This window comes from Lolium rigidum, chromosome 2, assembly GCF_022539505.1.
Source record: "Lolium rigidum isolate FL_2022 chromosome 2, APGP_CSIRO_Lrig_0.1, whole genome shotgun sequence".
Classification (NCBI taxonomy): Eukaryota; Viridiplantae; Streptophyta; class Magnoliopsida; order Poales; family Poaceae; genus Lolium; species Lolium rigidum.
This window is the reverse complement of record NC_061509.1, coordinates 212,920,619-212,992,707: the sequence shown is the minus strand read 5'-3', so window position 1 is coordinate 212,992,707 and position 72,089 is coordinate 212,920,619. Positions and strand designations below refer to the sequence as shown.

The 72,089-nt window shown below is 43.9% G+C and overlaps 2 protein-coding genes across 2 annotated transcripts; both read right to left on the bottom strand.

Moving 5' to 3' along the window:
* Window positions 1–19,110: 19,110 nt before the first annotated feature.
* Window positions 19,111–20,397, bottom strand: LOC124688083 (E3 ubiquitin-protein ligase PUB23-like). The gene has a single exon (XM_047221800.1). It carries the CDS (start codon window positions 20,395–20,397, stop codon window positions 19,111–19,113), a length of 1,287 nt encoding a protein of 428 aa, XP_047077756.1.
* An 11,001-nt stretch (window positions 20,398–31,398) lies between these two features.
* Window positions 31,399–35,505, bottom strand: LOC124688082 (probable protein phosphatase 2C 26). The gene is made up of 4 exons (XM_047221799.1): window positions 34,183–35,505; window positions 33,535–33,648; window positions 33,020–33,284; window positions 31,399–32,067 (listed from the first exon to the last, which is right to left on the bottom strand). The coding sequence occupies exons 1-4, from the start codon at window positions 35,503–35,505 to the stop codon at window positions 31,943–31,945; spliced, it is 1,827 nt and encodes a 608-aa protein (XP_047077755.1). The 3' UTR covers window positions 31,399–31,942.
* Window positions 35,506–72,089: the final 36,584 nt, after the last annotated feature.

Here is a 72,089-nt window from a genome sequence, read left to right as displayed (position 1 = left end):
TAACCATCATATTATCAAGAAGCTTTGTTGCTTCACCAAGAGTGATGGACATAAAGGTACCTCCAGCAGCTGAATCCAATAAATTCCGCGAAGAAAAATTTAGTCCCGCATAGAAGGTTTGGATGATCATCCAAGTAGTCACTCCATGGGTTGGGCAATTTTTAACCGGAGATTTCATTCTTTCCCAAGCTTGAGCAACATGTTCATTATCCAATTGTTTAAAATTCATTATGCTACTCCTCAAAGATATAATTTTAGCAGGGGGATAATATCTACCAATAAAAGCATCCTTGCATTTAGTCCATGAATCAATACTATTCTTAGGCAGAGATAGCAACCAATCTTTAGCTCTTCCTCTTAATGAGAAAGGGAACAACTTTAATTTTATAATGTCACCATCTACATATTTATATTTTTGCATTTCACATAGTTCAACAAAATTATTGAGATGGGCAGCAAGCATCATCGAACTAACACTTGAAAATTGCTCTCTCATGACAAGATTAAGTAAAGCAAGGTTTAATTTCAAAGAATTCCGCTCGTAGTAGCAGGTGGAGCAATAGGTGTGCATAGGAAATCATTATTATTTGTGCTAGTGAAGTCACACAACTTAGTATTTTCAGGGTTGGCCATTTTAGCAATAGTAAATAAAGCAAACTAGATAAAGTAAATGCAAGTAAACTAATTTTTTTTGTGTTTTTGATATAGCAGTGCAATACAAGAAATAAAGTAAAACTAGCAACTAATTTTTTTGTGTTTTGATATAATGCAACAAACAAAGTAGTAAATAAAATAAAGCAAGACAAAAACAAAGTAAAGAGATTGGGAAGTGGAGACTCCCCTTGCAGCGTGTCTTGATTTCCCCGACAACGGCGCCAGAAATTTGCTTGATGCGTGTAGTTGACACGTCCGTTGGGAACCCCAAGAGGAAGGTGTGATGCGCACAGCGGCAAGTTTCCCTCAGTAAGAAACCAAGGTTTAATCGAACCAGTAGGGGTCAAGAAGCACGTTGAAGGTTGATGGCGGCGGGATGTAGTGCGGCGCAACACCGAGATTCCGGCGCCAACGTGGAACCCGCACAACACAACCAAAGTACTTTGCCCCAACGAAACAAGTGAGGTTGTCAATCTCACCGGCTTGCCGTAACAAAGGATTAACCGAATTGTGTGGAAGATGATTGTTTGCGGAGAAAACAGTAGAAACAAGTATTGCAGCAGATTTGTATTTCAAGTATTAAAAGAATGGACCGGGGTCCACAGCTCACTAGAGGTGTCTCTCCCATAAGATAAAAGCATGTTGGGTGAACAAATTACAGTCGAGCAATTGACAAATAGAGAGGGCATAACAATGCACATACATGGCATGATAAGTATAGTGAGATTTAATTGGGCATTACGACAAAGTACATAGACCGCCATCCAACTGCATCTATGCCTAAAAAGTCCACCTTCAGGTTATCATCCGAACCCCTTCCAGTATTAAGTTGCAAAGCAACAGACAATTGCATTAAGTATGGTGCGTAATGTAATCAACAACTACATCCTCGGACATAGCGCCAATGTTTTATCCCTAGTGGCAACAGCGAAACACAACCTTAGAACTTTCTGTCACCGTCCCAGGTGTCAATGCAGGCATGAACCCACTATCGAGCATAAATACTCCCTCTTGGAGTTAAAAGCAAAAACTTGGCCAGAGCCTCTACTAGTAACGGAGAGCATGCAAGATCATAAACAACACATATGTAATAACTTGATAATTAACATAACATGGTATTCTCTATCCATCGGATCCCGACAAATACAACATAGAGTATTACAGATAGATGATCTTGATCATGTTAGGCAGCTCACAAGATCCAACAATGAAGCACAATGAGGAGAAGACAACCATCTAGCTACCGCTATGGACCCATAGTCCAGGGGTGAACTACTCACTCATCACTCCGGAGGCGACCATGGCGGTGTAGAGTCCTCCCGGAGATGAATCCCCTCTCCGCAGGGTGCCGGAGGAGATCTCCGTAATCCCCCGAGATGGGATCGGCGGCGGCGGCGTCTCCGGAAGGTTTTCCGTATCGTGGTTTTTCGCCTCGGGGGTTTCGCGACGGAGGCTTTAAGTAGGCGGAAGGGCGAGTCGGGGGCTAACGAGGGGCCCACACCACAGGGCGGCGCGACCTCCCCTTGGCCGCGCCGCCATGTGGTGTCGCCACCTCGTGGCCCCACTTCGTATGCTCTTCGGTCTTCTGGAAGGTTCGTGGCAAAATAGGCCCCTGGGTCTTCGTTTCGTCCAATTCCGAGAATATTTCGTTACTAGGATTTCGAAACCAAAACAGCAGAAAACGTGAACGGGCACTTCGGCATCTTGTTAATAGGTTAGTTCCAGAAAATGCACGAATATGACATAAAGTGTGCATAAAACATGTAGGTATCATCAATAATATGGCATAGAACATAAGAAATTATCGATACGTCGGAGACGTATCAGGTATATTTGTTGGTTACGGTGCCGAATCTCACACTTATAGAATCTTTGATGTATCCTCCGGGATCATCATTGAATCTTGTAGTGTGAAGTTCGAAGAAAATGATGGCTCCCAAGTGGGGCAAGTTGATGTATGTGCAGGTGATGAAATACCTCAAGATGCCATAGTAAGAATGGGTGTGGGATTTTTCCGCCCCATTGAGGGACACGGTGTGGCGTCTCGGGAAGAACTATGCTCTACCACGGTGGAGCCCTCATCTTCTCAACATCAACAAACCTTACCTAGTGAAGCAAATGATGCACCAACCCAAGAACAAGAACAAGACCCTTCCTCTTATATGCAAGATCAAGGACAAGATCAAGGTCAAGATCAACCAATCATTCATAATGGCTCCAATGAGGATCCAATCAACTCTTGCCCTTCTCCGAACATTGTTCAAGATCAAGCACATGAGATTGAGCAACCCCAAGCAATTGAGGAAGCTCAAGTTCAAGGTCAAGACGGGGACCCAAATGATCAAGTTGATCAAGTGACACCTCCAAGGCCTAGAAAGACCAAGGAGGAGATCGAGGCCCGTCGTCTAGCAAGAAGAGAAAGGAACCTCGAACTTCGTGGACACACTCATGACAAGGTTCTTGGTGATGTAAGGGCAAAGGTTTCCACAAGAAGGCAATTGGCGAACTTTAGCCATCATCATGCTTATATCTCCTTAGTGGAACCCAAGAAAGTATTTGAAGCCCTTGAAGATTCGGATTGGTTGGAAGCTATGCATGAAGAACTCAATAACTTCAAGCGCAACAAAGTGTGGACTTTAGTAAAGAAGCCTAAGGAGTGCCGCAATGTTATAGGCACTAAATGGATTTTCAAGAACAAGCAAGATGAGTTTGGAAATGTTGTGAGGAACAAGGCAAGATTGGTGGCTCAAGGGTTCTCTCAAGTTGAGGGTATTGACTTTGGAGAAACCTATGCTCCCGTGGCTCGCCTTGAGTCCATCCGTATCCTTCTTGCTTATGCTTCGCATCATAACTTTAAGTTACAACAAATGGATGTGAAAAGTGCTTTTCTTAATGGTCCTTTGCATGAAGAGGTTTATGTTAAGCAACCCCGGGGTTCGAGGATCTCAACTTTCCTAACCATGTCTACAAGCTTGATAAAGCACTTTATGGTCTCAAACAAGCTCCTAGAGCTTGGTACGAGCACCTTAAGGAATTGTTGGTAGACCGTGGGTTTGATGTTGGGCTAATCGACCCCACTCTTTTTACTAAGAGGGTCAATGGGGAGCTTTTCGTTTGCCAATTATATGTTGATGATATTATATTTGGGTCTACTAACAAAGCTTTCAATGATGAATTCTCAAAGCTTATGACCGATAGGTTTGAGATGTCTATGATGGGAGAGATGAAGTTCTTCCTTGGTTTTGAGATCAAGCAATTGAGGGAAGGAACCTTCATCAACCAAGCAAAATATCTCCAAGACATGCTCAAGAGGTTCAAGATGACCGAGATGAAGGGTGTGGCCACTCCTATGGTTACCAAATGTCATCTTGCACTAGATCCCAATGGTAAAGAGGTGGATCAAAAGGTATATCGCTCCATGATTGGATCCTTGCTTTACCTTTGTGCATCTAGACCGGACATAGTGTTGAGTGTTGGTGTGTGTGCAAGGTATCAAGCTTCTCCTAAAGAGAGCCACATGATGGCTCTCAAAAGAATCTTTCGATATTTGGTTGATACCCCAAGATATGGTATTTGGTACCCCAAAGGCTCAAGCTTTATTCTCAATGGTTATACCGATGCGGATTGGGCGGGTGACAAGGATGATAGGAAATCAACTTCCGGGGCTTGCCAATTCCTTGGTAGGTCCTTGGTGTGTTGGTCTTCTAAGAAGCAAAATTGTATATCTCTCTCCACCGCCGAAGCCGAATATGTTGCCGCCGCAAGTGGATGCACTCAATTGTTATGGATGAGGCAAACTTTAAAGGAATACGGTGTCATTTGTGACAAAGTGCCTCTATTATGTGACAATGAAAGTGCCATCAAGATTGCCTATAATCCGGTGCAACATTCAAGAACGAAGCATATTGAGATCCGGAATCATTTCATTAGGGATCATGTTGCCCGGGTGATATTGAGCTTATCTATGTTCCTACCAAAGATCAACTTGCCGATATATTCACGAAGCCTCTTGATGAAGCAAGGTTCTCTTATTTGAGGAATGAGCTAAATATCATTGATTCAAGGAGTATAGCTTGACCATCTTGCAAACACACCTTCGTCTCAAAACTTTATTTGGTTTAGATGTGGGCATGGAAATAGGGGAGTGCGGTTTAAATTATTGAGCTATCCCTCCCCCCATAATGCCAACATTAAGAAATCATTCTCTTAATATCATGTGTTGATATGTGAGCTTCAATGATGAGTAGTGACTTGGACCCAAGATATATCTTCGCGGTGCCATGTCACGTCACTCATATATGGTGGCCTAGGCCACCACACTCTTCTTTGTGAAGAGTTGGAGTTATTTGGATCTTCATTGGTTTTTATTGACATCTCCTTGTTTATGGGAAATCACTCATGTTTGGTCTTCATTTGCAATATTTTGCAAATATGGGTGATATCGTACCATCAACTGTGCTATCTCTCTATCCTAAGCCCCACCTTTCCTAAAGAAACCTTATCTATCTCCATACTCTAAAACTCCGCAAAATTTCGAGGGTTTTTGGGCTGTGGGCAGTGTCGGCGGCACTGCCGGCGCATTCACACCGGCACTGCCGGCGGCGCCGGCACTGCCGGCCTCGGCTGGGCGGCACTGCCGCTGTGGGCGTGGGATAAGTTGAGGGCCCGCAGGGGGAGTTAGGGCAACTGCCCTTTTCTTCCCCAGCGTGAGTGCCCTCCTCCCACCCGACCCCAGTCGCCGCCGCCGTCGCCCCTGCCCTCCGGCCCGCCGTCCCGGGACCTCCCTCCTCCTCGGTCGGCCGGATCCGGGCTGTGCCCTCTCTCCTCCATGGCTTCCTCCTCCGGTTAGCTTCCTCCCTCCCTCTCCCTCTCTAGAATGGGTAGACCTCTCTAGAAGAAAGAAGGGTGGTTGAATCTCTCCGAAAGTTTTGCCATAGAGGTAGATGATCTTGTGCATTGTGGTGTGAAAGTTTGAGGAACAATGGTTGAGTCTAGAGCAGATCCGGTAGTTCTTCGTGTTTGCCGAGCACTCGCCGCCTCTCCAAACCGGCACTCGCCGGTCGAGCCGATCGCGGCCGGGCCTGACTGCCGCTTCGTCGACCCGGCATCGCCGGCTGGGCCGGCACTGCCGCCCTTACCACCCCGGCACTGCCGGTGTAGCTGTGCCAGATCTCTTTCAGCCTCCTCTCTTGTATCTTGAACACTTCTTTCACCATGCTTTGATTATCTTGTTTTGCTTTGTTTTAGTGTACCTTATCATATGCTCTTCCTATCCATTGCTCTCACAGGTGCAGGTGGTTCTCATCGCTCTAGCTCGGGCAAACGGGCGATACCTAGTGACTTTGAAGCCGAAATTCTACCTATGAAGAAGTCATCTCGTCGGGAGAGGAATTCCGCTCCGGCTGAACCTCGAGCTAACCTCATCCGGAGGTTGAGAGGCATGCCCATTGGGAAGTGGCCAGATAATGAGTATGCTCGGCTGCGTCAGACCAACATCTACACCTCTCCCAAGGCCACCAATTGCTCTCGCTCGTTCCGGACTAAGTATCAAGAGAAGACTTTTGATGATCTCTATGCAAATGCCACCTATAAAGTTGCTCCTATGCATCACATCAACTTTGCTCACATGGATAGACACGCCAACTACTTTGCTGAAGCTCGAGATATTTGTGAGCAGTTTGGTCTTTTTCCTCTGATGAAGTTTCAACATCCTTACTGTGTGGAGGTTTGGGCAATTCTTTGCCACAGTTTATGTTGACAATGATGATGCCAAGACTATGACTTGGATGACAGAAGGTCGCATGTTGCATGGCACTTGGGACCAATTTGCAGCTTGTCTTGGTTATCCGGTGCTCACTGGCAATGAAGATGGATACTTTAGAGCCCACAACACTCCCAAGCCCGTTGAGAAGGCTCTCCTTGCTGATCTTTATCTTGAAGGAGAAGTGGTATATGGTTCTCAGAAATTCCTCCGTCCGGTGTATGACATCCTTCTCCGCATTTACCGAGAGGTCCTTAATCCCAAGGTTGGCTGCGTTGATCAGATCTATGGATACCTTGGGAACTTGTTGCTCCTTTCTCACCAGCACCGTGACACTGGTATGCAGCTTGATGTGATGGACTTTCGTGGAATGAGTTTTGGGCTTGCATAATAGCTCGCAAGGCCCTCGTTTTTGCTCCCTACTTCATGTTCTTCATATGCTCTCGTTGGGACAATGCTGGATATGGCAAACTCACTGATGAGGTTAACCTTCTACCTCACAAGGCCAAGGATCTCAAGGTCAAGACTCATGCTAATCCTCCTCGTCTTCCCAATGATGAGGAGTCCGCCCAAGAAGACTCTGATATGGAGTATGCTCCCCCTGCTGACAATGGTTGGGTTGCTCGTATAGAGGCCAAGTTGGCCAAGATGTTCTGTCTCAAGACTGACATCAACAGGCGTCAGTATCAAGCTCACAGGGAGCGGAAAATGGACAGGAGGAACACAAAGCTCATCATGCGCAAGTTGGATATTCCTGTTGAGAGTGGATCTGAGGAGGTCATAACTCCTGAAAAAGAATGGCTCTCTAAGCATGGCAATGTGGCTGAATTTGAACAGCTTGGTCTTCCCGGTCCTTCTCGCCGTCGGCGCCCCCCTAGTGATGATGTTGAGCCCGCCGAGTCTGATGATGATGAAGATACGGAGGAATCCTCCGAGGATGATTGAGTTTTCATGGGACGATGTAGCATCGCTTCTTTTCTCCTTTTTGGTGTCTTGATGCCAAAGGGGTAGAAGAAGGTCTAGTAGGACTTGCACGGGATTTGCTAGGGTTTGAGGGCACAAGCATTTGCTCTTTATCATTCCGTTAAAGCTTGTGTCCTTCGTTTACCGTCTATGTTTATGTTGAACCTTATCTTGTGTTTTATGTGTTCTTTGTGTGGTGAGCAAGACCTTTTAGTGAGTGAACTATTGCTATGGTCTTCGGTATTCTATATGGTTGAGAGTATTGTTATGAATTGGTATGACCATCTTATATCTCATATTGTCTATGGATTCATCTACTTGATATGGTCATGGGATTCTTGTTCATGAATTTGAGACTATTGTCTTGTATTGTTGAGGATGTCAGTATGCAAGGGTATGATCTTAACATCTCAACTTTTATCTTTGTCCATACATTATCTATCATATACATATTATGAGCATTGTGCTTTCTACCTTGAAAGTTGGAGTTGCTCCATACCTAATGTGTGCATCATTTTTTCTTGCATAAATTTCTCGCATGCACACATCTAGGGGGAGTTTCTTTCTTATATCAAGCACAATGATATTCTTGCCCTATTCTTTGCAAAATCCCGTATTGTCATCAAACGCCAAAAAGGGGGAGATTGAAAGAACATTTCATGATCTCTAAGTTTTGTGTGTTTGATAACAACACCGGTGAAAATTTAACCGTGTGCTAAGTGGTTTACGAGCTATGGAAAAGATACCACGGAAAATCTCGACCCACTAAAAAAGGAAGAAAAGAAAAGAAGGAAGAAGTCGGAACCCGGCGAGCACGGCACTGCCGGCAACTCCGGGCCGGCACTGCCGGTGTGTACACCCCGGCACTGCCGGCGTTTTCGGCCCGGCACTGCCGGCCTGACTGTCGATTGATACGTCTCCAACGTATCGATAATTTCTTGTGTTCCATGCCACATTATTGATGTTATCTACATGTTTTATGCACACTTTATGTCATATTCGTGCATTTTCTGGAACTAACCTATTAACAAGATGCCGAAGTGCCGCTTCTCGTTTTCTCGCTGTTTTTGGTTTCGAAATCCTAGTAACGAAATATTCTCGGAATCGGACGAAATCAACGCCCGTGTTCCTATTTTACCCGGAAGCCTCCGAACACACGAGAACCGCCGGAGAAGGGAGGCAGGGCCACCAAACCCTACCCCGGCGCGGCCAAGGGGGGCGCCCCCTAGGGTGTGGACCCCCCTTCGACCTTCCCGCGCCGCTTCTCCGCCTATAAAAAGCCCCCGGATCGGAAAACCCGATACCAATTGACGAAACCCACGAAACCTTCCGGAGCCGCCGCCATCGCGAAGCCAAGATCCGGGGGACAGGATCTCTGTTCCGGCACCCGCCGGAGCGGGGAAGTGCCCCCGAAGGCTTCTCCATCGACACCGCTGCCATCTCCACCGCCATCTTCATCACCGCTGCTCGCTCCCATGAGGAGGGAGTAGTTCTCCATCGAGGCTCGGGGCTGTACCGGTAGCTATGTGGTTCATCTCTCTCCTATGTGTTTCAATACAATAATCTCATGAGCTGCCCTACATGATTGAGATTCATATGATGATGCTTGTAATCTAGATGTCATTATGCTAGTCAAGTGAGTTTTACCTATGTGATCTCCGGAGACTCCTAGTCCCACGTGTGTAAAGGTGACAGTGTGTGCACCGTGTGGGTCTCTTAGGCCATATTTCACAGAATACTTACTCATTGAATGGCATAGTGAGGTGCTTATTTATATCTCTTTATGATTGCAGCATGTTGTATCACAATTTATCCATGTGCTACTCTAGTGATTTGTTATTAAAGTAGTTTATTCCTCCCGCATGTGTGCAAAGGTGACAGTGCGTGCACCGTGTTAGTACTTGGTTTATGCTATGATCATGATCTCTTGTAGATTGTGGAGTTAACTATTGCTATGATAATATTGATGTGATCTATTCCTCCTACATATGCATGAAGGTGACAGTGTGCATGCTATGCTAGTACTTGGTTTAGTCTTTTGATCTATCTTACACTAAAGGTTACTAAAATATGAGCATTATTGTGGAGCTTGTTAACTCCGGCATTGAGGGTTCGTGTAATCCTACGCAATGTGTTCATCATCCAACAAAAGTGTAGAGTATGCATTTATCTCGTTCTGTTATGTGATCGATGTTGAGAGTGTCCACTAGTGAAAGTCTATTCCCTAGGCCTTGTTCCTAAATACTGCCGAGTTACTACCGCTTGTTTACTACTATCAAGCGTTACCATCGTCGCAATACCACCACCATCAACTACACGCCAAGCACTTTTCTCGGCACCGTTGCTACTGCTCATACTTATTCATACCACCTCGTATTTCACTATCTCTTCGCCGAACTAGTGCACCTATTAGGTGTGTTGGGGACACAAGAGACTTCTTGCTTTGTGGTTGCAGGGTTGCATGAGAGGGATATCTTTGACCTCTTCCTCCCCGAGTTCGATAAACCTTGGGTATCCACTTAAGGGAAACTTGCTGCTGTTCTACAAACCTCTCGCTCTTGGAGGCCCAACACCGTCTACAAGAATAGAAGCTCCCGTAGACATCAAGCACTTTTCCGGCGCCGTTGTCGGGGAGGAAAGGTAAAAGGCTCTCATACTACGGTCTCGTGTAAAGTATTTTTCTCGTTGCCGTCGTGTGTGTGCTCGAAGCTATTTCCTTTAGATCCTGCAATTGCATCTTGTTGTTTCTTGTTTACACTAGTTTGGCATAATGTACAAGAGTGAGCTTCTTATTCTATTTCCTGATTTAAAACATGGATTGTTTGATGCGAAAATTAAAAAACCTATGAAATCTTGTTTGCATGCTGGTAGTAATATTAGTATGAACGCTTTGAACACCATTGTTGATAATGATATAGAAAGTTCTAAGCTTGGGGAAGCTGGTTTTCATGATATTTTTAGTCCCCCAAGCATTGAGGAGAAAATTTTCTTTGATGATACTTTGCCTCCTATTTATGATGATTATAATGATAGTGGTCTTTTGGTGCCACTTACTGCTGAGAGTAAATTTTGTTGTGATTATACTATGCCTCCTACACTTGATGAGAATAATAATGATAGCTACTTTGTTGAATTTGCTCCCACTACAACTAATAAAATTGACTATGCTTATGTGGAGAGTAATAATTTTATGCATGAGACTCATGATAAGAATGCTTTATGTGATAGTTATATTGTTGAGTTTGCTCATGTTGCTACTGAAAGTTATTATGAGAGAGGAAAATATGGTTGTAGAAATTTTCATGTTACTAAAACACCTCTCTATGTGCTGAAATTTTTGAAGCTATACTTGTTTTATCTTCCTATGCTTGTTACTTTGCTCTTCATGAACTTGTTTATTTACAAGACTCCTATGCATAGGAAGCATGTTAGACTTAAATTTGTTTCAAATTTGCCTCTTGATGCTCTCTTTTGCTTCAAATACTATTTCTTGCGAGTGCATCATTAAAACTGCTGAGCCCATCTTAATGGCTAAAAAGAAAGAACTTCTTGGGAGATAACCCATGTGTTATTTTGCTACAGTACTTGGTTTTATATTTGTGTCTTGGAAGTTGTTTACTACTGTAGCAACCTCTCCTTATCTTAGTTTTGTGTTTTGTTGTGCCAAGTTAAGCCGTTGATAGAAAAGTAAGTACTAGATTTGGATTACTGCGCAGTTCCAGATTTCTTTGCTGTCACGAATCTGAGCCCACTGCCCTGCAGGAAGCTCAGAAAATTATGCCAATTTACGTGCATGATCCTCAGATATGTACGCAACTTTCATTCAATTTGAGCATTTTCATTTGAGCAAGTCTGGTGCCATTTTAAAATTCGTCAATACGAACTGTTCTGTTTTGACAGATTCTGCCTTTTATTTCGCATTGCCTCTTTTGCTATGTTGGATGAATTTCTTTGATCCACTAATGTCCAGTAGCATTATGCAATGTCCAGAAGTGTTAATAATGATTGTGTCACCTCTGAATATGTCAATTTATATTGTGCACTAACCCTCTAATGAGTTGTTTCGAGTTTGGTGTGGAGGAAGTTTTCAAGGGTCAAGAGAGGAGGATGATATACTATGATCAAGGAGAGTGAAAGCTCTAAGCTTGGGGATGCACCCGGTGGTTCACCCCTGCATATATCAAGAAGACTCAAGCTGTTTAAGCTTGGGGATGCCCAAGGCATCCCCTTCTTCATCGACAACATTATCAGGTTCCTCCCCGAAACTATATTTTTATTCCATCACATCTTATGTGCTTTTTCTTGGAGCGTCGGTTTGTTTTTGTTTTTTGTTTTGTTTGAATAAAATGGATCCTAGCATTCACTTCATGGGAGAGATACACGCTCCGCTGTAGCATATGGACAAATATGTCCTTGGTTTCTACTCATAGTATTCATAGCGAAGTTTCCTCTTCGTTAAATTGTTATATGGTTGGAATTGGAAAGTGATACATGTAGTAATTGCTATAATGTCTTGGGTAATGTGATACTTGGAAATTGTTGTGCTCATGTTTAAGCTCTTGCATCATATACTTTGCACCTATTAGTGAAGAATACATAGAGCATGCTAAAATTTGGTTTGCATAATTGGTCTCTCTAAAGTCTAGATAATTTCTAGTATTGAGTTTTGAACAACAAGGAAGACGGTGTAGAGTCTTATAATGTTTTCAATATGTCTTTTATGTAAGTTTTGCTGCACCGGTTCATCCTTGTGTTTGTTTCAAATAAGCCTTGCTAGCCCAAACCTTGTATCGAGAGGGAATACTTCTCATGCATCCAAAATACTTGAGCCAACCACTATGCCATTTGTGTCCACCATACCTACCTATACTACATGGTATTTTCCCGCCATTCCAAAGTAAATTGCTTGAGTGCTACCTTTAAAATTCCATCATTCACCTTTGCAATATATAGCTCATGGGACAAATAGCTTAAAAACTATTGTGGTATTGAATATGTAATTATGCACTTTATCTCTTATTAAGTTGCTTGTTGTGCGATAACCATGTTTATCGGGGAACGCCATCAACTCATTGTTGAATTTCATGTGAGTTGCTATGCATGTTCGTCTTGTCTCGAAGTAAGGGCGATCTACACCGAGTTGAATGGTTTGAGCATGCATATTGTGAGAGAAGAACATTGGGCCGCTAACTAAAGCCATGATTCATGGTGGAAGTTTCAGTTTTGGACAAATATCCTCAAATCTCTAATGAGAAAAGAATTAATTGTTGTCAAATGCTTAAAGCATTAAAAGAGGAGTCCATTATCTGTTGTCTATGTTGTCCCGTATGGATGTCTAAGTTGAGAATAATCAAAAGCGAGAAATCCAAATGCGAGCTTTCTCCTTAGACCTTTGTACAAAGCGGCATAGAGGTACCCCTTTGTGAAACTTGGTTAAAGCATATGTATTGCGGTGATAATCCAGGTAGTCCAAGCTAATTAGGACAAGGTGCGAGCACTATTAGTACACTATGCATGAGGCTTGCAACTTATAAGATATAATTTACATGATGCATATGCTTTATTACTACCGTTGACAAAATTGTTTCATGTTTTCAAAATCAAAGCTCTAGCACAAATATAGCAATCGATGCTTTTCCTCTATGAGGACCATTCTTTTACTTTCATTGTTGAGTCAGTTCACCTATTTCTCTCCATCTCAAGAAGCAAACACTTGTGTGAACTGTGCATTGATTCCTACATACTTGCTTATTGCACTTGTTATATTACTCTATGTTGACAATATCCATGAGATATACATGTTACAAGTTGAAAGCAACCGCTGAAACTTAATCTTCTTTTGTGTTGCTTCAATACCTTTACTTTGAATTATTGCTTTATGAGTTAACTCTTATGCAAGACTTATTGATGCTTGTCTTGAAGTGTTATTCATGAAAAGTCTTTGCTATATGATTCACTTGTTTACTCATGTCATATCCATTGTTTTGATCGCTGCATTCACTACATATGCTGTACAAATAGTATGATCAAGTTTATGATGGCATGTCACTCCGTAAATTATCTTTGTTATCGTTTTACCTCGCTCGGGACGAGCAGTAACTAAGCTTGGGGATGCTGATACGTCTCCAACGTATCGATAATTTCTTGTGTTCCATGCCACATTATTGATGTTATCTACATGTTTTATGCACACTTTATGTCATATTCGTGCATTTTCTCGGAACTAACCTATTAACAAGATGCCGAAGTGCCAGCTCTCGTTTTCGCTGTTTTTGGTTTCGTAAATCCTAGTAACGAAATATTCTCGGAATCGGACGAAATCAACGCCCGGGTTCCTATTTTACCCGGAAGCCTCCGAACACACGAGAACCGCCGGAGAAGGGAGGCAGGGCCACCAAACCCTACCCCGGCGCGGCCAAGGGGGCGCCCCTAGGGTGTGGACCCCCTTCGACCTTCCCGCGCCGCTTCTCCGCCTATAAAAAGCCCCTCGGATCGGAAAACCCGATACCAATTGACGAAACCCACGTAAACCTTCCAGAGCCGCCGCCATCGCGAAGCCAAGATCCGGGGGACAGGATCTCCGTTCCGGCACCCGCCGGAGCGGGGAAGTGCCCCCGAAGGCTTCTCCATCGACACCGCTGCCATCTCCACCGCCATCTTCATCACCGCTGCTGCTCCCATGAGGAGGGAGTAGTTCTCCATCGAGGCTCGGGGCTGTACCTGGTAGCTATGTGGTTCATCTCTCTCCTATGTGTTTCAATACAATAATCTCATGAGCTGCCCTACATGATTGAGATTCATATGATGATGCTTGTAATCTAGATGTCATTATGCTAGTCAAGTGAGTTTTACCTATGTGATCTCCGGAGACTCCTAGTCCCACGTGTGTAAAGGTGACAGTGTGTGCACCGTGTGGGTCTCTTAGGCCATATTTCACAGAATACTTACTCATTGAATGGCATAGTGAGGTGCTTATTTATATCTCTTTATGATTGCAGCATGTTGTATCACAATTTATCCATGTGCTACTCTAGTGATTTGTTATTAAAGTAGTTTATTCCTCCCGCATGTGTGCAAAGGTGACAGATGCGTGCACCGTGTTAGTACTTGGTTTATGCTATGATCATGATCTCTTGTAGATTGTGGAGTTAACTATTGCTATGATAATATTGATGTGATCTATTCCTCCTACATATGCATGAAGGTGACAGTGTGCATGCTATGCTAGTACTTGGTTTAGTCTTTTGATCTATCTTACACTAAAGGTTACTAAAATATGAGCATTATTGTGGAGCTTGTTAACTCCGGCATTGAGGGTTCGTGTAATCCTACGCAATGTGTTCATCATCCAACAAAAGTGTAGAGTATGCATTTATCTCGTTTCGTTATGTGATCGATGTTGAGAGTGTCCACTAGTGAAAGTCTATTCCCTAGGCCTTGTTCCTAAATACTGCTGAGTTACTACCGCTTGTTTACTACTACTCGCGTTACTATCGCCGCAATACCACCACCATCAACTACACGCCAAGCACTTTTCTCGGCACCGTTGCTACTGCTCATACTTATTCATACCACCCGTATTTCACTATCTCTTCGCCGAACTAGTGCACCTATTAGGTGTGTTGGGGACACAAGAGACTTCTTGCTTTGTGGTTGCAGGGTTGCATGAGAGGGATATCTTTGACCTCTTCCTCCCTGAGTTCGATAAACCTTGGGTATCCACTTAAGGGAAACTTGCTGCTGTTCTACAAACCTCTGCTCTTGGAGGCCCAACACTGTCTACAAGAATAGAAGCTCCCGTAGACATCATCGATCTTCAGTTTCAGAAAAATGGCCGGCACTGCCGGCGTCTCAAGGCCGGCACTGCCGGCGTTTCACCTCCAACGGGCAGAAAAGTAGGTGGGGTATAAAAACCCCCCTTCACCTACCTTGGAAGTTTGCTCAAACCCTAAGATCTTCATCCTCCATTGCTGAGCCACCAAGAACACCAAAATAGCCAGATCTCCTCCTCAACCACCCAAATCACTTGTGCTTTGGAGAATCGAAGGAGAAGACCCCGATCTACATCCTCACCGAAGCGTTTCTCCTTTCCCCTCTTATGCTTGAGGGCCCCCTTGCTAGTGTTCCTCTTTGGATCCCTAGTTGTTGTTGTTGATGTATGCTTGTTGATTTGTTGTGTTGTTACTGCATTTGGGAGCCTCCAATTTGGTTGTGGATGTGTGCCCCAAGAACTTTGTAAAGGCTCGGTTTCCGCCTCGAGGAAATCCCTTAGTGGAAGTGGGCTAGGCCTTCGTGGCGTTGCTCACAGGAGATCTGAGTGAAGCCTTCGTGGCTGTTGGTTTGGCTTGCGTAGCAACCACACTCCTCCAAACGTAGACGTACCTTCTTGCAAAGAAAGGGAACTACGGGAATCATCTCCGTGTCATCGCGTGCTCCACTCTCGGTTACCTCTATTCCACTCTATCCCCTATTGCGTAGCTATAACTTGCTTAGTTGATATCCTTGTCATATAGGTAAATTCACTTAGTTGCATATCTAGAGAATTTACCTTTTGTGTCAAGCCTAAATTGAAAAAGAACTAAAAATTTGGTTAGCACCTATTCACCCCCCCTCTAGGTGCGGCATACGATCCTTTCACCTTTGCATATGGTATTCATAGGTATGAGATCTTATTTGTTTATCTTGCATCATTCTTGCAATCTTGTTTCTCCTTTGGCCAATGGTTAAAATATAGCACAATCATAGGTAAGGAGCTGGATGTAAACCTAGTCATTTGTTCAAGAACGTTATTTGTACACTAGACTTTGTTTGTTGAAAATCCCTTAGCATGTTGTGTTCATAGGTAAGAGGCCTTCTATATCATGTTCTCATTTGGTCTCACATGCATATTATCATATGAGGCTAGGCCTGCATCTATTTGTGCTCATTGAAATTGTTTCTTCATTTTGCAGTGCTCTTAGCTGATGATGGGTGGAGCTGACATAACTTTTTGCGATGACACTTCTAATTAGGCAGCTGGAGAGAGAAGCTCTCCAAAGAGGCCTAGGGGAGGCCTGTGAAGGTCGGGCATTTCCATGACAACATCGGACCAATCCACTTTTCCAAAGTGGTGTTGTCTCCGGGGTTGGAAATGCTACCAATTCCCACAGGCTTCCGCCCTACCTTGCACCGTACCCAGGACGATCATCCTCAGGACGAACACCGGCTGCTCGTGGATGGTGAAGTTGAGGGACGTGAAAGGCACTGTCTGCCTGGATAGGGGTGGCCTGGATTTTCCATTGCCCACCAAGTGAAGATATGCTACTTCATGACCTTCAAGGTGATGAGGGGCGGCGTCTTCAAGGTCACCATCTTCGACTACTCCATGATGGAGATGGTCTAGAGGTGACGAAAGCATCATCCAGCCCTTTCCATGATCGGCGACTGAAATATGTGTCTGTATTTGTCTCGTACTTTGTTTAATTCCGTGATTAATTATGTCTGATATATTGTGTTGAACAATGTCTGATATGTCGTTGTGAACAATGTGTGATATGTCATGCTGAACAATGTCTGGTATGTGGTACCGAAGAATGTATGCTTGATGCTGAAAAGGGGTGGTATTCTCACTATTTGGGAAAGAGGTTATCACATTTCTCGTTTCGCACATAACCAAACACGCGGTTATGTTTCTTCCGAGCGTAAAACAACCTACCAAACGATTTGCCTGAGGTTTCTCCAACCGAACTGAAGCAAAATTGTTGGTATCCAAACATAGTACCAAAGCTGACTCAAGTCACGTTTCCACTCATATGGTACTTGTTGATCCAAGTTGCATGCGATGTGCAGAAACGCAAAAATCGATGCGGGCAAGCAATCATGTCCTTGGTGTACTCATGGAGTCGTGGTACTTTTTTCACAAGGGGATATATGAACAACATGCCAATTTTATATGATATGTACACTTATGGTATTTTTTCCAAGTTAAGAAATAGGGTTTTTCAACATAGATTTTTTAAGTCTAGGTCCACGGGGTCACCTAAGAAAATACAACTTGTTTCAATAGCAACTTTTGGTAGAAAAGTGGAATTGGTTTTAGTTGCACTTTTTTTTAGCTGTGGTTGAACTTTTCTTTGGGTGTTTGAGGTTTAACAAATTCTCAGTCGATTGAGACATAGTAAAACCGTAAAGAAAAAATATCACTCACAATTATCCAATGTAAAAATAAATACATAATCAGCAAGTATGTGTGATTTGAGTGAATGAACTGTTCACTCGGTTATTTTCTTCTACCCCGGTTAGGGATTTAAAGATGGCGTCAGCAGCTTGGCAGCTTGCACATAATCGTTGAGATGGTGGCCATCTCGTGACTTGCGGCATCGCTCTATATCTACCATTGTTTTCTTTTATATCTGGTGGGTTCAGTTTGTGACTCTTTTAGTAGGTTACGATTGATTTTTTCTTTGGATTGTAGTGAACTGGACATACTACGCGGAGTTTGGTCGCTGGAGTGAAGCAAGACAACCAGCAGAGCGGGATATGTCATCCTCCTCTCACACATCACTAGCCCAATTATGCTAGTAGTCAAAGAGTTGTCGTCGTCTTGTTTTACACGTAAATAATGTGTGGATGACGTGCAAGCCTGCAGACAAGCCAACCCCACCACTCGACCCTTGAGTAACTAGAGTGGTAGAGCCCCAATTTCATTCGGCTTAGAGCTTCTAGTGATGCAAACATGGTAATAAGTTAGTAGGGCATTCACGGTTAATTGATTAATCGACTCGGCGAGGATCAAGTGGAGTATGCCCTTATGGGCTATCTTCTCTTTTCGCCCTACACACCTTGAGACTTGTGGCTAAAACATTAATGATACCTAGTTAGTCCGTATTTGGTCCTTGTCGTAATTTGCGTGTGTATGTCGGTGTGTGTGCGCGCTTATGTGCCAAGTTTTACTTATCCTTCCTATTGCACCTTTATTAGCTCCGGTGGCGCTCCTCTTTGTCGTTTGGTGTAAATTTGAATATAATTCTGCTTTCTCCATGCATGGTGTAAATTGTCATGGCATTGAGTTATCCTCTTTCTTTTTGTTCATTTGATGCATCCTTGGCCCCACATGTTGCCACCGTTCTATAGTGGTCAATGCCACGAAACTAGGATTTCGATCGAAGAAAACATGGACCCTTGTTTGTTGGTGTCCGATACAGGTTTGTTGGTAGGGCAACTCATAATGATCTTGTTTGAAACATATTGGCAAAGATTTTTTATTTAGCGGCCCAGCTCGGGTGTGAGCTTGAACAATTGCTATATACTATGACTAACTCGTCTTGAAAATTCTATAAACCTCTGGCGATCTTGTTATGAAATGAGTGTTGTTGTGATATCCGTACTCATATTGTCGATAATGTCCTAATTTCTTTATGGTTGGGGACTGGGAGGTCGTGTAATAGCGCAAGAGGAGAGCCCATAAGGGCAAATTTTGTTGAAGAGAATTGTGAGTGTCACATGAAAACATTTTCGTTAAGAATGGATGTACTCCTAGGATTGAATGGTTTTCCTTTGGAGATTACGGAGTGAATCATGTTGATGTTGTTTCATGTACATATTCCACAAAATTTCTAACGCCATATATTCCATATTTATTTACATTTATAATCACACGGATTTCTTACAAAACTTCTCTGCAAGAAATTCAAGGATTTCGTTCACTTTCTTGCGGATCACCCGGAAAAGAAATCAAGCAACCGATGAACAAATCAATCGAGTAAGCTCAGGTTATCCTTGAGGTCGGTAGGGAAGCACGGGTACTGCCTCCAGAACACCTCGTTGATCCTCACCATTCTCACCGTCTTTTGCTTCGTCGACGGCGCGCTCTCGACGTGCAGCAGCCCCAGCAGCTTCGACACGGCGCCGGTGAGCACCATATCCTCGAGGACCTTCTCCGACGGCGCCACCACGGACACGAGCCACAGCACCTTGACGGCGAGCTCCGTGGCCAGATCCGACACCCGCAGCATCGTCCTCGCCACGGCCGGCACCGACAGGTCGTGCTCGGCGAAGGCGAGGCGCCCCTCGGGGCACTTGCACAAGCGCTTGAGCAGCAGCAGTATCCGCTCGGCGACGTGGCGGTCGTCGGCGTCCACGACGAGGAGCTCGACGAGGACGTGCACCGCGCCGACCTCCACTGCCTTGGCCCGGCCGCTGGGCGACCGATCCACGACGTCGAGGAGCACGTCGAGCGCGCGAGAGCTGAGACGCGCGGAGACCTCGTCGGCCAGGAGCTCGAGGAGGGACTTGAGCACGTCGTCAACGTCGATGCCGGCAGCCCACTGGTCACCGGCGCCGGCATTGGAGATCTTGGTGAGGATATCCATGGCGTGGAGCCTCGCCTCCGCGCTGCCGCGCTGGAGCAACACCATGACGGGCCTCAGGCGCTCCGGCGCAAGAACGAGACCCACCGACGCCTCGTCGGACAGCGGGAGCAGGGCGAGCACGGCGGCGGCCTCCTCGCACGCCGCGAACGAGGAGAAGTCGCCTCCCAGGCCGCTCTCCGCCAGCGCCTGCGCCATCACGCGGCCGACCGCCTCGACGCCGCCCGAGGAGACGAAGACGCTCTGCATGGCCACGTCGCCGGCCATGCAGGTCCTCATGTTCTTGAGCGCGGTCACCTTGAACGGCGTCTCCTCGAGGTCGGCCAGCGCCGACCGCAGGCGTTCCTCCTCCAGCATCCTCGACAGCGGCGTTTCCAGCCCATGGACCGGACTCGACAGCGACGATGTGGACGGCGACGACGAAGACGACGAGGAGGAGGAGCCGCGGTCGAGCCAGGAGGAGATGACCCGCATGAGGGTGTGGTTTGGCGTGAGGTCGAGGTTGGCGAGGGGCTGCATTGTCGCCGGGCAGGTGGTCCGGCCGTAGGAGAAGAGCCACCGCTCGATGCTGCGACGGTCGTAGGTGACGCCGGTGGACACCGTGACGGGATCCTCCATGAGCTCCATGGAGATGGGGCACAGGAACAGGTGGGGAGGCTCCTCCATGTCCATAGATGGCGATGCACACCACCTTGTTGTATTAATTGCCCGTTCGAAGTAGTACAGCTGAGACCTGAGATGATGCGACGAAGGCTACAGATGGCTACTACATATACATAGGCCGGCAATTCCGCAAGTCAATAGTCAAAGGGGTCATAATTGTCAGTGATGCTGGCAATTGGTGCGTTATTTGGAAGATAGTCATACTGATTAAAACCTTATTTTACTGGATCGTACTGATTTCATATTATAACGTTTGATTTCATTCTATTTTCTGGCAGTCACTACGTCTGTCCATACTGGTTTTTGTTGCCGGCGGTTGAGTCCTCGGCACGACGATGCTTCCCAGCCTGTTTCCTATCCCGAATGTGGGACGCGCTAAAAAGATTTTCCGAAAGTAAACAAGTGGATACGGATATGAGACACCACTTGTTATAGGTCAATGCCGAAAGTTTCAACATTCGAAGTTAAGAAGAAGATACATACTCAGGTAAATGCAAACAGTGCTCCTTACTCAAGTAAATAGAGGTAATTGGATTCCGTTCGAACAAAATCTATGATAGCGTTCAAGTAAAGTAGCACAATGAGTGATTGCCGATCCACTAGTATATGAGTTCTCTGCCTTCTACAAGGATAAGGCACGTCCTTAGCGTGCTCTCGAGAAAAAAATAGAAGAGACACTTGTTCTGGTTTTTTCTAGCTGCCGGTTCTGTCCGTTTTTTCAACTAGGGACACACACTCCACCTCCCACACAACTAAAGCCTACTCTCTCTCCCTCTAGCTCTACTCCCTCCAGCACGGGCACTCTCCCAAGATGTTAACTCATCCTTAATACGGTTGATAAGTTGCAGAACCCCACACTGCTCACGGACATTGCCAAAGACGCGAACATTTCGTTGCTTCCAAAGGGACCATGCCACCATGATGACCAAGGTGTCGAATTTCCTTCTATCTGAGGCGGTGACACAATCTCTAGCTGAAAGCCACCAAGGCTCCAGGTTGATGTCAAGTTCTGGTTCCCGTAGAGCTAACCCTACATCATCGAGGCAACCATGCCAGACTTGCCTCGCAAAGACACACGGGCAGATTATATGCTCCACATTGTGTTCGTCTTGCAAGCAAGTGAAACAAGCACTGGGCTGATCATGAAGCTTGTGCATGTACCTGCGGTTAGAGGTCTAAAGTCGCTTCCTGATCGCCAGCCAACAGAACAACCTACACTTCAACGGCCCTAGCGATTCAGATGGATCTAATAAGCAGAAGGACTGAACAAATAAGTGAACCATAAAATTACTAGTCGGGCTGGTGATTTTACAATGAACCAAAAACCAAGAGCTAGCGGTCCAACCGCCTTCAATCTCTTCTAGGCTTTTGATATTTCCCAATCAGAATAGATGAGCTTCATTTATTTGGCCAAAAACTAGTGGCAGAGGTTGGGTGCAATACGGTAACCACCAAGGCATGTTTCATGTTTGTGACCTAGCTTTCATTTATTAGTGAACCGTGGGTTGAACTAGTGAACCATCGTTCGACCGATGAACCATGAAAACCAAAGGCTTGGCGATCATCGAGTTGGTTTCTATAACTATGCGTGCACCATCTTTATCATGTGTAATTAGCTTCTAGATAAAGTATAACATAATATGTTTACAACACTGGCTTTGCTAGCTGGCCAAAAATGTTACATCTTCCACAATAGGTAGGATATGAACATATTTTACTATTTTTTTTATTTTTTTCTAAAATATATTTACAAAATTCATGAAGATCATATACGGTAAAATTAGCATGTAGATGTTTACGCATTAATGTTCTATAAATATTCCTTTGTATCCCCAAAATACGAATATATCCAGTACTAATGTTGTTTATACAAAATACATATATTAATCATATTTGTTGACTCCTCTCGTGCCATGCATGAACCGGTTAACCCGGCAAAAACCACTGATTCGGTGTAGTGCGGTGAGCTCATGGTTTGGCCAGTTTCAGCCCAACTATGTTCGGGTTTAACTTCGACAGTCGGAATAGTGCCATGGATCTGTACTTCATGTTGCAACAAGTCCTATCAGCTACAATTAAAAACTGAAAGGAGGTGAACAAATCACCTTATCCCGAAGACCTCAAAAAGGCAGAATAAAGCCACGGGATTTTTATTAAATTTCACATACCACCTAGCCATGATCCCACATGTTATTGTCCAGACAAAGACGTGGAAAATGGGGAGAATGAATACAAGAGGGTTAATTAAGCATTTAAGCCTACAATTCCGCAAAAAAAAAAAAAACAAGCCTACGATCATTGCAACAGCATTGCCTACGATCTTGATCCATAAATTTGACTGGTCATCATTTTTCTTTTATTTTTCTTTTCTCTAGTGCCACAATCAAGACTGCTAAATGTAGCTGATGATCACCAGGAATCATCTCCAACAGTTGACCAACCACATAAAGAAATCCATCTGGAGAATTATCACCGACCGCATGGTATTATAATACCCGTCCGTTACATGGGAGTAATCTGCTGTGAGATCGCAGAAGTCGTGATTCGTTCTGTCAATTAGGTTCCTTTTTACCTTATATATGCAGTTTCTCCAGCTCCATCCATAGACAAGCGCATCTCAAAGATCTGATTTGTCCATCTCGATCTCAGGATCTCTCCAATGCAAGGCTTGTAGAAATCCACCTCTAGATCTCCGGTACAGTGAAATGCCAAGTGATCTACTACCTCTTGTTCTGACGCAGTTAAACATATTGTTCCAGCTGTTCATTTCGGAACGAATGGTTGAATGGAGCGTGGAAATCGCATTCGACATGAATGCAGTTCCAGGCTATGGGTTTGTAGTACTGAAAATTGTTTCCAATATTTATGCAAACCAAGTTTTAGATACAGATTTATTTTAGCTTCAAATCTGAAGAAAGAAAACCTGGTATGTCATCATCCTGATCCACTTCTACCTCTGCGTCCGGCTTTTGGCACCTGGTTTTATTCTGGTCTCTGTCTTGCTGTGTAGTAAGATCTCTTCGGAAATGATATTTTGGCACATGGAAGCATATACTTCCTATATTTTAAAATCATCTTAGGCATATTTTGAAATATTAAAAAATTTAAAATTAAAAGTTCACATGTACATCTTCACGTGCTATACGCCAACAAAGTTGTTTCATGAAAATCGACTTGTCGTGTGACGTGTGTAAAAAAGACAAAATTCAGTGCTAAAAATAAGGCTTTTGACAAGACAATTTTTCTCTTTTTAACGTAGATCACAAAAAATATCATTTTTTCGCGAAACTTGACGGACACATACATATTATAGAGATGTACATGTAAAAAAAAATTATCAAATATTTTAACACTTCTAAATATATTTTTGTGGTAGAGGGAGCATATGCATCAGGGAGTCCAATTGAATTTCTGGATCTCTTTGTTTAAACTTATGTCACGGCTACATTCCTCTGAAGGTGATGGCTTGTCTTAAATAAAAGTCTTCCTGCTCCAATCTAGTTTTTTTTTTAACGGAGGCAAAAGCTATGCGTCAATATATTGATTAAGAACAAGTTTAACATGTAAAATACATGACACACGGGCCTACACAATTATTACAAGAATCACTCTCGCGGAATCAAATAGCCCAACCTTTTGGCACCCACTAGAACCCATAGCCGCACCTCCCGTTTAATATTATCGAAGACTACATGACGGTGCACTCTTGGTTCAGAAGACCCTAGCATTTCGCTCGTTCACACCTCCCATGCAACGAGAAAGGTGATGGAAGCCATAGCCTTGCGACTAGGCATGCGCCCACCCGCCATCATATTCCACCAATTGTAAATATCAAGGTTGGTCTATCCTTCATAACTTTGGGGAGGTCACGGGCCTTTGTACCAACTTCCAAAAAAGTTCGACGTTCCTATCTGGTGTGGTAATATTATTCTGACATCCTTGTTGGGATTCCCACCACCTGCAAGACCCTCCTGCTTACATATCTTGGCCTTCATCTCTCAGTTTGGTGTATGAAAATAGGAAACCTCCAACAACTAGAGGACAAATGTGCGAGCAAGCTCCCAACATGAAATGGGAAGCTAATCACTACGGCTAGCGGTACCGTCTTGGCTAAATCGGTGATCACCTCCCAAGCTATCTACTACCTCACGCCACTGGCCATCCCTCTAGGCACCCTCAAGTTCATCAACAAGATTGCTCGCTCCTTCCTTTGGTCTATCAAATAGACAACCACCGGGGCCAAGTGCAAAGTTAATTGGGAACAAGTTTGATGTCCCAAGAAGCTTGGGGGCCTTGGTGTTCTATATTTGGGGAAGTTTGCAACGATGTTCCATTTGCGATGGTATTGGCTAGAGTGAAAAGATCCCTCCAAAATTTGGGTAGGCTTCAGGAACCCCTGCTCCGAGTATGACATGGATATCTTCTATTCGGCTACTAGTATAACTCTTGGGAATGGGAAGAAGACACCATTTTGACATACCCCATGGCTTGAGGGGAGAAAGTCAATTGACATTGCCCAAATCATCTTCACGGTGTCAAAATGGAACATTTGGAAGGTTTCACAAGCGCTTTGCGGCGAGGCTTGGGTGAGAAAAAATGTCTTGAATAACTCTTTCACCATTGAGCACTTCTCCCAGTTTGTGGATCTTTTTACACTCATTTTCAACACCCACCTTGACCCAGAGGTTGATGATTTTTGGGCTCAACTTCCTCTCCCATGGAAAATATAATTTGGAAAGCTTGGGTTCCTCCCAAAGCGATTTTTTTTTGCTTGGCTGGCCAACCAAGGTAGGATTTGGACAGCCGATTGTTTGGCTAAGCACAGATGGCCTAATTGCGGGCTCTATCCTCTTTGCAAGCAATATACAAAAACCATTGATCATCTATTTGTGCATTGCGGCTTCACTACTCACCTTTGGGGCTCGGTCAATGATTGGATAGGCCTCAATGAGCTGCTCCAATCTTGTTATGGTGGTGCTTTGTCCGGCATTGCTAAGGAGTTTCAAAGGGCGCATTTGGTAGGCTGAGCGCCTCCTGGCTCGCATCGGTCCAGAAAAAATTGGCTCGTTTGGTTGTCTGAAAGCCCTCCGCGTTGTGGCCCAATCGGTTCTCAAAGCACCCCTGTGACAGCCCTGGAGGAATGGTCGAATCGGCAGTTTCCAGCGGGCCTGTCCTGTTATCGTGCCATTTTGCACACCCTCGTGCAACGGTTGCACGCGTGGAGAAGCACGGGAGACACCGCGTTGTCTTGGCCCTCGCTCCCCACATCTAGTCACCGGTTCCCTCGTTCTCTCTCCCCATTCACTATCTCACTAACACTCACAGCCCTGTCGCATCAACTGCCGCCCATGGCCGCCTCCTTCCGCTCCGGCGCCGATGGATCCAACCGTCTGGCCGACGGTCACGAGGTCCAACGAGACGCTCCTGCGCATCGCCGAGTACGAGGACGACGACCGCGATTCTACGGCGTAGATCGATGCGGGTCGCGTACCGGTACGGTGTTGAATCGGTCGTCGTCGTTCGCGAGTACGAGGTCGGCCGGCATCGTGATACGCGTACAGCACGCGTCCGTTGGGAACCCCAAGAGGAAGGTGTGATGCGTACGGCGGCAAGTTTTCCCTCAGAAAGAAACCAAGGTTTATCGAACCAGTAGGAGCCAAGAAGCACGTTGAAGGTTGATGGCGGCGGGATGTAATGCGGCGCAACACCAGAGATTCCGGCGCCAACGTGGAACCTGCACAACACAACCAAAGTACTTTGCACCAACGAAACAGTGAGGTTGTCAATCTCACCGGCTTGCTGTAACAAAGAATTAGATGTATAGTGTGGATGATGATTGTTTGCGAGAAAACGATAGAACAAGTATTGCGATAGATTGTATTTGATGTAAAGAATGGACCGGGGTCCACAGTTCACTAGAGGTGTCTCTCCCATAAGATAAATAGCATGTTGGGTGAACAAATTACAGTCGGGCAATTGACAAATAAACAGAGCATGACAATGCACATACATGATATGATGAATATTGTGAGATTTAATTGGGCATTACGACAAAGTACATAGACCGCTATCCAGACATGCATCTATGCCTAAAAAGTCCACCTTCAGAGTTATCATCCGAACCCCTTCCGGTATTAAGTTGCAAAACAACGAGACAATTGCATTAAGTATGGTGCGTAATGTAATCAATAACTACATCCTCGGACATAGCATCAATGTTTTATCCCTAGTGGCAACAGCACATCCACAACCTTAGAACTTTACGTCACTCGTCCCAGATTTAATGGAGGCATGAACCCACTATCGAGCATAAATACTCCCTCTTGGAGTTAAGAGTAAAAACTTGGCTGAGCCTCTACTAATAACGGAGAGCATGCAAGATCATAAACAACACATAGGTAATAGATTGATAATCAACATTACATAGTATTCTCTATCCATCGGATCCCGACAAACACAACATATAGAATTACAGATAGATGATCTTGATCATGTTAGGCAGCTCACAAGATCCGACAATGAAGCACATGATGAGAAGACAACCATCTAGCTACTGCTATGGACCCATAGTCCAGGGGTGAACTACTCACTCATCACTCCGGAGGCGACCATGGCGGTGAAGAGTCCTCCGGGAGATGATTCCCCTCTCGGCAGGGTGCCGGAGGTGATCTCCGAATCCCCCGAGATGGGATTGGCGGCGGCGGCGTCTCGCATAGGTTTTCCGTATCGTGGCTCTCGGTATCGGGGGTTTCGCGACGAAGGCGATTTGTAGGCGGAAGGGCAGGTAAAGGGGCGACGCGAGGGGCCCACACGACGAGGGCCGCGCCGCCGGGGCCCGGAGCCGCGCCGCCCGGCGTGTCGCCGCCTCGTCGCCCCACTTCGTTACGTCTTCGGTCTTCCGGAAGCTTCGTGGCAAAATAGGACCCCAGGCGTTGATTTCGTCCAATTCCGAGAATATTTCCTTTGTAGGATTTACGAAACCAAAAACGGCGAGAAAACAACAACTGGCTCTTCGGCATCTCGTTAATAGGTTAGGGCCAGAAAATGCATAAATACGACATATAATGTGTATAAAACATGTAGATATCATCAATAATGTGGCATGGAACATAAGAAATTATCGATACATCGGAGACGTATCACATCGCAACTACCAGTGCGGCCGTCGCCGCTCTTCAAGCCGCCGGGATTCCACCGGCGGATCCCTCGACTCCGGGGGTTTTGACCCCTGCCCCCTAGGGTTTCCATCCGCTAGGGCGGCGGCAATGGCGGTAGGTGCACCGGGCTCTAGCAGGGAGATGTTGCCCCCGCCGGGGTTCGTGTCGACCCCGATGCACGCACTGATGCCATGGGGCATGCCGCGTCCGGCTGCTCCAAATGGCGCGCCGCACGTCGCGTCGCCGCCATTCGGCCAACCACTTGCTCGTCGGCAGCCGATAGCTCCATCGCCGCCCCGCTTCCCGACCGCGGCACCGACACCCTACCAGAAGACCGCTGCTTCGGCTCCGCCTCCTCCTCCACCCGGATTTGGAGTGCGACCTCCTCGAGGACATGCCGGCGCCTGTGCACGTCCTCCTCCTCCTCCGACGGGGCCGCTTTCAGTCCACCCTATCATAAGTACTCTTACTCGCTCATTCGTCTGATAGATGTTAGTGTAGATTGATTCGATTACATTGTAGATCAGATAGTTCTCCAACTGCTCCGATTGATGTGAACGTAGATAGGATTGGTGTCAATGTGTGTTGCATGTCATGGACATGACCATGCCAAGCTCAAGCTCCATCATGGACTTGACATTGTCTTGTCCATGACATTGCTTGACATTGCCAAGCTCCATGATGGACTTGACAATGTCTTGTCCATGACAATGCTTGACATTGTCAAGTCCATGACAGTGCTTGACATTAGCATGCACTACATCATGGACTTTTCATTGGCATGCCGATGGAGATTGACATTGCCATTGGCATTGGCATGCCCTATGATGGAGCTCCATGATGGACATTGGTGATACGTTGCAAACGTATCTATAATTTTTGATGCTCCATGCTTGTTTTACACCGATTTCTATATGTTTTGTTTACACTTTGTTGCACTTTTATATATTTTCGGGCACTAACGTATTGACAAGATGACACAGTGTCAGTCTCTGTTTTCTACTGTTTTGTATTTTAGAAAAGTTGTACAGGAAATATTCTCGGAATTGGACGAAACAAAAGCTGAAGTTCCCATTTTACTGTAACGAAGACGGAGTCCAGAGGAGAGACGGAGAAGCCCCCCGGGCACCCACCAACCTCGCCTTTCCGCCTATTTATTCATGATCTCGGGAAAAACCTAAACACCTGAGCCTCCATCCACGAAAAGTTCCGCCACGGCCGCAATCACCGACCCTAGCTCGGGAGGGTTCTGAAGCTCTTCCCGGCACCCTGCCGAAGAGGAAGATCATTACCGGAGGCCTCTACATCGCCATGCCCACCTCCGAAGTGATGCTTGAGTAGTTCATCTCTAGACTACGGGTCCATAGCAGTAGCTAGATGGTTGTCTTCTCCAATTTATGCTTCATGTTTAGATCTTGTGAGCTACCTATCATGATCAAGATCATCTTTATGTAATGCTACATATTGTGTTTGTTGAAATCCGATGAATATTGAATACTATGTTGAGATCGATTATATACTTGTCATATGTTATTTATGATCTTGCATGCTCTCCATTGCTAGTAGATGTTTTGCCCAAGTAATGCTTGTAACTCAAAGAGGGAGTACTTATGCTCGATAGTGGATTCATGCCTCTAGTAATCTGGAAGAGTGACAATAATTTTTAAGATTGTAGATGTGTTGTTGCTACTAGGGAGAAAACAACAATGTTTTGTCTAAGGATAATTCTATTGTTTACTTTACACACATTGCTTAATACGATAATCTTTGCTTGCAACTTAATACTGGAAGGGGTTCAGATGATAACTGGAAGGTGGATTATTAGTCATAGACGCAGTTGGATTACGGTCTATGTATTATGTTGTAATACCCAAATGAATCTCATAGTAATCATCTTGTCATGTATGGTCTTTATTCTGTCAATTGACCAGCTGTAATTTATTCACCCAACATGTTATTTATCATTATGGAGAGACACCTCTAGTGAACTGTGGACTCTGGTCCTTTCTTTTACACTGATAAAATCATCTTGTTCTGTTTACTTACTGCAAGCACTGTTCTCTTTAATTCCACTGCAAACAAACATCTCTTTCCACACTATACGGTTAATCCTTTGTTTTCAGCAAAACCGGTGAGATTGACAACCTCACTGTAAGTTGGGGCAAAATATTTTGGTTGTATTGTGTGCAGGTTTCACGTTGTTGCTGACGCCGGTAGTGCGTCCTGCCACAAGTCAGCTAGCAACACCTTCAGAAGTCACGTCTTTCTCCTACTGGTCGATTAAACATTGGTATCTTACTGAGTGAAAACTTGCTATTGTGCTCATCATACCTTCATCTTGGGGTTCCCCAACGGTGTGCAATCTGCGCTCATCAATTGGCATTGGCATTAGCATGACGATCTTGTTGTGATTGCCATTGCTATCATGGAGTTGATCCATGTCTCTGGTGCTGACAACGCAAGTATGGCTAACACTTTGCATTGTCATTGCATCTGCATAACTGGCTCTTCCTGGAAACCTTCCCGGAAGGGCCCATACTGGACTCAAGGGACATGGACGTCCGGGTGCAGCTTCGTGACCCCAATGAAGGGTTCATGGAAGTGCACCGGTAGATCACCGCGCCAAGGGTTCACGCCGACCGTCCTGCTGACCTGGGACACGCCCAGGCAGTGGGTGTCGGCGTTCTTCGTGCAGGTGCAGAGCCCGAACCTCCTTGCCCTCGTTGTGCCGCCCTACATGGAGCAGCTCCTGATCAGCAAGTACAAGCTGAAGAACAATGACCCGACGGTGAAGGTGTGGTTGTACATGGGCGAGCGCTGCGAGTGGAAGGTGCAGCTTAGTGGACGGGTCAGCGTGTCGGCTTCATCAAGTCCTGGAATGAGTTCGCCGCCAGGCTTTTCCTCCGCGTTGACGACACGATCGTCTTCACCCCTAAGGACAACATCTTCAAGGTCAGGAAGGAGACTTCTTGCTCCAGCATCTTCAACTGCAAGAGGCATCGCGAGGGCCCTTATGTTGATTCTCGCCGTTAAGGTGCAGGTGCTTGATCTCTGTTCGCTTGATCTCTGTCTCTAGTGCTATCTAATCGTCTCTGCTGCTGTCTAATCGTCGCCGCTAGTAGTTGTGCTCGCCTCTAGGAGGCTATTAAACACTTGCTTTTGTGCATATGTGACTGTAATGTTGGCCTGTAGAGGAGAAGCTTTGCTCGAGTGTCCAAAATGACAACCAAACACATGTGTTGTGGCTGAACAGAGATGGAACAATTTATCCAGGCATCCAAACAACCTGCACTTCTGTTTAGACCGATGCACACAGGCTGCCAAACACTGGGTCAAATATGACCCGTGGCCCATTCGCGACGCACAGGAACGTCCATCTCGTTGCACTAGTGGTGCACAAATTCAGTCCAACCTACCAAACGCGCCCAAAGTGTTTGTCCCCGTTGTTTTTCATGAACAGATTGGCTCTTTTTGTCTTTGGCTCTTTTTGTCTTCCGTCGACACCCTTCCATGGACATAATCGGCGACAATGCATCTTCTTGAGCAGTCCCTTATTTCTAGCATTTGTGAGCGTCGTCACCAAAGGTCTAGCAAAACTTCTACTCCTCAATTCTCTTTTATAAGACATTTTAGCTTTCTTGTAGATCCACTCACTTTAGTTTGTATCTAAGGTATTTTTAGTGTGTAGGTTCACTCATTTTGATTCGTATCTAGTCGACTTTCAAATATCTGAAGTGTTATATTAGTGAACAGATGGAGTAGTACCTATATCCGAGTAGTGTCCATGTCGATATGCTTGGCGCGATTGCCAATCTTCATCCTGGCGAACAATCAAAGCTAGATGAAGACAACATAAAGCACAAAATGAGGGGGCGAATTGCCATTTTCTTTTCTGACGAACAATTCCAGCATAGTACAGGCTCATCCCATACATGACCGAAAAAAATTGCATGTCCCCAAAGGTCTTCCTTCCTCAAGGATGAAAAGAAGTAACCTTCAACAACACCACAGCGAGGTGGGAGAAAATCGTCGCAGGTGAGTACTGCGACCAATCAACGCTGTGGATAGCGGGACATAGCAAAATTGAATTCTGCTTTGCTAGTGGAGTTTCTTCCCTCTTTCTGTCATTTCTCTGCAGTGTTAATCTCCCCCCAGAGTTTTAACTCATGGGCACATTCATGGGCTGTGTTTTGTGCTGGAGCTGAGATCTGGACAAGCAATGATCTCCGATTGGAGAATACAGCTTTCAGAAACGCATGGAGCACATCATCTGTCCACCATGCTGTGGAGTCTCGATCTTTCTCTCTTGAAGAGCATGGATGCACTTGGTCAGATGCGCTGACCAGCTGAGGAGGTCACGCCATAAGTGCTGACGCTGACATTGTTTCAGCTGAACATCACACATACATTCCAGATGATTTCCAGATCCTACCTTCCAGAGAAACAACCATGACAGTGACATCGTCATGGTATTTTCTCCGGTCGCCTTGAGGTATATCTAATAGCTCGTGGAAATCCATACCTGGAAAACCAAAGTGTTAACATCACAGTATTGCTGACATTAAAGAAAATTCAAAACAGCCTCGATGTATGACTTAATGCATCAACACATAGCAATGGTCCAATGAATATCAATGTGAAATATCTTATGGTTTTTAAAAAATGATCTAATGATACAAAGTCCTTCATGAAAAAAATGTAAAGTTGGGTAACCTAACTAGGAATGTGGACACGATTTTGACTGCTGTCTAGTAAAGATAACTTCATAGTATATTCAATATTTTTTGAAAGAACCTCAGGGAAACAATCAAAATGGAACTCTATCAGTTTGCACCCGAGGATAGTACAACTGGAGAGCTTGGTAACAAGGTTTCGCCAACGCAATGAAGATAGAATGGCGAAGTTTATGAGTTTATGCTCCCTGGAAGTCTAAGAAAATAGTTCTATTTGGGAGAAGCTTGAGTGCGGCGTTTAGGGGCCCAAGCTCAAGCGAGAACTCGGTATTTAGAAGTTTCAAAAAAAATTGATTTTTTTACAGCTAAAATTCTGAATTATTTACACAGGTACATACAGATGAATTCCACAAACCTGTAATTTTTTAAAATCACCAAATGCGGTTCTAAGTACGCCAAAAACATCTTGATATTAGACTTCACATTTCTCTTTTTTGTGTAGGTCACAGATGTGAAAACATAATTCAACAGAAACTTCTACACAGATACTAGACATCTACATGTGCTTGCATATTTTTTCAAGAAAAGTTGAAATGTAACCAAAAGCTTTTGATTTTTTTTAAAAAAAGGCTCCATTTGGAGTCTCCAGTGAAGAACGAGACCATTTGCATATGATCATGTCATATCTGTACATGCGCAATACTGATTACAACTAGAAGTGGTGGTCACATGCAAACAAATCAAGAACTGGAATAAGAAAAGACATGGTACGAAAGAACAGACATCATAGCCAAAGCTTACCAGCTTTCTTTGCTGCACGCGAAAGAAGCTCCTCAATTAAACTCTGTGCTGGATCACCTTCAGGAAACCTATCCATGAAATTCTCAACATGGAGAACTACCTCCTCGTTGCTCAGGTACTGATATAACCCATCAGAAGAAAGAACCAGAAACTGGTCCTTTGCAGTGAGCTTGTGGTGGCAAAGAGAAGGTATGCATGATATGTATGGTGCATCACCTATGTACTCATTGCGGAACATCTCTAGCAATCCATTGTTCAACTTTGCCTGCAGACCGAAAATTTCTAGGTAAGATTCATCTAGTTCTCTATTACACCAAACCAACTGAAGCATCTACAAGTAGTTTTCTACTATAATAAAAAAAAATGAATGTAATAACTGTTGGCAACAAATTCGTACTCACGCTTAAGTTCATTACCCAGAAAAGAACAGCTAATAGCTGAAATTGAACAAACTTTGAACTACGAAATAAGGTTAAAGGTCTTAGTAACAGCCAACAAAGCAGTATCGTTGTTACCTGTTTGAGATACCCAGCACCAAATGCTCGAGTAACTTTTAAACGGCCCTTCACTCTGTCATTTACAATGCAATGATCATCATCAGGATGTTCAAGTTTGATTCTCTGCACTTCCTGCATATATTGAAACAAAGAAATATGAATTTATAGGCATGGATAGTGCATGGGATAAAATGACCAATTGCTTTGACAATATTTAGACGGTAGATAGAATCTAACAGGACATGGCCAAATAATTGAACAAATGGGGACTGAGTCTGACAAACTGAAAACATGAACCAGAGTTGTATAAGGTCTACGCAACGAATGCATTAAACTTTAGCCTCTGCCTTTCATGTTTTGACTATTTGCGTCCAAATGATTTCCATATGATTAGATGTAAGAAGTATGGACAAAAGCTGGAAAATAAACATAATCTGATGGTCTGATTACTTTGGGTTCAAATACGCCAGCACAATGCCGACAGAGAATGACAGTAAGTTGTGGCAAACCAGAGCACAACAGCACATAATGAACAGTAGATATAGTAGGTCAATTGGATATAAATCTATGTGTTTAATCCAGCTACGAGCACATTTATTTCAGCTACTATGTCAGCAGAGGTGGTTGTGCAGAAAACAGATGGTTCAACACAAATGGTACTAGTACCTCTTGGATGCTGGTGCTATGGTCAACAGACAGCTGCAGCGCGTCGAGCCTCGCCTCGATCTCCAAGCCGACCCCGATGTCATCCATCCGCATTCCACAGGCATGGTGATCATCCGCGCGCTGCGCCACAATGGCGCGGCTGTCCCCAAGGTTCATGACGTATACATCGTCGTCCCTGACCAACGCGACGAGCAGGCACGCCCCGGTGACGGCCAGCTCCGGGTGCGAGGCCATGGACTGGTCGGTCATGTCGAGGTAGGCGGCCTCGGCCGCGGCGAGCGCCCGGGTGAGCGCGGCCAGCACGGCCCCGTGGTCCCTGACCGCGGGCGCGGGCGCCAGCTTCCTGGGAGCCAACTCCCTGCCGATCTCGTCGTCGCCGACGGCGGCCGCGTGCGCCCACATGTTGAAGCGGCGCTCCTTGAGCTTGGCGAGGGACAGCGCGAATCGGCCGGAGCCGGAGAAGTCGAGCTCGCTGTCGTCGTCGCCGTCGTCCTCGGCGAGGAACTGCCAGAGGCGGCGGCTGTTGCTCTCGCGCGCGGCGTCGTGGTAGAAGATCCCGCGGAGCTCGCGCAGGAGGAAGCGGTAGAGGCTGGCGACGAGGAAGTCGGGCGCCTCGGGCCCGTTGAAGCCGTCGTAGATGCCGACGAAGAGCCAGCGCTGGTCCTCGGAGACGACGACGTGCACCCGGTCCTCCCCCGCGCGGCCGTGCGCCCACTGCACGCCGTCGTCGGGGTCGGGGTTGCGGTGGAGGGGAGGGGCGGTGGTGAGGGTGCGGTGGTGGTGCTTCTCGGAGGTGGTGCGGCGGAGGCTGCCGCCGAAGAGGGAGGGCTTGCGGAAGCGGCGGGAGGAGGAGGAGGTGCGTTTGGTGGTGGAGGGTTTGTGGGGGAGCGGGCCGGAGTGGGGGACGGTGGCGGCGTCGAGCGGGCCGGAGAGCTGCGCGCCGCGGTCGATGGGGCCGGAGAGGAAGAGCGGGCCCGAGGAGAGGTTGGAGAGCTGTAGTGGGGCCGAGGAGAAGGAGGAGGAGGTGTGGAAGGCGGAGGAGTAGTTGGGTGGTGGTGGGCCGCCGCCGCCGGTGGCGTCGGCGGCGGAGGAGGAGAGGTAGAGCGGGACGGGCACGGAGGAGTTGGCGGAGAGGGCCGCGCCGGAGATGCCGTGGCGGAAGGAGGAGGAGGAGTATGGGTTGGCGGCGGGGTTGGCGGCGGAGTTGGCGTAGCAGAAGGAGTGGCCGAGCGCGTCGTCGAGGCAGGGCTCCGCGTCGACGGAGGCCGGCGGGGGCCGCGAGCACGCGCACGCGGTGAGCAGCCGTGACGCGCCGCTGCCCATGGCATCCGACGCGCGCGGTCAGACGCTGCTGGGAGCAGTGAGCGCTGGTCTAGCCAGGAGGAGCAGGGGCTGTTCAGTACCAGTAGTACTTGGCAGTAGCTGCCGATACGGGATCTCGCGGAGGCGGGATCTCGGCGGGGCGGCGATGTGGGATCTAGCGGAGGTGGGGGATCCGGCGGCGGAGGGGAGGCGGCGGGGGCGAGATTGGGGGTGGCCGGAGGTGGAGTGGGGGATTGGGGAGAGGAGAGCGTTGAGAAGAGGGAGGGGGAGGGAGTTTTCTATGTTCACTCTTGTCAGTGATGTGCACACTAGCTAGCTAGGTGTAGCTCGGGGGAATGGGATTAGCGTAGTTGGAGTGGGAAATTTGACATGGCGATGCGGCAAATTTGGCAGCAACCGCGCTGGGGGCGACCACGAGACCCGTTCAGCTCCGGTGCTCCTCCAGACTCCAGTCCAGGGGCCGGCCTCACGAGACAAGAGTCCACGGCGGGGCAGACGGGGATGGCGAGGCCAGAGAAGGATTCAAATAATATTCCGGGGAGGCCGGGCGGAGGGGGAAAGCGTCAGGTCAGGTGGTGCCGGTATGGGAGTGAAGTGAGTGGGCTGGTTTTGTCCGCACTCTCTCTCTCTCGCCCGCCGGGAGTAGCGGCGGAGGGACTGAGGTGGTGAGGTGGCTGGCGTGTGGAGTGGAGTGGAGTGGGACGGGAGTCAACGTTGCGCCCTGGGAATCGCCACCGAGAGTTGGGGTTAATTACGGTGAACGGGGACTCCACTCCACCCAGCGCGGCGCGGCGTGGGCGCCCGCAAATTGGATCGCTTTGGCGGGGCCGGCTTTGAACCGGGGAACTGCCAGCTGGGCTCCTCTACTCGTCTCTCCCACGCCTTTTGCTGGCCGGTGTTTCCAAAGTAGGGCGACGCGAGGGGTCAAAGCGCAAAACGGGACAGGGGTTTACGGTTTAGCGCAACGGGAACGAGGAAGCATCCGATGTGCATCTCCTCTCCTGCGTGAAAGCGTCAACCATGTGAAATTCTCGGGCATGTGTCTACTTCGTGCTCACCAGGTCAAGCTCGGCGACTCGGTGTCAGGTAAATTCTGCATCATTTTCTATTTTACCTTTTTTTAACGGGGAGAAACGTCCTGGAAGACCTAGATTCTCTATTAATAGGATGTTGTTGCATACACTTTTACACAAAGGACCCTAGAGGAAAAGGAAATTACAAACAGGTCTACAAGAGCGCTATGAACTCGTCTTCCTCCTTAGGAGCTCCATGGAGATGCCTCGACGCAGGCGGCCAGATGCCATGTTGTATGAGCTCACGGCTTTATTGCCGGAGATCTTTCGCCTCGGCTCTACCAATTGCAACGATCACCACCATCAGATCCATGCGGCAAATGCGCTAGGTCTGGTGGGCATGATCAAGCAGCCTACTCCCAAGCACCACCAAGGGAGAAGATCTACACTTAATGTGCATACCGCTGGAGGACGGACCCCCGTGACCCCCTCGCGTCGTCTCCTCTGGGCGACCGGGGGGGCGAACCCTAACCCCCGCCGCCGCCGCCTCTTCCCCACCTCCCCTCGCCGTCCCCTGAGGCTGCTGCCGGCGAATCCCCGCCGAGCCGGTGAAGGGGCGGCGGGGATCTGTGCGCGAGCTCCCCTGGCGCGGTGGCACGGAGGCTGGCTGTCGTGTGAGGGGGGCATGGCCTCCGCCGCTGGCTGCTCGGCAGCCCCTCCTCCCCCGTCCTCCCTACGGCTCGGCCTCGTCGGTCTGCCGGACGTTGGTGGCCGGCGGCTAGGGTGCCGCCCGTCGCGGCTTTGGCCGGGGCCATGGATCCGGGCGGCGGCCCATCTGGCGTGGCGACGACGTGCTCGCGGCAAGCGACGTCGCGGGTGGCTCTGGCCGTCGGCCTCGTCCTCTTGGGAGGTACGACCGCGGCGGGCGGCGGCTGCGGCTTGGAGGTCCTCCTCCTCGTCACATCTGGTGTGTGTCTCTGTCTTCCCGTCCGGATCTCTCTCCTCCACCGGTTTGATTGAGGGCGGCGGTTGTTCCCTGTCCTCGAACATGGTGGGTGTTGGTGCTTTGCTTGGGACCAGGGGAAACCCTAGGTCGGCTGGCTCGGCCCAACGGCGACGACGCCTTTGGGTGTCGTTTGACGTGGACATAACCCTTCGGGTACTCGACATTGTCATACCCGGTGCAAACTATGAAGGTGGACCAGCACGAGGACTCGACGAGCTGGACCTGCACGCGCCTCAACTTGGACTACAAGGAAAGAAGACTCCAATATGAATCCTACTAGGACTCTTGTAAACCCTAGCTTGGCTGATATATAAAGCCAGGCAGGGGCACCCCTTAGGGACACGCAAAATCAGAAACATAATTATAGAGGCGACACGCCTAGAAACCACAACCCACGGACTAGAACTAGACTAGATACAACTACTCCGCCTATGGCGGCCCCAGTACCCATATATTCATATAGTGGATTGCTAGCAGGACGTAGCGATCCTCCACCGTGGGGACGTGAACCTGGGTACGTCGTGTACCGCCTCGCTCCCGGAACTTCCGTCGTCGCCTTTCTCTAAAACTCAAGCCCCTCATGATGGGTATTGCCGAGGAACCGCCTCGTCAATTGGCGCCGTCTGTGGGAAACGCGGTGATCGAATTTTGTCATCCGGGCGGGATCCATCGACTTCATCATCAACAACATCCAAATTGCGTCTGAGGAAACAGTCTAATCCAACTTCACGGAATTCATCATTAAGAGCGGCGAGGTGTCTCCATGTGCCGCACGTTTGGGCCAAGTGCTGACCAAGATCAATACATCACCATCCGACAAGAAGATACAATGAAGAAGCAAGAGAAGCAACATTACTACACGTGAGCAAACAAACCCAATCAACATGCTGGTATTAGCTAGTGTATGTACGCCCTATATCCAACGGGACCGCATGAAGCCAAAAGAGAACGAAGAAGATAGAAGAAGAAGGGCCGATCAAGCTGCAAGAGCTGCTCCTGCTCCGATGCAAAGCTGGGTCTCGGCCGGACGCTTTCTCCCTGAAGCAAGTTCCAAAAAAAGGAAAGATAAAAGTGTGCTTCCGAAAATAGATCAACAACCAAATCGATCAACAACTAAAGGAAAAAAACGATCGGGAGAGCTGCCACTACGTGCAAGAAGGGGAAAATGAAGACAACATTACAGTACATCGCCATCGAGTTCATCCACGATGAACATCCGATACAAAAATATCAGGTGCTATATTTCCAGTTAATTACTACTTACAAAATTTATATTTTGGCTCGTACTATTTGTGCACAGTTTTTTGCGCTGTAATATGACTGCAGATCGGAACAAGCTTCGACTGCTTCACCGCGCATATTCGCCACGTTCGGGGCTCGCTCGTTGCATCACAGACTTGATATATTCGGGAGCTCGCCCGTCGACTGCCCTGCTCGGCTGACCGCGCCCGCCATCGCGCACTCTTCTTACTCGGGGCCTCGCCTGCCGCAGACCCGATATTACGGACCCGATATATTCGGATGCTCACCCGCAGCGGATCGGCTATGTTAATCGCGTCCTCTTCATCGGCCACGTCAGCTAGGCGCCGCGTGGACTCTCTTGGATGGCGGAATTATTTCGGCTGCGCCTGCCGCGTGGACTATCTCTGGCCGCGGAATTATTTCGGCTGCGCCTGCCGCATGGACTATCTCTGTCCGCGGAATTATTTCGGCTGCGCCTGCCGCATGGATTATCTCTGGCCGCGGAATTATTTCGAATGCGCCCGCCGCATGGACTATCTCGGGTCAATGGCTTCATCATTTATGATTACTCGATGGACTTATCCTCTTCGGCCCTGGATATATCTTCTCCTGATGCACTCTCGGGAGCGCTGGAATTACTCGGGGGCTCCTGGAATATCTCCGAACCATTGCGGTTACTTCCATCGGGAGCGTTGGTTCGCTGAAATTACTCGGGGGCTCCTGGAATATCTTCGAACTATTGCGGTTACTCCCATCGGGAGCGCTGGTTCGCTGGAATTCAAGAAGATTTGAAGACTATTTCTTCCATCGGGAGCACCGGTTCGCTGGAACCTAAGAAGATATGAAGACTCAAGTTTTGAAGAATTGCAGTAATTCGGGACACCCGAACTACATCGTCAAGAACCTTGTTCGTATATTTCAACGAACATCGGTGCGATGGAAAATACGCCCAGAGATTGCACTCTAAAAAAGCCTCTGAAACTACGAGTGCTATGATGCAAAATCAACGGGGACCGTGCTCTTTTCCTTTGCTATAGATGCCTCAAAGAGTGCCGCAGATAGCAAGGATCATGAAACAATGGGGACTTTGCTCTTTTCCTTCGCTATAGATGCCTCAAAGAGTGCCGCAGATAGCAAGGATCATGAAACAATGGGGACCTTGCTCCTTTCCTTCGCTATAGATGCCTCAAAGAGTGCCGCAAATAGCAAGGATCATGAAGCAACGGGGACCTTGCTCTTTTCCTTTGCTATAGATGCCTCAAAGAGTGCCGCAAATAGCAAGGATCATGAAGCAACGAAGACCTTTCTATTTTCCTTTGCTATAGATGCCTCAACGAGTGCCGCAAATAGCAAGGATCATGAAACACGTACGAAAACGAACCACGTTTGGATGTTTGGTACTTTACTTATGGAAGTATCAAAGAACAACGGGCTCATCGGCAGAACCACTACACCCGAAATATTCGGGAGTGACTGTCGAAACATACATCGGTTGAAAGCAAAGTTGCACATACAACGGGTTTCGCAAGACCCGCAACACGAGCTGATCACTCAAACAATTTGCTGACCAACGAATACACATATGCTTAAACGGGCAATTAAGATTTGCTCCTTCAAAATTTGCCAACGGCATTGACACGGTAAAAGTGCATATATATGTACCTACCGAAAAACTTACAAACAATGGCATCAACGATGCTCAAAGGTGCATTGAGGATTGCCCCTTGAAATATACAACAATGTGTCAACGGCACCTGAAGAAAACTATAAACATCGGGTTGTTCGACTTGAGTCTACTCATGGTTGCAAGCATCAGTGCCCTGACTCGGGGGCTACTTCCATCGGGAGCGCTGGACGCGCACCCGATAAAATTATCGGCTCCTCTCGGCCATCATCCGAATCATCGGCTTCTCTTGGGTATCATCCCAATCATCGGCTCCTCTGGGCCATCATCTCAATCATCGTCTCCTCGGGGCCATCATCTCAATCATCGGCTCTTCTGGGATATCATCTGAATCATCAACTCCTCTATCTATGGCATCATCAGAGTCATTGGCATCAAGTTCTCGGAACTTGAAAAAGTCTACAGTGTTTGACTTAGCATTTTTTACACCCTATACATAACTATTTCATATTTATCTACAGGCTCGGGGGCTACTCCCCATCGGGAGCGCTAGTCGCGCACCCGATAAAAAATATGGCAACCTCGCCAACAAAGAAGAATAAAGTTGAGGACATAGGCATCAACAATCAAGATCTTCGAGTAGTACAACTTGAGTCTATGCGTGGCTGCAAGCACCCGCCCATAGACTCGGGGGCTACTCCCATCGGGAGCGCTTCGCGCACCCGACAGAAAGCAACTTCGATTCTACATCAAGCACAAGATTCAACAGATGATCAAGACATTCCACGAAGACAACTTTAGTCCCTGCCCGAAGCTTCACTTCGGCCAGACACTCGGGGGCTACTGACGTGGACATAACCCTTCGGGTACTCGACATTGCCATACCCGGTGCAAACTATGAAGGTGGACCAGCACGAGGACTCGACGAGCTGGACCTGCACGCGCCTCAACTTGGACTACAAGGAAAGAAGACTCCAATATAAATCCTACTAGGACTCTTGTAAACCCTAACTTGGCTGATATATAAAGCCAGGCAGGGGCACCCCTTAGGGACACGCAAAATCAGAAACATAATTATAGAGGCGACATGCCTAGAAACCACAACCCGCGGACTAGAACTAGACTAGATACAACTACTCCGCCTATGGCGGCTGTGGTGACCCAACATACCACTGCATGGTGTAGTATGCAAGTCTGATATAACACCAATGAAACACCGTTCCACTAGTATTATATCGCTCAGAGTGGTACAACAGAAACATATGCGGGTCCAAGGCATGTCTATAGAATTACATACATACTCTGTTACAGAAGATCATCACAGCCTCCTACTTTACAATGAGGTGAAACTGCAAAGAAACTCCAGAAGAACGACTCGTAGTCTAGTCTTATCACGAACTCTATTTGTAGAGTATTTCACTAACTACAGAGGCTAAGAATAGACTCTAGCTAAATAGGAGCTAGGTTTAGGAAGCTAGTTCCCTTCTATGGCTAAACTAGGTTTTCTTCCTTGTTGGATGTGGTATCTGACTCTTCTGACAGGTTCCTGTCCTTTGAAGTAGTTGTTGACTCCTCGGTCTTCGAGTTGCACTGTAGATCCTCCTTCGATGCCTCCATATCTAAGCAGGAGATTTAAGAGTGGGATGAGTACGAGCGTACTCAACAAGTTCATTATAGGAAAGAGGTGTTTAATGCACTAGCTACAGCATTAGACCAGAAAGTCTAATACCAATGCAAGTTTTCATAACCATTTCTTCAAAAGGTTGCTTTTATTCGGAAGAACTATGTCCGTCAGCCTTCACCGGTTTACTAGAACTTCATGGAGCTCCTTTCCGGCCGCGTTCGCAGCTTCCATATCCCGGAACGAGGAGTGACAGTCACAGTTCTTTACACTCTGCGAGAGGTGTGTTGCTTTACCCATAAGAGATCTTAACCTTGGTGCCAACCGAGTCATGTTCTCGTCCACACTTCCTATGGTGTGAGGCCCGGTATAAGGTCTAGCCAATCATGTTCCTCCGCTACCTCGAACACCCACCCTTTTGTAAGAATGTCCTCCCCTATATCCATGATGAGACCGTTCCGGGCATTCATATGCCTTCCCCTATCATCATGGATAGACCGTTCCGGACACCTTACAATCCCTCATAGACCGCAATACCGTGGGGACTTAAGGCTTCCCAGCCTACCGCTTGTTCTTCGAATGACAAGTGTCTACGGACTATGCCGTGGGGACTTAAGGCTTCCCCGACCTACCGCTTGCCACCGACGGATACAAGTGTCTACGGTAAAGCGCATCCGTTGATGAACGAGAGGTGGAAACACTTTTGACTACTCCGTCCCACTCCGGATCTTATGGTTAACACGGATATTACGGCACAAGAATCACTCGGCGACATTTGTTGTTTAATCCTAGATGGATACAAGCCCGTGCAATGGAACCTCCACCATATCAACACAATCCATGGTTCCATTGCCCACCACTTAGTCATATTCATAGTTATGAAAGTAGTGGTTTTGATTTTTGTGCAATAGTGATAACCATAATACTTTGCAAGTAATTTGATAGAAATACTCAAATGACATGAGCAAGTGATGAACTTGCCTTTCTTGACTGCAAGATTATGCGGACAAGGTCTTCGATACGTAGTAACTCCAAATTCTGAAATAGCATCATCGTCCTAGTAGGACGATGTTTAAAAGATTGCCAAAGATGCAATAATGCATAAGTATGAGATGCAATCGCTCTAAGCGTGACCTAACCCCGATGATTTAGGATTAGTGAGTGGTAATAATTGATTCAGGGTGTGTTGCACTTTTAGAGTGATTCACAAACAAGGTTCTTATTCAGGTGTGATTACTTGGTATCATGAACAGGTAGATAATAAAGCACAATAATCAATTGAGCACACAAAGAATGATAATTGGCATAATGTTAACATGTAAAGAACAGATTGTCGGTTTTAGTACTATATGGCATGGTTAATGATTGCTTGTTATATTCTTCAAAAGAATAACTTTTGAAGAACATGTTCTTTAATAAAGAACAAGTATGATAATTAGGGTTGTGGAGTTCTATGGTTTACTATGGTTTCAACTAATTTCTGGAGTAAGGTTTAGATGGATCTCAGGAAAGTTGGATTCATCAACCCTAAAGCTTGTAAGTTTGAGTTAAGCCTAAGTATCCTAAGCAATTGTTTATACAAGGTTACAATCAAGGTTGATTCATCTGATCGGTGATTACTAGCTAGGGTTTATAGGTTCTTATAAGCGGGGTTGGGGATGATTCCTTATTTTCTTCAAAAGAATAACTTTTGAAGAACATACTTCTTAAATAATAAGAAGTATATCGGTTAAGGTTGAGGTTACTCTCTATTCTCTTCAAAAGAATAACTTTTGAAGAACATACTTCTTAAGTAATAAGAAGTATTACAATTAAGGTTGAGGTTTTCTTTTATTAGCTATTGGATCTCTAAGTAGAGAATGGTTGGTTCCTAAATGGGATAGTTCATAAGTATCTCACACTAGTAGGGTTTAGTGGAACAGGGTTATGTAATGTAGATTAGTAGGTATGGTTGCTATTATGGTTCATCACAATGGTGTGATGCTAATTAGGGATAAATAATGATGATGGTTTTGGTAATAGGATTTAGGGTTTACACTTGGTTGACCCTACCTGATTATTTAGGTCTGAGGAGGATGAATATATGGGATACCCATATATTAGTGATGGTCAACTACATTTTATGTGACGAAGACTAGTGATTTAGTTGCTACTATGGTTCTATGATTTGAAAGAAAGTACCATGATCATATGTGCTAACCTAGGGTTTAGGTTAGAAGCAAACTAGAGTTTCCATGTAATAATGGAGCTAGGGTTCCTAATGATATTAGGGTTTTAGGGATCACATGAAATGCTGAGGTTATCACTTTGTTTATAATTGATCTAGGGTTTCCTAATTACCCTATAGTTATAGGATTAATAACTTCATTATAAAGTTGAAGTTATTAATAACTTAGAAATAAAAATAATATTGAATTTGGCTTTTTATTATTTTTGTAATGGATTAATAATTAAGATAATTATTAATTAGGGTTTAAAATCCTCCTAATAAGGATTTAATAAGTTAATAGGAAAGGAAAATTAATTTTAATGATTTCCTTAATTACTTACTGGTTTTTATTTATTTTATGAAGTTTTCCTAATTATTGAATTTTAATTGAATTTAGAATTAAAGAAAAAATGCTTAATGATTAAGTTTAAAACAATTAAATTTTTATTAAAAATAAAAATTTCATGTTATATTTTTATTGGACAGAGTTTACTTTTCTAAGAATTTTGGTATCTCATTCATATTTTTCGGAGTTAAAATGAATTTTATAAATTCATGTAAAGTTGCAAGTAATTTAAGGGATTTAAATTTAAAACAAGAAATTAACTAAATGTACCCGGGTTAGTTTCACCCGGAGCCACGGACTAGTGGGCCAACGGTCCACGTCGGACTGCCACGCGGTATTTGACCAAAGTCAAAATCGCTGGCGTGGCACGAGGCTACTGGCCGGCGGTCAGTCCGCGACGGCGCCGGCGCTAGGCTGCACCCCAGGACGGGCGACTACACCTAATCAAACCGCGGCATGCTGGGGAACCTAATGATGGTGGCGCCGCTCTCTATTGGTCATCGGAAAGTGACCGGCGGCGAGGCGAAGTGGCGGAGCTTGCAGGCGAACGACGCGGCGAAGCTACGGGGCAAGATCGAGCAAAGCGAGCTTACTGGGAGATTGAGGAGCTCACCAGGAACGTGTAGAGCTCGTTGGTGAGGTCTATGGCGGGCGGCACCGCAGGAATTGGTCGCTCCCGTCGTCGGGGAAGACGACCAGGTGGGGTCGACTGCGGGCGCGTTGGCTTGATTCCTCCTACCTGGTGATGATGTCGAGCATGGCGGTCACGTGGGTGGTCACGGCTTGGCCTGGGGATATCTCCATCGACGGCGATGGCCGGCAGCTGGTCGCGCTAGGGTTTCCTCTGGGATGAAATTTGGGCAGAAGAGGAAGAAATCGGAGACGAGGTTTCGTCGGGGAGCTTTTATACGGTGAGGGATGTGTGCCTCGTCACACCGTCGATCAAGGGGAGGTCGCCAGCAAGAGGGGAAGAGGAGCACGCCGTCGTGCTGTCCTCCATGCGCACGAAGAGGATGAGGATGACTCCTCCCTCTGTTATTTTGGCGAAGGGGTATGGTGGGTTGGGCCAGGCTGCTGCTGGGCTGCGTTCTTCGGGCTCGGCTAGCTGGGCTACTGCTTGGGCTGTGTCGAGCTGGTAAGGTCCAGGTAAGCCTCCTCTCCTTTATCTCTTTTATTTATTTTTTCTGTTTTATTTCTTGTTTTGAATTCTGGTTTTAATTCAAATTTGAATTCTTGTCTGTTTTGCAGATATTTATCAATTTGTATTTCATGAGGTCTAATTCAATGATCATTGTATTATTGTATTGTTTTTGAATAAACACAAATATATGGGAGCTTTTGCTCTAATTTTAATTAGACAAGAATTTAGACATTTATTTTAATTCTCTTTCTCATTTATGATGCAATTCCATGTTGGATAATTAGGGTTGATTATTCTTATCCCAATTGTTTTGTAAGTTAGTATGAGGACTTGGCTTCATATTTGAAGAGTTGATCACTTGCACATGATTTTATGTGAGTTCCTATGTTTTAGTGTTTTATAGTTTCTATCATAACCCCTTTTATTAAAGTTCATATTATCTTTATATTTGAAAGGATCTAAGTAGATATTGGTTCCATCATGATTGATCTTGGTTACAAAGATTAATGGTTGATCCCTACTTATATGGTTTTAATTATGGTACTTAGCATTAAGTGGCTCTTATGTTTTATAATTGAAGCATAGGATTTAATTAATGAGCAATTCTAGGTTCCAATTATATTCACCTAATGGTACTTGGTTCAAATCTCAATTATGGTCTGGTTTTACAATTGTAATCACCAAAGTGATGCACAAACTAAGATTGAGATGGAGTTTAGGATTTTACTTATGATCATCAATTAAGATACAAGTTAGGTGGTGATATGGGCCTGGATTCTTTTTATAGTTAACCTTGGTTATATGGATATATGGTTTCTCACCATATGAAGTATAGTGTTTAATTCTAAGGTTTGTTTATGTTCATTTAATTGATGAATGAATGAGGAAATAGATGTGGTAAGATTCTACTTATTATCACTAATTGATTTACAATTATAGGTTGGAATATAAGCCTAGGGTTGCTTATTAGTTACCTCCCTATAATTTCATGTGGAAATGAGATCTACTTATCCTATTAGGGTTTATTCTCAATACCTCAAGTTCTTAGGGTTTATGATCAACACTGAATTAATAATGATCAAGATTTGGCTTCCTAAGGATCTCTCATTAAATAGGTTTCTCACTTCCATGATCAAGTGTTGTCTTGATCAACTAAGCATAATATCTCTCTTATAGTTTCTTAGATGGTCATGGCTATGGTTGTCTCAATAGATTATATCCCAGGAGAATGCCTGAGATATCCTGTTAGGGTTCTACTTAAGCAATGTTAATATTATCTTCTGGATATATGAATAGTTTTCCCCCTTACATTCAAGTGTTGGCTTAACTTTATTGAGTGTAACACCTTAGCTTGAGCTCTCTCTCATTTAAGAACAGTTATTCTAGGGTTTATGGTGTACTCTTAATATGTATTTAGGTAGCTAAGCTAAAGATTCAATTGTCTAACTTAGTTGGTTTATCTTTCTAGGAATTGTCTTGGATGATATCCTAGGGTTTCTCTTAAAGATGATGATTTGAATACTTGGATGTATATCCAAGGTTTAGCTCAAGGTTTGTTAATGCTTCTCTAATAATTATAACAGTAACTCTCACCTCTCTAGGTTTGATGCTTAATAATTTAGAATAGAGAAGAATTATATTCCTTAATTGGATCTCCATGTCTTGTTTCAAAGAATGTAGTAAAATGAATACCATGAGATTCATGGTAGGAATATGGATTAGTTTAAGACATGGAAAAAAATAAGTGAAGAATGGTTTCTCCATTTATGGTTACTTGATTTCCAATTGAATAGATGTTATTATGTTATGGCAAAGAATACCATGTTATGATCTTTTATAAGATCAAGCAATTGATCATTGTTTAAAGTCTTGTGGTGTTAGTTCCATTTGATCTAACCCCTTAGATCAAATCATCTCTACCCAAAACAGGTTTTAACAAAGTCACATTGAGGTTTATAGCGCTTGACTTGATGAGCTACTTCAATTCCACCAAGGTCAAGTGAAACTTCGATTCATCGTGACTCGTTTTACTTTAAAGCGCGAAAATTCCCAGATTTTCTATGCATGAATGCAATGCACACATCTGTGTCCTCTATTTTTGTAACCCCATTACCCGGGATATTACAGTCTCTACCCCTTAAACTAAACTTCGTCCTCGAAGTTTGATATCTCTCACGTTTCGGAGTGTGGATCTGACTTGTGCAGACTACATCTTTTCTCAAACTCCTTGGTGATCTCACTGGATATAATTGAATATATCCCTTGTCCAGATTCTTCCTGGAATCCATTAGGGTTTGTCTCCGAACATTAGTTTCTTACTCCAGTTCTATGATTTTCTTTTTGGAATCAAATAATACTTGTCTACGAACCATGGCTCTTACTTTGATTCATTGATTTCTTCCAACTATTATAATCTTGTTTCCTTTCTCATTGAATATTCAATGATTAGGACTTCTTACAGTTCGACGAGTCTTAATTGAGGACTAATTGGATAACAATCTCCTATTTGAAAAAATAGGTCTTTGTTTTCCCTTACTACCAAAACTGCAATAATAGTACTTGGTGAGGTACTTACTATGGAATTGATCATGATGGTTTATTCCTCTAAGAATGGATTAGACTCATTTAGTCCATCCAATCAGGGATTATAGTTGATACCTATAACTATTTTGGTTTATTTAGGTTCCATGGAAGGAATCATTCTATTAGTCTTTGGTATTAGTATGTTCAATCTTCTTCGGTCTTTGGCCCTTTTGAACTGTATTTGGTCTATGGTATTTCCTTCATCCAACTTCATTAATCTTAGTTTACTTGAGCTTCCGTGCTTCTGAGTAAATATTACTCACTTTCTCAAGTTATAGTCCACTTCTTGCTTCCTCGAGGTATAAACCTCGGCTTCTGGTCTGACATCCTTCTGAAAGTAGTGTTCGATAATCCTATGAAAATAAGATCGAACTTCCTCTCAGTTCAGACCTTCTTCTTCTCTTATGCTCAAAGTATTGAGTTATTGTATATCCAACTCAATCTTTACTCTACCCCTTAGAGTTTTCTTATGGTCTTCAACTCCTTTTTTTTCCAACCATTGGACTTATGATTAGAATATTGGTATAGGTCTTGTTTATGATTTATATTCCTCTAAGGTTTTGCGAAGAAACTTTGTGGTGTATCCACTCAATTGTGGACATCCAATTTGAATCCTTTAACTAAATGTTTATAGATCTAGCTATTTGGCTGGCAATATTTTTTATTTGTTCACAAACTTTTGTTATAACTAATTAAATCGTGGACTATTGGTAATACCAACTGATACCAGCTGTGGTTATTATACCAACTGTGGCTATTTGATATCTAAAAATGGATTCTATTATAGGTTCTGATCAACTGGACGAGACATCTTCTACTTTATCTCGCAGTATTGATATTATACCAATTGTGGTCTTCTGATACCGACTATGGTCTTCTTATGTCTGCTCTGATTTCATATATCACCTTCCTTCATTCAGGGTTTATTTTGCAAGAAAACCACTAGCTGACACTATGAATATAGTATCCTAAGTGATTTCCCATGCATTCCCTCTTTCATGATGACTAGGGATCTGCTTGAGCTTCACCATAATCATCATATTTCTCACCTTCATGCTTCTTATGTACTAAAGTACTCCTCTGTTGAGGTAAGCATAAGTTTCTGATTGTACTTCTTTCAGAGTATTGTGGTTGCTTCCCACAATTTTGCTTCCTTCTTCTGATGAACCTTCATCTTGTCTTCGGAATCTCCAGAATTCGTCACTTCCTCACACGAATACCATTACCCTCTAGATCTATAGCATTAAGTAAGAACTTGATATAGCAACATGCATTTGCATACCAAAGTCAAACTTCATGTATGGATCTAGTCAAACAATGAAAATTCAATAAAATCCAAGAAGATTCAGCTTTGTGCATATAATACACACCATCATAAGCCTGAATATACTAGTTGAGTAAGACATCTCTAAACATCAGGCTCTGATGCGTAGTATATAACACCACATAATGTAGGTTTATATCGTGATCCTTAGCACGAATATAGGGAATTCTACTATTTGTCTCAACCTTTACCTTATTTGCACATTTGCAATGAGATAAACTTGAAACAAAGTGGTTTGGGATGGTTAAGGTTAACCTAATTTTCTCTGGAAATACTACTTAACTTCCATTTTGTTGAGGACTATCTCACATGATATATCTAGGTTCTAGCATGGCTACTCTAAACACATAACTCTTGGAATATAGCTCCTATACTTCCAAGTGATTCTATCATAAAACTATGGTCATGATGTGCTTGGCACACTTCCCATGGTTTTGGATAACAACTCTTGCACTATTGGTGAACACCTGACTTATTATTGTACTCCTCCTAAGTATTTATGATGTTCTAGTACATCACATAATGAATCTCAAGTGAATCATATGTGATTACTATCTCTACCATCGAAGTAAACATATTTTATTCCTAAAGCTCTTCCTTACTTCCCATGATTGACTCATCATGGTCTATACTACCTCATATAATTTATATTTTTCACTTACTATGAATTGTTTCACATGTCTAGATAATTTTACTTACTCATTACTTATCTGGGCCTACATTTTCTATTAGGATATCATTTTTATCTTCATCACTTGATATTACTCCTATTACAGGTCTGGATAACTTTTACTTAATCATAACATATGTTGGTACACATCTTCCAATAGGATAGCTTCCTTATGGTTGTATCCTCTCTTTGGACTACCATGTATTGCATACCAACTGTGATCTACTCATCTATTGTTTTAAAGTCTTTATTGATGTTCTACATACTTGGAATTGGCTATCTTTACTTAGTAAAGATAGGTAAGAAATGTTGACTCAAGTGTGTCAGGATTATTCTCTAGTGAATATCCATCTCAAGTCATAAGAAATATTTGGTTTATCAAAGATAACTTCCTATAGACACTACCAATCCTATAGGTCTCTTTTAAAGGGTTTTACTCCTAAGGTCAAAGCATTTGCTCTGATACCAACTGTGGTGACCCAACATACCACTGCATGGTGTAGTATGCAAGTCTGATATAACACCAATGAAACACCGTTCCACTAGTATTATATCGCTCAGAGTGGTACAACGAAACATATGCGGGTCCAAGGCATGTCTATAGAATTACATACATACTCGTTACGAGAAGATCATCACGACCTCCTACTTTACAATGAGGTGAAACTGCAAAGAAACTCCCGGAAGAACGACTCGTAGTCTAGTCTTATCACGAACTCTATTTGTAGAGTATTTCACTAACTACAGAGGCTAAGAATAGACTCTAGCTAAATAGGAGCTAGGTTTAGGAAGCTAGTTCCCTTCTATGGCTAAACTAGGTTTTCTTCCTTGTTGGATGTGGTATCTGACTCTTCTGACAGGTTCCTGTCCTTTGAAGTAGTTGTTGACTCCTCGGTCTTCGAGTTGCACTGTAGATCCTCCTTCGATGCCTCCATATCTAAGCAGGAGATTTAAGAGTGGGATGAGTACGAGCGTACTCAACAAGTTCATTATAGGAAAGAGGTGTTTAATGCACTAGCTACGGCATTAGACCGGAAAGTCTAATACCAATGCAAGTTTTCATAACCATTTCTTCAAAAGGTTGCTTTTATTCGGAAGAACTATGTCCGTCGGCCTTCACCGGTTTACTAGAACTTCATGGAGCTCCTTTCCGGCCGCGTTCGCAGTTCCATATCCCGGAACGAGGGAGTGACAGTCACGATTCTTTACACTCTGCGAGGGTGTGTTGCTTTACCCATAAGAGATCTTAACCTTGGTGCCAACCGAGTCATGTTCTCGTCCACACTTCCTATGGTGTGAGGCCCGGTATAAGGTCTAGCCAATCATGTTCCTCCGCTACCTCGAACACCCACCCTTTTGTAAGAATGTCCTCCCCTATATCCATGATGAGACCGTTCCGGGCATTCATATGCCTTCCCCTATCATCATGGATAGACCGTTCCGGACACCTTACAATCCCTCATAGACCGCAATACCGTGGGGACTTAAGGCTTCCCCGACCTACCGCATGTTCTTCGAATGACAAGTGTCTACGGACTATGCCGTGGGGACTTAAGGCTTCCCGACCTACCGCTTGCCACCGACGGATACAAGTGTCTACGGTAAAGCGCATCCGTTGATGAACGAGAGGTGGAAACACTTTTGACTACTCCGTCCCACTCCGGATCTTATGGTTAACACGGATATTACGGCACAAGAATCACTTGGCGACATTTGTTGTTTAATCCTAGATGGATACAAGCCCGTGCAATGGAACCTCCACCATATCAACACAATCCATGGTTCCATTGCCCACCACTTAGTCATATTCATAGTTATGAAAGTAGTGGTTTTGATTTTTGTGCAATAGTGATAACCATAATACTTTGCAAGTAATTTGATAGAAATACTCAAATGACATGAGCAAGTGATGAACTTGCCTTTCTTGGCTGCAAGATTATGCAGACAAGGTCTTCGATACGTAGTAACTCCAAATTCTGAAATAGCATCATCGTCCGGTAAGGACGATGTTTAAAGATTGCCAAAGATGCAATAATGCATAAGTATGAGATGCAATCGCTCTAAGCGTGACCTAACCCCGATGATTTAGGATTAGTGAGTGGTAATAATTGATTCGAGGTGTGTTGCACTTTTAGAGTGATTCACAAACAAGGTTCTTATTCAGGTGTGATTACTTGGTATCATGAACAGGTAGATAATAAAGCACGAGTAATCAATTGAGCACACAAAGAATGATAATTGGCATAATGTTAACATGTAAAGAACAGGTTGTCGGTTTTAGTACTATATGGCATGGTTAATGATTGCTTGTTATATTCTTCAAAAGAATAACTTTTGAAGAACATGTTCTTTAATAAAGAACAAGTATGATAATTAGGGTTGTGGAGTTCTATGGTTTACTATGGTTTCAACTAATTTCTGGAGTAAGGTTTAGATGGATCTCAGGAAAGTTGGATTCATCAACCCTAAAGCTTGTAAGTTTGAGTTAAGCCTAAGTATCCTAAGCAATTGTTTATACAAGGTTACAATCAAGGTTGATTCATCTGACTGGTGATTACTAGCTAGGGTTTATAGGTTCTTATAAGCAGGGTTGGGGATGATTCCTTATTTTCTTCAAAAGAATAACTTTTGAAGAACATACTTCTTAAATAATAAGAAGTATATCAGTTAAGGTTGAGGTTACTCTCTATTCTCTTCAAAAGAATAACTTTTGAAGAACATACTTCTTAAGTAATAAGAAGTATTACAATTAAGGTTGAGGTTTTCTTTTATTAGCTATTGGATCTCTAAGTAGAGAATGGTTGGTTCCTAAATGGGATAGTTCATAAGTATCTCACACTAGTAGGGTTTAGTGGAACAGGGTTATGTAATGTAGATTAGTAGGTATGGTTGCTATTATGGTTCATCACAATGGTGTGATGCTAATTAGGGATAAATAATGATGATGGTTTTGGTAATAGGATTTAGGGTTTACACTTGGTTGACCCTACACGATTATTTAGGTCCGAGGAGGATGAATATATGGGATACCCATATATTAGTGATGGTCAACTACATTTTATGTGACGAAGACTAGTGATTTAGTTGCTACTATGGTTCTATGATTTGAAAGAAAGTACCATGATCATATGTGCTAACCTAGGGTTTAGGTTAGAAGCAAACTAGAGTTTCCATGTAATAATGGAGCTAGGGTTCCTAATGATATTAGGGTTTTAGGGATCACATGAAATGCTGAGGTTATCACTTTGTTTATAATTGATCTAGGGTTTCCTAATTACCCTATAGTTATAGGATTAATAACTTCATTATAAAGTTGAAGTTATTAATAACTTAGAAATAAAAATAATATTGAATTTGGCTTTTTATTATTTTTGTAATGGATTAATAATTAAGATAATTATTAATTAGGGTTTAAAATCCTCCTAATAAGGATTTAATAAGTTAATAGGAAAGGAAAATTAATTTTAATGATTTCCTTAATTACTTACTGGTTTTTATTTATTTTATGAAGTTTTCCTAATTATTGAATTTTAATTGAATTTAGAATTAAAGAAAAAATGCTTAATGATTAAGTTTAAAACAATTAAATTTTTATTAAAAATAAAAATTTCATGTTATATTTTTATTGGACAGAGTTTACTTTTCTAAGAATTTTGGTATCTCATTCATATTTTTCAGAGTTAAAATGAATTTTATAAATTCATGTAAAGTTGCAGTAATTTAAGGGATTTAAATTTAAAACAAGAAATTAACTAAATGTACCCGGGTTAGTTTCACCCAGAGCCACAGACTAGTGGGCCAACGGTCCACGTCGGCTGCCACGCGGTATTTGACCAAAGTCAAAATCGCTGGCGTGGCACGAGGCTACTGGCCGGCGGTCAGTCCGCGACGGCGCCGGCGCTAGGCTGCACCCCAGGACGGGCGACTACACCTAATCAAACCGCGGCATGCTGGGGAACCTAATGATGGTGGCGCCGCTCTCTATTGGTCATCGGAAAGTGACCGGCGGCGAGGCGAAGTGGCGGAGCTTGCAGGCGAACGACGCGGCGAAGCTACGGGGCAAGATCGAGCAAAGCGAGCTTACTGGGAGATTGAGGAGCTCACCAGGAACGTGTAGAGCTCGTTGGTGAGGTCTATGGCGGGCGGCACCGCAGGAATTGGTCGCTCCCGTCGTCGGGGAAGACGACCAGGTGGGGTCGACTGGCGGGCGCGTTGGCTTGATTCCTCCTACCTGGTGATGATGTCGAGCATGGCGGTCACGGGGGTGGTCACGGCTTGGCCTGGGGATATCTCCATCGACGGCGATGGCCGGCAGCTGGTCGCGCTAGGGTTTCCTCTGGGATGAAATTTGGGCGAGAAGAGGAAGAAATCGGAGACGAGGTTTCGTCGGGGAGCTTTTATACGGTGAGGGATGTGTGCCTCGTCACACCGTCGATCAAGGGGAGGTCGCCAGCAAGAGGGGAAGAGGAGCACGCCGTCGTGCTGTCCTCCATGCGCACGAAGAGGATGAGGATGACTCCTCCCTCTGTTATTTTGGCGAAGGGGTATGGTGGGTTGGGCCAGGCTGCTGCTGGGCTGCGTTGCTCGGGCTCGACTGACTGGGCTCATCGCTGGGCTGTGTCGGCTGGTAAGGTCCAGGTAAGCCTCCTCTCCTTTATCTCTTTTATTTATTTTTTCTGTTTTATTTCTTGTTTTGAATTCTGGTTTTAATTCAAATTTGAATTCTTGTCTGTTTTGCAGATATTTATCAATTTGTATTTCATGAGGTCTAATTCAATGATCATTGTATTATTGTATTGTTTTTGAATAAACACAAATATATGGGAGCTTTTGCTCTAATTTTAATTAGACAAGAATTTAGACATTTATTTTAATTCTCTTTCTCATTTATGATGCAATTCCATGTTGGATAATTAGGGTTGATTATTCTTATCCCAATTGTTTTGTAAGTTAGTATGAGGACTTGGCTTCATATTTGAAGAGTTGATCACTTGCACATGATTTTATGTGAGTTCCTATGTTTTAGTGTTTTATAGTTTCTATCATAACCCCTTTTATTAAAGTTCATATTATCTTTATATTTGAAAGGATCTAAGTAGATATTGGTTCCATCATGATTGATCTTGGTTACAAAGATTAATGGTTGATCCCTACTTATATGGTTTTAATTATGGTACTTAGCATTAAGTGGCTCTTATGTTTTATAATTGAAGCATAGGATTTAATTAATGAGCAATTCTAGGTTCCAATTATATTCACCTAATGGTACTTGGTTCAAATCTCAATTATGGTCTGGTTTTACAATTGTAATCACCAAAGTGATGCACAAACTAAGATTGAGATGGAGTTTAGGATTTTACTTATGATCATCAATTAAGATACAAGTTAGGTGGTGATATGGGCCTGGATTCTTTTTATAGTTAACCTTGGTTATATGGATATATGGTTTCTCACCATATGAAGTATAGTGTTTAATTCTAAGGTTTGTTTATGTTCATTTAATTGATGAATGAATGAGGAAATAGATGTGGTAAGATTCTACTTATTATCACTAATTGATTTACAATTATAGGTTGGAATATAAGCCTAGGGTTGCTTATTAGTTACCTCCCTATAATTTCATGTGGAAATGAGATCTACTTATCCTATTAGGGTTTATTCTCAATACCTCAAGTTCTTAGGGTTTATGATCAACACTGAATTAATAATGATCAAGATTTGGCTTCCTAAGGATCTCTCATTAAATAGGTTTCTCACTTCCATGATCAAGTGTTGTCTTGATCAACTAAGCATAATATCTCTCTTATAGTTTCTTAGATGGTCATGGCTATGGTTGTCTCAATAGATTATATCCCAGGAGAATGCCTGAGATATCCTGTTAGGGTTCTACTTAAGCAATGTTAATATTATCTTCTGGATATATGAATAGTTTTCCCCCTTACATTCAAGTGTTGGCTTAACTTTATTGAGTGTAACACCTTAGCTTGAGCTCTCTCTCATTTAAGAACAGTTATTCTAGGGTTTATGGTGTACTCTTAATATGTATTTAGGTAGCTAAGCTAAAGATTCAATTGTCTAACTTAGTTGGTTTATCTTTCTAGGAATTGTCTTGGATGATATCCTAGGGTTTCTCTTAAAGATGATGATTTGAATACTTGGATGTATATCCAAGGTTTAGCTCAAGGTTTGTTAATGCTTCTCTAATAATTATAACAGAACTCTCACCTCTCTAGGTTTGATGCTTAATAATTTAGAATAGAGAAGAATTATATTCCTTAATTGGATCTCCATGTCTTGTTTCAAAGAATGTAGTAAAATGAATACCATGAGATTCATGGTAGGAATATGGATTAGTTTAAGACATGGAAAAAAATAAGTGAAGAATGGTTTCTCCATTTATGGTTACTTGATTTCCAATTGAATAGATGTTATTATGTTATGGCAAAGAATACCATGTTATGATCTTTTATAAGATCAAGCAATTGATCATTGTTTAAAGTCTTGTGGTGTTAGTTCCATTTGATCTAACCCCTTAGATCAAATCATCTCTACCCAAAACAGGTTTTAACAAAGTCACATTGAGGTTTATAGCGCTTGACTTGATGAGCTACTTCAATTCCACCAAGGTCAAGTGAAACTTCGATTCATCGTGACTGTTTTACTTTAAAGCGCGAAAATTCCCCAGATTTTCTATGCATGAATGCAATGCACACATCTGTGTCCTCTATTTTTGTAACCCCATTACCTGGGATATTACAGCGGCCCCCTGTACCCATATATTCATATAGTGGATTGCTAGCAGTTCGTAGCGATCCTCCACCGTGGGGACGTGAACCTGGGTACGTCGTGTACCGCCTCGCTCCCGGAACTTCCGTCGTCGCCTTTCTCTAAAACCCAAGCCCCTCATGGTGGGCATTGCCGAGGAACCGCCTCGTCACCGTTCTTCCTCCTTGGAGGCGTGGCTGAGGTCCCCTGTTTACACCCCGACCTACCTCCCGGGCGAAAGCCCAAAATCTGGCGGATTGGGTGACGTCGACGTGCTGCACGCCGTGTCCTTGTTGGAGGCGTCGCCTGGGGAGTGTGGAGCTCGGTGAGATGAGTTGAAGGCCGGAGCTTTGACATGTTCAGCTGCTTCCGGTGGCTTTCCTGCCTCTCTCAGGTTCTCCAAGGTCGGCAATGGTTTGGCGGATGTGGTGTGCTCCCTTCCTTCGGTGGTCGTGGTTTGGGGCTGTCCCGGGGCTCGAGTCCAATGATTGCGCGTAATTAACACGTCCGTTGGGAACCCCAATAGGAAGGTATGATGCGCACAGTAGCAAGTTTTCCCTCAGAAAGAAACCAAGGTTTATCGAACCAGGAGGAGCCAAGAAGCACATTGAAGGTTGATGGCAGCGGGATGTAGTGCGGCGCAACACCAGGGGATTCCGGCGCCAACGTGGAACCCGCACAACACAACCAAAGTACTTTGCCCCAACGAAACGAGTGAGGTTGTCAATCTCACCGGCTTGCTGTAACAAAGGATTAGATGTATAGTGTGGATGATGATTGTTTGCGAGAAAACAAGTAGAACAAGTATTGCAGTAGATTGTATTCGATGTAAAAGAATGGACCGGGGTCCACAGTTCACTAGAGGTGTCTCTCCCATAAGATAAATAGCATGTTGGGTGAACAAATTACGGTCGGGCAATTGACAAATAGAGAGGGCATGACCATGCACATACATGATATGATGAGTATTGTGAGATTTAATTGGGCATTACGAAAAAGTACATAGACCGCTATCCAAGCATGCATCTATGCCTAAAAAGTCCACCTTCAGAGTTATCATCCGAACCCCTTCCAAGTATTAAGTTGCAAACAACGAGACAATTGCATTAAGTATGGTGCGTAATATAATCAATAACTACATCCTCGGACATAGCATGAATGTTTTATCCCTAGTGGCAACGAGCACATCCACAACCTTAGAACTTTCTCGTCACTTGTCCCGCATTTAATGGAGACATGAACCCACTATCGAGCATAAATACTCCCTCTTGGAGTTAAGAGTAAAAACTTGGCCGGAGCCTCTACTAATAACGGAGAGCATGCAAGATCATAAACAACACATAGGTAATAGATTGATAATCAACATAACATAGTATTCTCTATCCATCGGATCCCGACAAACACAACATATAGCATTACGGATAGATGATCTTGATCATGTTAGGCAGCTCACAAGATCCGACAATGAAGCACATAAGGAGAAGACAACCATCTAGCTATCGCTATGGACCCATAGTCCAGGGGTGAACTACTCACTCATCACTCCGGAGGCGACCATGGCGGTGAAGAGTCCTCCGGGAGATGATTCCCCTCTCCGGCAGGGTGCCGGAGGCGATCTCCTGAATCCCCCGAGATGGGATTGGCGGCGGCGGCGTCTCTGGAAGGTTTTTCGTATCGTGGCTCTCGGTACTGGGGGTTTCGCGACGAAGGCTATATGTAGGCGGAACGGCAGCCTCGGAGGGGTCACGGGGGCCCCACACAGCAGGGCCGCGCGGGCCCTATGCTGGCCGCGCCGCCCTAGTGTGGCGGCGCCCCGTGGCCCCACTTCGTCTTCTCTTCGGTCTTCTGGAAGCTTCGTGGCAAAATAGGCCCCCGGGCGTTGATTTCGTCCAATTCCGAGAATATTTCCTTACTAGGATTTACGAAACCAAAAACAGCGAGAAAACGACAGAATCGGCTCTTCGGCATCTCATTAATAGGTTAGTGCCGGAAAATGCATAAATATGACATAAAGTATGCATAAAACATGTAGATATCATCAATAATGTGGCATGGAACATAAGAAATTATCGATACGTCGGAGACGTATCAGCATCCCTAAGCTTAGTTCCTTCTCGTCCCGAGCAGGTAAACGATAACAAAGATAATTTACGGAGTGACATGCCATCATAACCTTGATCATACTATTGTAAGCATATGTAATGAATGCAGCGATCAAAACAATGGTAATGACATGAGTAAACAAATGAATCATAAAGCAAAGACTTTTCATGAATAGTACTTTCAAGACAAGCATCAATAAGTCTTGCATAAGAGTTAACTCATAAAGCAATAAATCAAAGTAAAGGTATTGAAGCAACACAAAGGAAGATTAAGTTTCAGCGGTTGCTTTGAACTTGTAACATGTATATCTCATGGATATTGTCAATGTAAAGTAATATAACAAGTGCAATATGCAAGTATGTAGAAATCAATGCACAGTTCACACAGGTGTTTGCTTCTTGGGGTAGAGAGAAATAGGTGAACTGACTCAACATAAAAGTAAAAGAAAGGCCCTTCGCAGAGGGAAGCATTGATTGCTATATTTGTGCTAGAGCTTTGGTTTTGAAAACAAGAAACAATTTTGTCAACGGTAGTAATAAAGCATATGTGTTATGTAGATTATATCTTACAAGTTGCAAGCATCATGCATAGTATACTAATAGTGCCCGCACCTTGTCCTAATTAGCTCGGATTACTGGGATTATCATCGCAATACACATGTTTTAACCAAGTGTCACAAAGGGGTACCTCTATGCCGCCTGTACAAAGGTCTAAGGAGAAAGCTCGCATTGGATTTCTCGCTTTTGATTATTCTCAACTTAGACATCCATACCAGGACAACATAGACAACAGGTAATGGACTCCTCTTTAATGCATAAGCATGTAGCAACAATTAATGTTCTCATATGAGATTGAGGATATATGTCCAAAACTGAAACTTCCACCATGATTCATGGCTTTAGTTAGCGGCCCAATGTTCTTCTCTAACAATATGCATGCTCTAACCATTAAATGAGTGGTAAATCTCCCTTACTTCAGACAAGACGGACATGCATAGCAACTCACATGATATTCAACAAAGAGTAGTTGATGGCGTCCCCGGGAACATGGTTATCGCACAACAAGCAACTTAATAAGAGATAAAGTGCATAAGTACATATTCAAGACCACAATAGTTTTTAAGCTATTTGTCCCATGAGCTATATATTGTAAAGGTAAAGAATGGAAATTTTAAAGGTAGCACTCAAGCAATTTACTTTGGAATGACGGAGAAATACCATGTAGTAGGTATGTATGGTGGACACGAATGGCATAGTGGTTGGCTCAAGGATTTTGGATGCATGAGAAGTATTCCCTCTCGATACAAGGTTTAGGCTAGCAAGGTTATTTGAAACAAACACAAGGATGAACCGGTGCAGCAAAACTCACATAAAAGACATATTGTAAACATTATAAGACTCTACACCGTCTTCCTTGTTGTTCAAAACTCAATACTAGAAATTATCTAGACTTTAGAGAGACTAATTATGCAAACCAAATTTTAGCAAGCTCTATGTATTTCTTCATTAATGGGTGCAAAGTATATGATGCAAGAGCTTAAACATGAGCACAACAATTGCCAAGTATCAAATTATTCAAGACATTTTAGAATTACTACATGTAGCATTTCCCAATTCCAACCATATAACAGTTTAACGAAGAAGATTCAACCTTCGCCATGAATACTATGAGTAAAGCCTAAGGACATATTTGTCCATATGCAACAGCGGAGCGTGTCTCTCTCCCATACAATGAATGCTAGGATCCCTTTTATTCAAACAAAAACAAAAAACAAAAACAAACCGACGCTCCAAGCAAAGTACATAAGATGTGATGAAATAAAAATATAGTTTCAGGGGAGGAACCTGATAATGTTGTCGATGAAGAAGGGGATGCCTTGGGCATCCCCAAGCTTAGACGCTTGAGTCTTCTTAAAATATGCAGGGGTGAACCACCGGGGCATCCCCAAGCTTAGAGATTTCACTCTCCTTGATCATATTGTATCATCCTCCTCTCTTGATCCTTGAAAACTTCCTCCACACCAAACTCAAAACAACTCATTAGAGGGTTAGTGCACAATCAAAATTTACATGTTCAGAGGTGACATAATCATTCTTAACACTTTTGGACATTGCACAAAGCTACTGAAAGTCAATGGAATAGAAAAATCCATCAAGCATATCAAAACAGGCAATGCGAAATAAAAGGCAGAATCTGTCAAAACAGAACAGTTCGTAAAGACGAATTTTATTGAGGCACCAGACTTGCTCATATGAAAATGATCAAATTGAATGAAAATTGCGTAAATATCTGATGATCACTCACGTAAATTGGCATAATTTTCTGAGTTACCTAGAGAGAATTAGGCCCAGATTCGTGACAGCAAAGAAATCTGTTTCTGCGCAGTAATCCAAATCTAGTATGAACCTTACTATCAATGACTTTACTTGGCACAATAATGAGATAAAAATAAGATAAGGAGAGGTTGCTACAGTATTAACAACTTCCAAGACTCAAATATAAAATAAAAGTACTGTAGTAAAAACATGGGTTGTCTCCCATAAGCGCTTTTGTTTAACGCCTTTCAGCTAGGCGCAGAAAGTGTATATCAAGTGTTATCAAGAGACGAAGTATCAACATCATAATTTGTTCTAATAATAGAATCAAAAGGTAACTTCATTCTCTTTCTAGGGAAGTGTTCCATACCTTTCTTGAGAGGAAATTGATATTTAATATTCCCTTCCTTCATATCAATGATAGCTCCAACAGTTCGAAGAAAAGGTCTTCCCAATATAATGGGACAAGATGCATTGCATTCAATATCCAAGACAACAAAATCAACGGGGACAAGGTCATTGTTAACGGTAATGCGAACATTATCAACTCTCCCCAAAGGTTTCTTTGTAGCATTATCAACAAGATTAACATCCAAATAACAATTTTTCAATGGTGGCAAGTCAAGCATATTATAGATTTTCTTAGGCATAACGGAAATACTTGCACCAAGATCACATAAAGCATTACAATCAAAGTCATTGACCTTCATCTTAATGATGGGCTCCCAACCATCCTCTAGTTTCCTAGGAATAGAAGCTTCACGTTCTAGTTTCTCTTCTCTAGCTTTTATGAGAGCATTTGTAATATGTTTTGTGAAAGCCAAGTTTATAGCACTAGCATTAGGACTTTTAGCAAGATTTTGTAAGAACTTTATAACTTCAGAGATGTGGCAATCATCAAAATCTAAACCATTATAATCTAAAGCAATGGGATCATCATCCTCAATGTTGGAAAAAATTTCAGCAGTTTTATCACAGGCAGTTTCAGCAGTTTTAGCAGTTTCAGGCAATTTTGCACGCTTTGCACTAGGAGTAGTAACATTGCCAACACCAATTATTTTACCATTATTAGTAGGAGGTGCAGCAACATGTGGAGCATTAGCATTGCTAGTGGTGGTAATAGTCCAAACTTTAGCTACATTATTCTCTTTAGCTAGTTTTTCATTTTCTTCTCTTTCCCACCTAGCATGCAATTCGGCCATCAATCTTATATTCTCATTAATTCTAACTTGAATGGCATTTGCTGTAGTAACAATTTTATTTTCAATATCCTTATTAGGCATAACTTTCGATTTCAAAAGATCAACATCAGAGGCAAGACTATCAACCTTAGAAGCGAGAATATCAATTTTATTGAGCTTTTCATCAACAGATTTGTTAAAAGCAGTTTGTATACTAATAAATTCTTTAAGCATAGCTTCAAGTCCAGGGGGTGTGTTCCTATTATTGTTGTAAGAATTTCCATAAGAATTACCATAACCGTTACCATTATTATAAGGATATGGCCTATAGTTGTTACTAGAATTGTTCCGATAAGCATTGTTGTTGAAGTTATTATTTTTAATGTAGTTTACATCAACATGTTCTTCTTGGGCAACCAATGAAGCTAACGGAACATTATTAGGATCAACATTAGTCCTATCATTCACAAGCATAGACATAATAGCATCAATCTTATCACTCAAGGAAGAGGTTTCTTCGACGAATTTACCTTCTTACCTTGTGGAGCTCTTTCCGTGTGCCATTCAGAGTAATTAATCATCATATTATCAAGAAGTTTTGTTGCTTCACCAAGAGTGATGGGCATAAAGGTACCTCCAGCAGCTGAATCCAATAGGTTCCGTGAAGAAAAGTTCAGTCCTGCATAAAAGGTTTGGATGATCATCCAAGTAGTCAGTCCATGGGTTGGGCAATTTTTAACCAAAGATTTAATTCTTTCCCAAGCTTGTGCAACATGCTCATTATCCAGTTGTTTAAAATTCATTATGCCACTCCTCAAAGATATAGTTTTAGCAGGGGGATAATATCTACCAATAAAAGCATCCTTGCATTTAGTCCAAGAATCAATACTATTTCTAGGCAGAGATAGCAACCAATCTTTAGCTCTTCCTCTTAATGAGAAAGGAAACAATTTTAATTTTATAATGTCACCATCTACATCTTTATACTTTTGCATTTCACACAATTCAACAAAATTATTAAGATGGGCAGCAACATCATCGAACTAACACCGGAAAATTGCTCTCTCATAACAAGATTCGAGTAAAGCAGGTTTAATTTCAAAGAATTCTCGCTGTAGTAGCAGAGTGGAGCAATAGGTGTGCATAAGAAATCATTATTATTTGTGGTTGTGAAGTCACACAACTTAGTATTTTCAGGAGTACCCATTTTAGCAGTAGTAAATAAAGCAAACTAAATAAAGTAAATGCAAGTAACTATTTTTTGTGTGTTTTTGAAATAGAGTGCAAGACAGTAAATAAAGTAAAGCTAGCAACTAATTTTTTGTGTTTTGATATAATGCAGCCAACAAAGTAGTAAATAAAATAAAGCAAGACAAAAACAAAGTAAAGAGATTGGATTGTGGAGACTCCCCTTGCAGCGTGTCTTGATCTCCCCGGCAACGGCGCCAGAAAAAGAGCTTGATTGCGCGTAATTAACACGTCCGTTGGGAACCCCAAGAGGAAGGTATGATGCGCACAGTAGCAAGTTTACCCTCAGAAAGAAACCAAGGTTTATCGAACCAGGAGGAGCCAATAAGCACGTTGAAGGTTGATGGCAGCGGGATGTAGTGCGGCGCAACACCAGGGATTTCAGCACCAACGTGGAACCTGCACAACACAACCAAAGTACTTTGCCCCAACGAAACAGTGAGGTTGTCAATCTCACCGGCTTGCTGTAACAAAGGATTAGATGTATAGCGTGGATGATGATTGTTTGCAGAAAACGAGTAGAACAAGTATTGCAGTGAGATTGTATTCGATGTAAAAGAATGGATCGGGGTCCACAGTTCACTAGAGGTGTCTCTCCCATAAGATAAATAGCATGTTGGGTGAACAAAATACAGTCGGGCAATTGACAAATAGAGAGGGCATGACCATGCACATATATGATATGATGAGTATTGTGAGATTTAATTGGGCATTACGACAAAGTACATAGACCGCTATCCGGCATGCATCTATGCCTAAAAAGTCCACCTTCGAGTTATCATCCGAACCCCTTCCAGTATTAAGTTGCAAACAACGGACAATTGCATTAAGTATGGTGCGTAATGTAATCAATAACTACATCCTCGGACATAGCATCAATGTTTTATCCCTAGTGGCAACAACACATCCACAACCTTAGAACTTTCCGTCACTCGTCCCAGCATTTAATGGAGGCATGAACCCACTATCGAGCATAAATACTCCCTCTTGGAGTTAAGAGTAAAAACTTGGCCAGAGCCTCTACTAATAACGGAGAGCATGCAAGATCATAAACAACACATAGGTAATAGATTGATAATCAACATAACATAGTATTCTCTATCCATCGGATCCCGACAAACACAACATATAACATTACAGATAGATGATCTTGATCATGTTAGGCAGCTCACAAGATCCGACAATGAAGCACATAAGGAGAAGACGACCATCTAGCTACTGCTATGTACCCATAGTCCAGGGGTGAACTACTCACTCATCACTCCGGAGGCGACCATGGCGGTGAAGAGTCCTCCGGGAGATGATTCCCCTCTCCGGCAGGGTGCCGGAGGCGATCTCCTGAATCCCCGGGATGGGATTGGCGGCGGCGGCGTCTCCGGAAGGTTTTCCGTATCGTGGCTCTCGGCATCGGGGGTTTCGCGACGAAGACTATATGTAGGCGGAAGGGCAGCCTCGGAGGGGTCACGGGGGCCCCACACAGCAGGCCGCGCGGGCCCTATGCTGGCCGCGCCGCCCTAGTGTGGCGGCGCCCGTGGCCCCACTTCGTCTTCTCTTCGGTCTTCCGGAAGCTTCGTGGCAAAATAGGCCCTCGGGCGTTGATTTCGTCCAATTCCGAGAATATTTCCTTACTAGGATTTCTGAAACCAAAAACAGCGTAAAACAAGAATCGACTCTTCGGCATCTCATTAATAGGTTAGTGTCGGAAAATGCATAAATACGACATAAAGTATGCATAAAACATGTAGATATCATCAATAATGTGGCATGGAACATAAGAACTTATCGATACGTCGGAGACGTATCATCCAACTCCTCTCCAGCTCTCGGGTGAGCTGATCTCATGTCCGATGGTTCGACGCCTTCGAGCCTAGGCGAGAGGGTAGGGACCCTCTTCGGCGTGAGAACAGGAGGGTGTCTGGTGCTTGCAGACCAGGGTGTCTTCCTCGACCACAATCTCCATCCTCGCTTCATGGCGAGTGCCTCGTCGTGCCTTCCGTTCTTGATGTCTTGGTGCCGGAGCGTGGTAGTCTTCACCTTGCAAGTTCCTTCGGTGCTTGCGTGTAGTGTTGAGTTGTAAGCTGTTCGGGGTGCTCCCTTGTATCGTTCGGCCGTTGTGGTGTGTGTTGTGTGGTGTTGTGTTGTGGGTGGGTGGCCTTGTGTAATCCCTGGCCGGTTGATGGCTTTGTTAATTCAAAGTAGGGCTCCTCTGAGCCTACTGTTTAAAAATGTGCATACCGCTAAGTCTGGCGCCTCCCCTCAGCCATCTCTGATCGGCCTTGGTTTGGCCCGAAGCATGGAGGAGTTGATAGTTACCGTAGAGAGGAGAGAGAGGGGGGAAGAGAGAATGGACTAGCCCCATTCTTTGTCCTACTTGGATGATATTTACTCTATTGCGCCACTCACAAAAATGTGCCCTGAGAGCATCTTAACCGGCACCATCAGAACTGTAATCGGGACACTAGTAGAAACAAGGGCTTTGGTTTTTTGCTCCAAAGAGCTTTTGCACCGGATTTGGCACGAACCGGTGCTAAAGGGGTCATTAGCACCGGTTCGTGCGGTCTGGACGTCCAGGGAGCATTAGCACCGGTTCGTGCGGGACTTTTAGCACTGGTTCGTGCGGTCTGGACGTCCAGGAGGCATTATCACCGGTTCGTGCGGGACTTTTAGCACCGGTTCGTGTACTGCTCCCCACGCACCTCCCCCTTAGATCGCCTTTTTAACACTATAAAATAGAAAAGAAAATGATAGAACATTCAAAAAATAAAAATCTTTTGAGATTCTTGTATGTTACGCAACCTACTATTAGGGAAAATTAACAAATTTGAATTTCAATTTTTTTACAATTTTTTTTGAAAAATGGTAAAACCGCATTAACTTTTGCATACGACGTCGGAAAAAATGTATAATATATCAAAATCAGAGTGGGAAAAAGTTACATCCGAATTCACCGGGGTTTACCCGGTTAGGAAATTTTTAGATTCTCAAAATTCCAAATTAAACTATGAAAGTAGGAAGATTTTAGTTTTTTCTAGAAATTTAGGATTTTATATATTTTTTAGTTTTAAAAATTAAAATTAATAATTGCATCATGCATAAAGATTAGTATTAATTTTAGCAAATTATAAGTTTTTCAAATTTTCAGGTTTTAGGTTTGGTAAAAAAATTAGAAAATTGAAAATAATTAAAAATAATACAAATTATAAAGTTAATGTTTATTTATTCAAATTATTATTATATTATTACTTTTGTTTATTAAAAGAATTATTTGAAGTTCGAACAATAAAGAAATATGACATCGACCGATATGTTAATAGGATTGATATGATACAACTATCGCATACATGCGCGCGAAGCACTTGGATGCGGGATGGAAAGGACCTTGGAAGTTAAGCGTGCTAGTGCTAGAGTAGTGGGAGGATGGGTGACCAAGCGGGAAGTCTGAGCACGAGTAAGTAATTAGACTAGAGATAAGGGTAGTTAGAGACTAAACTTGTGAAATAACTAAAATATTAGAAATTTTGAAAAAAAAGAAAAAAAAAGAAAGAGTGAAAAATAATTCTATTTTTTTTTGAATTTGGGACATTTTCCTGCCGCGGCGGACCCTTTAGCACCGGTTCGTATTACGAACCGGTGCTAAAGGTCCTCTCGCTCAGGCGCCGACAGCCGCCACGTGGTGTCCCCTTTAGCACCGGTTCGCAACTGAACCGGTGCAAAAGGGGGAGCCTTTTGCACCGGATGCTTTGCACCGATTCACCGGTTGGGTATCCGGTGCATATGGGCCTTACCAACCGGTGCAAAAGCACCATTTTCCACTAGTGGGAATAGCACCGCAGGAACCATTTTGAGGCGTCGGCACAAGTGGCAGTACTATTTGCAGGCGTATGCCCGCAACGGCTAGCCAAAATGACAATTTTTTTTGGCTATTTTTAAGAAATAATGATAATTTAGAGGTAAATGAGAACCACATTTGATTCTACGTAGTTATATACAAGAACTTAGATAATTACATCTAGAATTAGACAAATGCTAGAGTTTATTTAGCCACAAAATAAGATCACATCATTTTGATTCTACGTAAGTGAGAACCACATTTGATTCATCTTTTCCTTCTTCACATCATTGTCTTTCATAAGATCAAACGACATGCATTTCAGCTTCTACTTCTCATGCTTCAGTATTTTTTTATTTTCCCTTCTCATTTCTTCTTCTACTCTCTCATCGCCTTCTTCATTTTCTCCAACTCAATCCTAGCTTGCTTCTCACACCAATCCTTCAACTTTGTCATGGTCTGCTCCAATACACACTTACTAGTGGCATCCATCCACTGCTTCCCATCTCCAAAAATGTTAGTGTTTTTTTAGCCCCCTTATTCTTCTCTTCAAATAAATTATTAATCAATTCAGCATTTCATTTTTAATTTAGGGTCAAGTTCTATCAATGTTAGTATTTATATACATGCCTCCATAAAACAGGTAGTGCATGTTGCACTGTTGCATGCCATTCGGGATCAACCAGACATACAAAGCCACAGTTTATGACCGCCTACAAGTATAAATTACTTTTTTAGAAACACAGTACAAACACAGATGATCACGTATACGCGCATACACTCGCTCTTATGAACGCACACACGCACACTCTACCCCTATGAGCACCTCCGGAAGACTGAGCCGACGGATTGGATCTTAAAATTGATGAAGTCACCACAAGCGTCTCGTTGTCGACGGGAATGTCGCCTCATACTGAATTAATATTACAATGAGACACAAATGTCAAACCTGGGGTTTGAACTCTGGTGGGTTGGGGATACAACCATCCTCCTAACCATCCAACCTTAGGTTTATTCTCGCCTACAAGTATATATTATGAACACTATAATCGAGTAAATCACACTACCAATGCATTGCATATTACTTTGCCATGTGTACGTCCCTTCGAAAGCAACAGCTCCGACACATGCTGGTGGATGTGGCATCGCTCTGCTAAATTGTCGGCAAGCCTGCGGAATGTTTGGTCAGTGATGGTCTTAGAAGCATAGTCCACCTCAAGGTACTACAGATGATGCAAAAAAGAAATAGGACCTATGATAACGCGTGAAGCACACGTCCGTTGGGAACCTCAAGAGGAAGGTGTGATGCGTACAGCAGCAAGTTTTTCCTCAGTAAGAAACCGAGGTTATCGAACCAGTAGGAGATGAAGGCCACGTGAAGGTTGTTGGTGAAGGAGTGTAGTGTGGCGCAACACCAGGAATTTCGGCGCCAACGTGGAACCTGCACAACACAATCACAATACTTTGCCCCAACTTAACAGTGAGGTTGTTAATCTCACTGGCTTGCTGTAAACAAAGGATTAAATGTATGGTGTGGAGAATGATGTTTGTTTGCGAAGAACAACAGAGAACAGAGATTGCAGTAGATTGTATTTCAGATGTAAAAGAAAGGACCGGGGTCCACAGTTCACTAGTGGTGTCTCTCCAATAAGATTAATAGCATGTTGGGTGAACAAATCACAGTTGGGCAATTGACAAATAGAGAGGGCATAACAATGCACATACATATCATGATGACTACTATAAGTTTTACTTAGGGCATTACGACAAATAACATAGACCGCTATCCAGCATGCATCTATGCCTAAAAAGTCCACCTTCGGGTTAGCATCCGCACCCCTTCCAGTATTAAGTTGCAAACAACAGACAATTGCATTAAGTACTGTGCGTAATGTAAACAATACAAATATCCTTAGACAAAGCATTGATGTTTTATCCATAGTGGCAAAATCACATCCATAACCTTAGAACTTTCTGTCACTGTCCCAGATTCAATGGAGGCATGAACCCACTATCTAGCATAAATACTCCCTCTTGGAGTTACAAGTATCAACTTGGCCAAAGCCTCTACTAGCAACGGAGAGCATGCAAGATCATAAACAACACATATGTGATAGATCAATAATCAACTTTACATAGTATTCCATATTCATCGGATCCCAACAAACACAACATGTAGCATTACAAATAGACGATCTTGATCATGATAGGCAGCTCACAAGATCTAAACATGATAGCACAAGAGGAGATGACAACCATCTAGCTACTGCTATGGACCCATAGTCCAAGGATGAACTACTCACGCATCAATTCGGAGGCGGGCATGATGATGTAGAGTCCTCCGGTGATGATTCCCCTCTCCGGCAGGGTGCCGGAGGCGATCTCCTGAATCCCCCGAGATGGGATTGGCGGCGGCGGAGTCTCTGGAACTTTTCTCGCATTGTGTCTCTCGGTAATAGGGTTTTCGCGACGGAGAGATTATATAGGCTAAGGGGTAGAGTCGGGGGGCGCCCGAGGGGCCCACCCCATAGGCCGGCGCGGCCAGGGGCCCCACCGCGCCGCCATGTGGGGTGGCTGCCTCGTGGCCCCTCTTCGTCTCCTCTTCGGACTTCTGGAAGGCTCCATGGAAAATAAGACCGTGGGATTTTGTTTTGTCCAATTCCGAGAATATTTCCCGTGTAGGATTTCTGAAACCAAAAACAACAGAAAACAGGAATTGGCGCTTCGGCATCTTGTTAATAGGTTAGTGCCGGAAAATGCATCAAAATGATGTAAAGTGTATATAAAACATGTGAGTATTGTCATATAACTAGCATGGAACATAAGAAATTATAGATACGTTTGAGACGTATCAACCTATAAGCTAAGGAAACCATAAATCCTACACTAAATCAGCAAAAATAACACAAATTTGGCTAAGAAGATTCACATCGCCTGCTAGTGTTGGAGATATGCCCAAGAGGCAATAATAAAGTGGTTATTATATATCTTCATGTTTATGATAAATGTTTACATACCATGCTATAATTGTATTAACCGAAACATTGATACATGTGTGTTATGTAAACAACAAGGAGTCCCTAGTAAGCCTCTTGTATAACTAGCTTGTTGATTAATACATGATCATGGTTTCGTGATCATGAACATTGGATGTTATTAATAACAAGGTTATGTCATTATGTGAATGATGTAATGGACACACCCAATTAAGCGTAGCATAAGATCGCGTCATTAAGTTCATTTGCTATAAGCTTTCGATACATAGTTACCTAGTCCTTTCGACCATGAGATCATGTAAATCACTTATACCGGAAGGATACTTTGATTACATCAAACGCCACTGCGTAAATGGGTGGTTATAAAGATGGGATTAGGTATTCATAAAGTATGAGTTGAGGCATATGGATCAACAGTGGGATTTGTCCATCCCGATGACGGATAGATATACTCTGGGCCCTCTCGGTGGAATGTCGTCTAATTAGCTTGCAAGCATATGAATGGTTCATAAGAGATGACATATCACGGTACGAGTAAAGAGTACTTGTCAGAAGACGAGGTTGAACAAGGTATAAAGATACCGATGATCAAACCTCGGACAAGTAAAATATCGCGTGACAAAGGGAATCAGTATCGTATGTAAATGGTTCAATCGATCATTAAGTCATCGTTGAATATGTGGGAGCCATTATGGATATCCAGATCCCGCGTTATTGGTCGGAGAGAAGTCTTAACCATGTCTGCATAGTTCGCGAACCGTAGGGTGACACACTTAAGGTTTGATGTCGTTTAAGTAGATATGGAATATGGAATGGAGTTCGAAGTTTTGTTCGGAGTCTCAGATGGGATCCAGGACATCACGAGGAGTTCCGGAATGGTCCGGAGAATAAGATTCATATATAGGAAGTCACTTTCCAAGTTTGGAAATGATCCGGTGCATTTATGGAAGGTTCTAGAAGGTTCTAGAAAAGTCCGGAAGAAATCACCATGGAAAGTGGAGTCCCGGAGGGACTCCACCTTGCATGGCCGGCCAACCCTAAGGGGGAGGAGTCCCAGGTGGACTCCCCAATGGTGGCCGGCCAACCCCCCCAAGGAAGGGGTGGGAGTCCCACCTTGAGTAGGATTCCCCCCTTGGGTAGGTTTTGTCCCTATGGAAGGTTTTGGTTTCGGGTCTTATTCGAAGACTTGGATACCAACACTTGGGGATTTCCACCTATATAATGAGGAGGAGAGGGAGGAGCCTGCCCACTCTTTGCCGCACCACCTAGGGCCCCCCATGGCCGGCGCCCAGCCCCCTCTCTTTCCCCAAACCCTAGCGTCCCTCCTCCACATACTACTCCCGCAGCGCATAGGCGAAGCCCTGCCGG

What these genes read in the sequence shown, in the direction of transcription:
- LOC124688083 (XM_047221800.1), bottom strand. Translation starts at nt 20,397, where the DNA reads ATGGACATGGAGGAGCCTCCCCACCTGTTCCTGTGCCCCATCTCCATG.
- LOC124688082 (XM_047221799.1), bottom strand. Translation starts at nt 35,505, where the DNA reads ATGGGCAGCGGCGCGTCACGGCTGCTCACCGCGTGCGCGTGCTCGCGG. An exon ending in ATAGCACCAGCATCCAAGAG is followed by an intron (nt 33,649 to 34,182) that starts GTACTAGTACCA and finishes CAATATATGCAG; the next exon opens with GAAGTGCAGAGAATCAAACT. An exon ending in GCGTGCAGCAAAGAAAGCTG is followed by an intron (nt 32,068 to 33,019) that starts GTAAGCTTTGGC and finishes TTGGTTTTCCAG; the next exon opens with GTATGGATTTCCACGAGCTA.